General features: G+C 50.6%; 2 protein-coding genes across 3 annotated transcripts; one reads left to right on the top strand and one right to left on the bottom strand.

The window, feature by feature from the left end:
* Positions 1–8,275: 8,275 nt before the first annotated feature.
* Positions 8,276–29,717, bottom strand: SRD5A1 (steroid 5 alpha-reductase 1). Its single transcript, XM_045999293.1, has 5 exons — positions 29,437–29,717; positions 18,483–18,649; positions 17,420–17,521; positions 15,230–15,380; positions 8,276–10,058 (listed from the first exon to the last, which is right to left on the bottom strand). The coding sequence occupies exons 1-5, from the start codon at positions 29,715–29,717 to the stop codon at positions 9,992–9,994; spliced, it is 768 nt and encodes a 255-aa protein (XP_045855249.1). The 3' UTR covers positions 8,276–9,991.
* Positions 29,718–29,741: 24 nt separating this feature from the next.
* Positions 29,742–58,260, top strand: NSUN2 (NOP2/Sun RNA methyltransferase 2). 2 transcript variants are annotated; one of them, XM_045999290.1, is made up of 20 exons: positions 29,742–30,299; positions 30,330–30,404; positions 30,521–30,678; positions 31,314–31,418; positions 36,579–36,684; positions 38,791–38,862; positions 39,636–39,720; positions 41,082–41,274; positions 43,069–43,143; positions 44,399–44,529; positions 47,555–47,628; positions 48,254–48,384; positions 48,780–48,876; positions 51,448–51,617; positions 51,840–51,932; positions 52,631–52,766; positions 53,089–53,169; positions 53,348–53,486; positions 54,695–54,734; positions 57,388–58,260. In XM_045999290.1, the coding sequence occupies exons 1-20, from the start codon at positions 29,742–29,744 to the stop codon at positions 57,713–57,715; spliced, it is 2,847 nt and encodes a 948-aa protein (XP_045855246.1). In that variant the 3' UTR covers positions 57,716–58,260. The 2 variants fall into 2 exon arrangements, with proteins under 2 accessions (XP_045855246.1, XP_045855248.1); XM_045999292.1 differs by having other exon boundaries at positions 29,742–30,404.
* Positions 58,261–69,872: the final 11,612 nt, after the last annotated feature.

Consider the following 69,872-nt stretch of genomic DNA (forward strand, 5'->3'; position numbering starts at 1 on the left):
AAAAAACAGGCGGTGGGGCCTCCCCGGGAGCGCAGGAGGCCGGGGGGGGACCAGCAACCACAGACTGCCACTTACTGCAGGTTTTAAAGTCATGATTTGTTTGGCCATCTTGGACTTCACGATAGCCCAAGGACTCCCCACATCTCATCGTTGGTGAAGCTAGTCAGGGTTGAGCCAGTGCTTTGAGAATGTGGTCAAGTAACAGCCCAGAGGTAGATATAGGGGCTCACACTGGCCTAAGGAGGGCCTGTAGCTTCTAGAAGTTACTTCTGCCCTGCGACGGCCCTCCCTGTAGGTACCACTAACTTGCTTCCAAGGAGACAGGCTTGGAAGACGGAAAATACACTGGCCAGTGGTGTTTGGCAGAGACTTGAAGGCCTCTGGCCAGGGGCAGTGCCAGGCACGGTACTCCAGACCGTCCTCCTGAGAGCCGCCATCCCTCGGCACAACTCTTACTCAGGGATCCGGACCCCCGGGCTTCGGTGCCCTTCCCGGCTTCCACTGAAGCACGGGGTTCTCGTCCCGTGCCTTTCTGGCTCCAGTGAGAAGCAAAGTGAAAGTCGTTTTCTGTATTTAACAAGCGTTTTGAGCCCTATTATTCTGGGCTCCCTACTAGGTCTTCACGTTGGACTGCGGTGGACAGTGGGATGTAGTGTGAACCACGGAGATCATGTGGCGCTCACCGGGGATCCTGCTGACCAACCCTCGGGAATGGAACACTCGGGCGTGTCTACCGTTCAGGACGGCCGCTAGCGCTAGCTTGGGGAAGTGGCCATGTTTTAGGTAAATAACTAGCCTAGAACCAGTCAACATCGGAACAATCTAACTCGCTAACAACCAACCTGCTGCTTTTGTTGAATTTGTGTCTGATGGTCTCGCACCGTGTTGTCACTGCAGCACGTCCTTCAGACGTGGGGCTGGTGCATCACAGCGATGTTGCGAGGAACCCTAAGGCAGATAGTAGAAAAGAAATGAGGAATCACTCATGTCTCTTTCACTGTGATCGGGCAAAGGTGCATCTTTATAGGATGAGGCCACTTTTGGACTAGTTGTTTTGGTTTTTTTTTTAAGTGAAAAAATCAGGTTAAAATTTTGTGACTAAAAATGACATTTTTAGTTAATAATATTCACTTTTTTTTCTTTTTCTGGTCCAACCAGTTTGCACTGTACCTGGAGAAACTCCACTTTGAGCAAACCTGTAGTTTGTAAATATTTGATGTAAATGTTTGTAAATATTTGATGTAAATGAAAATATTTAACGAAGTATTGTAACTCAGCATCGTATATATAACTAGCTACAGTATATATATATATACACACACACACACGTATATATACATATACATACACAGTATAGTAGTATAACTATACGACTCTTGAGTGTTACTGGGAAAATGTTCCTATTTTGGTGACTACCATACTTAGAGTGCATTTTTATAGGCTTCAGCTTTTCACATCAAAGAGCTATGTGCAAAGCCGGCTGATGTAGGGGCCTGTGAACCCTTGGGTTATGAATCATCCAGTGTCTTCAGGGCTTGACATCTCCAGAAAGAGCCAAGTGGGGTAATAGTGTAGGAATGGCTCTCAGGTGTGCATTCCATTCTTTACAGGGCCAAACCTTTGAAAATGAAGTTATTATTATTATTATTATTTTTAAGATTTTTATTTATTTATTTGTCAGAGAGAGAGAGAGAGAGCAAGAGCGAGCACAGGCAGACAGAGAGGCAGGCAGAGACAGAGAGAGAAGCAGGCTCCCTGCGGAGCACGGAGCCTGATGTGGGACTCGATCCCAGGACGCTGGGATCATGACCTGAGCCGAAGGCAGCCGCTCAACCAACTGAGCCACGAATTGAATTATTATGTGTTCACAAATGAAATTCATAAGTGAAAATATTCATAGATATTTTCAAATGTATTTCAAATATGTTTCAAAAATATTTTCAAATGTATCTCAGAAATATTACTCATAAATATGATATTCATGAAATATATGATGAATGAAAATATTTATTCATAACTGAAATTATTATTTATTCAAATTGAAATCTTACTTGCTTTTTAAATACAGAACTCTTAAGCCTGAATTATATTTTGCCTGCCAGCTTGAACTGGAATTTCTTACGGTATTACAGTCTACACTTAGTGTGTGATAAAGTGTCTCCAGATCCCCCAATAACACACTTGTAATTCAGTCCATGGGGTAAATACTTCTGAGCTTTGACAATAAAGCAAAGCTTTCAGTAATTTCAGTCCAGGGATGATGAATATCAGAAATGTAATTACTAAAATTTGCAATGGTGCGCTGATTAAACTCACACTGAATGTTCAAGGAATATGTAAAAAAAATTTTTTAATTCAATGTTTATGGCTAAAACTTGCTAAGTTTCAAGAGAAACTCAGCTAAACTTTGACACTCACAGTTAAAAGACTAAGAAAATGGTGCGTTCTTGGGTGCAGGTAGATGACCCTTTGGAGACCAGCAGCGTTTGTGATTCGTGATTAAGTGGTGGTGAACTGTAAGACGGTGAGTTACTGGGGCTTTGGTCAGCATTAAATATCTGACAACCAAAAAAAAAAAAGGTGAGAGGGAGAGAGAATAAGAGAATGAAAGGAAGGGAAAGAGAAAAAGAGAAGAATAAAGAAGGAAGTTGGAATTTGGAGATTGCCCCAAGCAGCCTCACTGCTTCATCCCCAGCCCAGCCCCTCACTCCCCATCCTCCTCCCTACCCCCCCCCCACCTCACCCCTGCAATGCAGGGTGACAGTTCCCGGCCCTGGACAACCTCACCAGCACTTAGGTCGGGCCTTTTGATGCTGCCATTCAGTCTGTGGTGTATGTTACGGTTTTAATTTGCACCTCCCTGTGACTGACGAGGTTAAACACCTTCCCACGTGCTTCTCTGTCTCCCGCATAGCTTCTTTAGTCCGTGTCTCTTTGAATCTTACGCTCACTGGAAAGTCCAGCCTGGACTCCCGTTCCCAAATGCCGTTCCTACTTTCCCCTTCCCACACTACATCCCTTCTGATCCTCGTTTCCTCTTCTCCGAACTCCCTGCCTGCCCCGCAGCACCCCCCTGCGCCCATGCCGCTCTCCACACCGCTCTCCACGCTGCTTCCCCCGAGGGATGGGGTCCTCCTGTTGTCCTGCAGCGGCCACCTGGGCACCTTCTTGCTCTGCTCCTCCCCTGTCCGGCTCATCCCGCCCCGCCCCCTGACACCCCACTCCCTCTTCTCACTCTATTTCCACCCACACAGGCCCGACTGGTGAGCCTCCTTGCTCCTCCACACGTCTGGTCCTACAGGTTTGACTTGTGCCCAGGCTATTTCTCCCCGAATCATACAAATACTATCCTCCCTGAGCAGACTCGCAGGGCCCTCTGTCCTTTTAAGTTTCCATAATGCAAACATCAGGCTGTATTTTCGTGGTACATCGGTCTCCACACCGGCCCACGGATCTCCTGAGGATGAAACTGTATTTGCCTTTGATCCACCTTGTCTCATGCAGAGTCTGGCACGGTGGGCCACAGGTGGCTTCAGGGACCACAGACTGAGTGACCTGTCCCTGCCGTTCTCCCTTAGGCTCCAGGCCTCAGGGGATGTATATTTAACCTGTGAAACACTTCCCCGCCCCCCTGCCCCCGCCAGTCTGCAGAGGGGTTCAAGAACTCCTTGTGTGGCTTTGAACCCCGAATCCTAACAACTAAGACAACAAAGCCATGTTGAAGACTCTGTCCTAGGGAGACAGGGGCAGCTGCAGGCCTGGTGGGGCTCTCCAGGGTCCCGCCTGCCTTGTTGCCCCACATCTCCTTCCCAATTTACATACCCTGGCTTTGCTCTCCTCACAATCTGGGCTCCGTGGCCCTTCTCTATGTTCTCTCTTTTAAAATTAAGAAATAAACTCTTAATCTCACAAAACAAACTGGGGGTTGCTGGGGGGAGGTGGGATTGGGAGAGGGGGAGCGGGCTATGGACATTGGGGAGGGGAGGCGAACCATAAGAGACTATGGACTCTGAAAAACAACCTGAGGGTTTTGAAGGGTCAGGGGTGGGAGGTTGGGGGAACAGGTGGTGGGTGATGGGGAGGGCACGTTTTGCATGGAGCACTGGGTGTTGTGCAAAAAGAATGAATACTGTTACGCTGAAAAAATAAAAATAAAAATAAAATTAAGAAATAAACAATACATAAAGCTACAAAGTATAACATCACCCCCAGTATAACTAGTCCCGTCACATACCCCCAGTATAACTAGTCACATCCGCAAAAGTAGATTTGATGTATTTGCTTCGGATTTCTCAAACCAGCAGGAAGAATTGCCCATCGCACAGCACGGCCGTCACCTAGACTCCCGCCTCAGCCCCCTCGTCCTCGAGGATAATCACAGTCATGGGCTTAACGTGTGTCCAGTCCGCATTGTCATACTTCTGTTACACACGTGCTCCCCACAGGTAGTGTTGTTTCGTTTCCTCTCAAACTGCTAACACTGTACTATTCTCTAGCGAACCACTCTGCCTTGCTTCCTCCCTTCACCAGAAGGGTAACCAGGTCTGGCGGTTCTTTGTCTCATGGGTCACTGCGAAGCAAACCCCCGATCAGCTTTTGTGGAGAAAGTGTCCCAAATCATCCCCATCACAGAAGTATGGAGAGAGCTTTTCTGTAACACCCACCAGCCAAACGTTGGACCTCTTAAGTGATCTTGTGTTTTTTGGTTCTTGGCCTTCTGCTGTATTTTCTAGGACCGACTTGATTGTACCCTCTACCTCTTCTACCACGTTTTTGTTTTCTAATTTCCTAGATTCACCGTTCTCGGGTAATTTTGTTTTCACAGCATCCTATTGCTGTCCGGGCACGGTAAACTCAGGTCTTTAAAACATCGAGGTGTGACGGACATTCAATGAGCTGCATATATTTACGGTATAATTTGATGCAGACAGATGGGAAACCATCCCACTAGCAAGATAACAAGCACCAACCCCAAATGTTTCCTCTGGCCCTTCTGTAAACTGCCCCCTTGCCCCCGGCCGCAGGCAAACACTCACCTTACACAGTAGTCTGTCCTCCCTTCTGTCCCGCTTCTTTCGGCCGGCACGGCGCTCCGCGACGCTGTCACTTTGTTACTGCACGGGGTGTCCCTCTCACGGCGTGTCCCACTGTATGGACACAACCAGCAGACGGTTAGCCATTCACCTGCTGAAGGCCAGCTGCATTGTTTCCGGTTTGGGGCTGTTGCAAATAAAGCTGCTATCAACGTTCATGTACAAGTCTTTAATTAGACACATGCTTCCGCTTCTCCTGGGTAACTAATCACCTAGGAGTGACATACTTGCGTCCTATGGCAAGAGTGTGTTTCACTTTCCAAGAAACTGCCAAATGCTTTCACCGCGGCGCTTCCCACGGCAGTGTGCGTGTCTCAGAGCCTCTGCGTCCTCGCCAAGCCTCTGTTGGCCATTTTCTTCGATGGAAGTTATTCCGAGAGATAGACAGATAGTGGTGTCTCCCTGCCATTGGACTGGCGCTTCCCTCATGACCAAACATGGCAAGCCTCTGCCAAGTAAGCACTTGCCATGTGTGTGTATTCTGCGTGGAAGGATCTGTTCAAATCTTTTGTCTGTTAAAAAGATTGCTTTAAAATTTTTATTGTTGGAATTTGAGAGTTCCTTATGTATTTGGATGCAATTCGTCCCTCTTACGAGGGGTCTGTTCCTGCACATCGCGGAGTCCTGTTCTGGGGCACAGGACACTCTGTCCACACACCTACTGATGCCCAAGCTCCCCTATTTTTTTTCTAAAATATTTCCCTTTTGCTTGGGGAGTGGTGTTTCTCCAGAGGCCTATGCTTTCCTTTCATGACGTAGACTTCACTACCTGGTGGTCCTTGGCCGTCAGTCCCATATTTGAAAAGGCTCCAGGAAAGCTGGGTGGAAACCTGTACCTGAGGAGACCCTGCCTCCCCGGGCGCTGTGACATGAGGCAGAAGGGGACCAGCTCCTACACTGGTGGCTCCCTAGGAACCCAACATGGGGAATGTTTCTTTCTGGGATGCCAACTTTGGTTCTCCTCAAATAGCTCGTTTTTATTTATGAAAGGACCCGGCTCCCAGTGTGTGTTTCCCAGAAGTGGGTGTGGACATAACTTCTGGGTTTTCTGTGCTGTTTGTGGGGTGCTTGAATGGAGGGGCGCTGTTGTCTGCTCTGATGACAAAGTCCAGTTGGCTTTCATCTTGGTGTGCGCGGCACCTCCCTCTTCCGTCAGCCCTGGCATTAGGACCTGCCATTTCCCCAGGGCACACTGTGGGCCGCTGTCGCCACGGCCCCCTCCCCACCTGATCAGTGCCAGCCCCATGCCCTTCAGTTCCCTCACAGTGATTCCAGCCGGTCGGGGTCAGGACGGGGAGTTCACCATGATGAATTGGGGACTATGAAGTGTACTTCTAAAAAACATAAAAATCATTCCTAATGTGGCTTTTTTTTTTTTTAAAGGAAATACCTTTCTAAATCACTGTAGAAAATATAAAAAAAGGAAGTCGCAAACAAATAATAAAAACAGAAAATATGATAAAAGACATCTCCATATAGCAGTTAGTGGGAGAATTCGAGCCAACACATTCAATGGCAAAGTCTGCTAATCGTGTTGTTAAAGATAACCAAACAAATGACATCTGAAGGCTTGGAAGGGCCAGGAAATGCTGGATGGATTCGCCAATAAGAGCAGCAGAGTGGCAGTTCCCACATGAAAGCCGGGTCCCAGGCAAGCAGCATCCGGCAGGAAGATCACCTTATACTGTTAGCAGGGAGAGACAGAAAGTTTTGCAGAATGCCTGCACCAAAACACAAAGCACTGGGTGTCCACACAACTGAGGGATCACTGACACTACAGCTGAAACTAATGACGTACTCTATGTAGGCTAATTGGATTTAAATTAAAAAAAAAACAAAAACAAACCCACAAAGCAAAAACTCTTAGAAATACAAGGAAAATCTGCCACGGAAGAAAAATAGAGCTGCAGAGAATTTTAACAACATGATCGATATTCCTGAATGAACAAACGACAGAACAAGCAGCATCAACTACAGAGAACGGCCTTGTTCTTGTTATAAAAGGCTCGGGCTGCCAAAGGAAACCTTAGAATCTGCAAAGGACAGACTTCATAGCAAACAATCTCTACCACATCCACAAGTGTGAAAAAGAACAAAGCCTTTCAATGAAATCTCCCAAATGGCTGAAAAGAAAAAAAAAAGCACCATTTCCAATAAACATTTCTTAGAAATATTGAGATCCAAGTAAACCTAGGAAGTACAGCTGGAGACCATTTCGGATCCTAATTCTAGGAAAATGTGGTTGGTGTCACTTCGCAAACACACAGGCTTAAAGGCTGAAAACATAGCGCTAAACGAGGCACTCACCTAAGCAGTCATGAGCCCAAGGACAAGATCTCCCCCCAGAACAGTGAACACAAGAGAAAAGCAGATACGAAGTTAGGAGATACAGGGGAAATCACTATAACACAAATTAGTTTAGAGTAAAACAAGATAAACGGAGACTGACTCATGAAGAAAACCACCCACCAGATCAGTGTCCAAGTGGATGTGTTCCCAGTTCCTGCCCCCTCGCACCTGCTCGCAAGCCCTCCTCATTTCTGATCTACGGAGTACCTGTGAAAATCTCAAAAGAAAGACCATGGATTTTTTTTTTTCAAGCAAAGAAAGGATCCCATTGGTTAAAGTAGAAAACAGACCAATAAGTGTGCAAGAAAATAAAAATAGTAATCTCAAAGAAAAGCATTCCTGTTAAAAATCACACGTGACTCCTGATGATCTCTGCTTTTATTCAGTATTGTCTTCAAATGTCCTGCTACTGTAAGCAGCAGACAACAAAAGCAACAGCTTCAAATACTCCCAAACAAGAACATGGCATGTCTGCAAAGCGAGGGAACTGGGAGTAACCAAAGAAAGACGGCAGAACTCATAAAATACTTCCAGCGGCTCGATGGGCAAATATGCAACCGCTGATGGCTCCACCTTATCCTAGTTACAGAACGTATGTGGGGATGCTCACGATGAACAAATCATCCAACACCCAGGAACGACCTTCCCAGAAATGCACGGGATTCACACGGAAACTGTCCGTTGCACAGCTCTGCCAAGGCCTGGGAGGACAGGACACTGCGAAATTAACATTAGTGGAAAGCAGGTTTCGGGGCTCAAGATGCTGTTCCTGTCTGAACTTCTAGAGGGCAGCCCCATGGGCACACTGGAGTCATACTGAAGACAAAAAGACCGGACTTTAAATAATTTTATTAATATCCTTGTTGTAATTAACACAGTAATTGATGACAGTTTAGTCAGGTACAGTTTTTAGGAAATGGAGGGCAGGGAACCAGGATAGAGCAGGGAACCTTCCTATTAATCGTGGACCCAGCGCGGGATGGCGAAACCAGGAAGGGCGCATCAAATCCTGAGAGGACACAGAGGTCCAGTGCCCCGGGCTGCTCACCGGAAGAAGGAACACTCATGGAAGCTTCCCAGCTCTCAGACCAGCATCCCACTCCCCCCCGGGCACCTTCCGGAAACTGGAGGATCTGATCAATCCTGATGTGCTCAGCATTTTGTGTTCCTGAGGAGATCCAGAATACTTATTGCTTCATGTTTTCAAGTAACAAGAAAAAGGAATGGTGTTCTTTTAATAACAAAATTTCTCTTCAAAAATGTGCTCTTTCCAGTGAAAATGAAGCACGGTGGCATCGGGCAAGTTTTCTGTGAATTCTGAAGCCACAAGAGACTCTAAAAATCACGAACCCCAAGAACACGGCTTCTACGTAAAACCTCATGAGGACACCGACCCTGGGTGGGAAGGCCAGCCTGGAGAGGGTGCAGGGGGCCTAGCCTTCTGGGTGCTCGGGACACCCACTCCCGCAACCAGCGAACAGTGACAGCAGGCCAGAACGAACAGCCTGCTCCATTCCCTGCTCCCGTGGTTTCCTGCTCTGCAGACGGGGCCACCCCGGCACCGCGGTCCCAGGCCAGCAGGACACCGTGGGACCATCAGAGCTTCACAGTGTCTTCTCGGAGGTTTCTTTCCGGCAATGCGCAGTAAATATTATCACTGCCATTTATCTCCGTGGGCCTTTCAAGTACATCTAGATTAAGAAATTCTGTTTCAAGGTACCGTTTTGTAATACTGAGGGCACTTTAAAAAGAGTGCCTTAGAACATCCTCGTTCTACCCAGAAGGAAAAAAAATCATCTTAGACCACAGACTACTGATGCCCCTGGCAATCAGCGTAAGGAGGAACATAATCACGGGGCCTCTAAGAAGTCCTTTGAGTGGAGGACAGAGCGTCCTACCGCTTACGAGCCCATCTGGCACCATGTCCTGCACTGTGGTCCGCTGGGGTGCCAGGCTGTAGAAAGTGCCAAATGCCTTTTGTCCAGGCATCAGCCAGGTCTCCTGTGTCTCTTTCTCTGCCCTAAGTTCCCTGCCTGACAGCATGCACAGTGAGGGCCCAGGCATTTCCCTGGGTCTGTGACCCACCGTGGCTGCCCCAGCCTCTCTGACCCAGCAGGATGAGAGGAACCAGAGAGGCGGTCCTGCCTTTACCAGGGGAGGGAGCAACGTCGCCTTTGGCCTTGAACTGATGGCTGGAATGAGTTGTATGAGGGGCAGTGATGGGTTTCAGCCGACAGAGGCCACCAGATACGGCTTGTTACTCTGGTCTTGTGCACACTCAGCTGTACGTTGTCAACAGGAGGCTCCGGAAGCAGATAAATGGTCCGCTGGGATGACCCGGAATTCCGGATTCTCCACCCAGTATGCAGCCCAGGCTGTGAACCTGCGTTTCAGTCTGATTAGTCTGTTATTAGGCTTATAGACTCGTAGGGAAAAATTCCTACAGCAGATCTTGAAAAAGATCCAGTAGCAGGAGAACGACAGAGACATAATTCGTTTATATAATCATGAAATGCTTCAAGTCAAAGATCATTCCACGGACAATGGGCTTAAAACAAAAATGGGATTATAATTTTTCTGAACTTTGGATAATCTTCAAATTTCTCAAGATACCACCTAAAATAAGACAAAAAAGGAACAGTAAGAAAAAGAAATAATTTTGCTGCCTAAACATGTAATGGATGCTGACAAAATGGACAGCCCTTCATTATGCAGGAATAACGGAGTTTTCGGAGTAATACTAAAAACTGTGGCATTTCAGGTATGTAGTTTGATTTTGTCTCTATAATGAATAACTAAATACATTTTATTCTAAAGCATGATTCATAGGAAGTAACCCATTTAATTCACTCTGGAGGAGTGTCTCGAAGGTCTTCTTCTGGACGTTTTCTGGTTTTCCGCAGTCCCCAGGAGAGCTACGGCTCCAGCCCCCGATCTGTGGAAGAGTCACCTGGGTGCGTGCCGGGGGCTCTCAGACAAATCTGGGAAGATGCAGCAGGGCCCGGCATTCAGAACAAACACGCATTTTCCGCTTTGATATAAATGACAACTCCCCGCCATGCGTTTTGGGGTCGAGGCTAGCTGGGGAGGGAGGCAGCTACGTGGAGGGAGTGAGCACTTACAATGACCTGACAGGATCGAGAAATAGCCAGAAACAAGGAGTTTCCATCAGCACAAAAGATAAACAGACGAAACATCATGAAGGGAAGCGACTATGAGCTCATATGGCAGAAACACATCATGAAGGCAACCTGACAGGGAGTTGACAAAATTTGTTGGTTTCCGCCATGTTTCACCCTGCAGCAGGCGGACCCGACAGGGAACTGCAGCCCCTCAGACGGCCGCGGGTGCCTTCGTGCACTGCCCTGTCCTGCACCTCCAGAGAACCCACACGCTGTCCTGCGCCCCCGGGGAAGCCTCACGCTGCGCTGTGCCCCCCGAGGGGGAGGCACATGCTGTCTTGCGCCCCTGGGGAGGCTACGCGCTCTGAAGCTGGGCTGCGGGCCTCCGGAGCAAGCATCGCTTCCGACGCGAGGCTGTTCTCTTCCCGACTGTGAGGAGCCCAGACACGGGAGCGCCCCCCTCGAGGTGGCTGCTGCGCCAGGCCAGCAGCGCGGGCAGATTGGCAAGTGCCATACTCAGCTCCTCTCTGCTCACAGAAAGTTCTCCAAGGCTGGCCCTAGTGTTCCCCCCGCGTAACTGCCCCAGATTCCTAGGCTAAGACGCCCTCAGGAATGGGATCTGTGTCCCGTTGGCCCTTCATCGCTGAGAGCAGTGCGGGAGGGGACCGGACTGTACAGCCAGCGGGGGCCGTCACCGGAGTTCCACCACACTGGCCCCTGACCTCAGACCTCTGTCCGCCGCGCCCCATCTACAGTGTTTCTGTTACAGCCACTGGAAGGCACTCAGCCTGCTGGCACCAAGGACCTGGACCGCAAGCAGGTTTCTCGAAGGCCGAGCACCGGGCCGGAAGTCAGTGACACCTGCAGACCAGCAAGACCAGGCCGGTGATGCCCACACACGCCTCTGGGATGGTCAGAAGCAGCACGGGGCAGCACGGCTGGGCATCATGAAATCAGAGCGAGCCTGTACCAGATTGAAATGTTCTCACCCGATACAGAGGTTTGCCAAATACATTCGATTCATTTCACAGACATCATTCTATAGGAATAAAACTTATTTTGCTAAAATGATTAAACTTTTCTCATTCATGTACATCATATCTCAAAATTTATAAATATGTGTGTATATTATACACACGCACGCACGTACACACACGCACACATTTTTATAGGGCAGGCAGCATATTTTTCTCACGTGTGGTTCTGTCCCTAGAATCAAAGATGCCACTTATGTGACACTGAGCAGGGCTGGATACGGACTTTTTGGTCTTGATTTTAGCACTGTGGAGCCCGAACTGAGGTCGACACTACGGCGACCCGTCCCTGAAGGCTGCCCATGTCCTCACGTGCGCTTTAGGCTGAATCAGACAGAGTCCTTCGAATTCTTCTTCAAAGCACCAATGGTCTTTCTGGCCCACGAGCAGGTGTAGTGCCCCCATGCTCCTCTCCTGCAAGTCTTATTCCTTCCAAGTGCTCGCAGACCCCGCGCTCTGCTGTGAGAACAAGGACGTCCTTCACAGACTAGTTCTAGTGGGTCTTTATCTGTTTAGGTCACGATGCCATCTGTCATTGTGTCCCGAAGACATACGGACTTCAGTTTTCTAAGTGACAATACACACAATTTTTTATTTCAACAGAGCCCCTCCTCCAAGGCTGTCCCCGAAGGCTGGCCTCACCTGCGGGATCCTGGCGTGGACAAGCAGGCACCTGGGCTCAAACGACCCCTTGGCCAGGTGCCGCAGGAGTGCGTCCAAGCCAGGGCAGCTCCCTTATGTGAGCACGCGGCTCGAGACTGGCAGTGGAGAGAACAGTCCGAAAACATTCCTCTTTCCCATTCCTTGACATTTGGCCCTCAAACCACTATATCTGTTAGCAACTTGGCACAGCTGACCCAATGTTTCTGACCTAGAGCTTCATTGTTGGTATGATTCTCTACGAATTTAAACATTTCACATCCGATTATAGAAATAAACTCAGTGTAATAAAACATTGGTTTGAGAACATCATAATACACCAAACAAAGGGCTAGGCATAGCCCCATGGATTTTTTCTGTAATCAGCTGGGTTTGCGGGATTACTTAAAAGGAAAGACAGCTTTTCCTTTGTCCTCAGCTGGTAAATGCAACATTTCCGAACAAACTTCCACTAGGCTGAATTCATTAAATGTCCAGCAAGTAAAATTGGTCTTGCAGTGACATCAGCATAAATAGCAAATGAATGAAAGAGAATCCTTTCAACTCGTGAAGCTTTCTGCAAAGAATACCTCTGGGTTTTTATTAACAGAGACATTCATTCGGAAAATGAAATTATTTATTTCTATTTCCTGTTCAAATGATAGAATTTGAATATTTCCCATTAGAAATCTGAGTATCTCCTACTCAAATGTCAAGAGAGACTTTCCCAAGCTCATTTGAGGAAGCGTCTTTACCACCGACTCGGCTCTTGTTCAATCTTCCTGTGATCCCATTTCTTAGCTACCAGTACCGTCTCATTTCTCCATTATTAGAAACCTGCCAACATCCGCTTCCTACTCTCTCATGGAACTAACGCACAAGAGCAGCTTGTTTCTCAGAGGCGATGTGAGCGATGGGAAGGTGGTCTTGGGGGGGCTGCCTGGGGAGAGGGAGGGAAGAAAGGCTGGAAGGGAGGAACGGGGGCAGGAGGAGTCCCCAGGAACACAGCACGGCTGGGCTGGACCAAGATTCACTGGTATTGCTGTCCCTGTTATTTTTCTCCAAAAGGCTTGGTTCCCACCTGGGCAGACGCATCCTGCAGCAGAATGAGCTCTGGGGACAGGCCCGCGTAGCGTCATCTGGCAGGAGGAAACGGAAGGCTCCAGAACTCACACACATTGCTGTTATCTTTCCTTACGGCCCAGTGGATTCTGGGTGGCTCAAAGGTCGGTGTCTTGGCTTCCTGGGGTTTCTGCAACAAAGGCCCACACCCTAGGGTCCAAAGAGGCAGGGGTTTATTCTCTCCCAGTTCCGGAGGTCAGAGGCCTGACCGTGCTGCCTCCCAAGCTCTCGCGAGGCTCCTTCTCTGCTTCTCTCAGCTGCTGGCAGCCTCGGGGGTGTGTGGCAGCTTCACCACGCGGTCAGCCTCCACACTTAACACGGCCGTCTCTGTGCCTGTCTGCACGTGGTCTTCTCGTCCTTGTGCGCACGTGTGCAGTTCCCCTCCTGAGAAAGTCACCAGTCCTGCTGGGTCAGAGGCTTGCTTGCTCTAGTGTGACCTCCCTAACTCACTACGTCCGTGATGACCCCTATTGCCAAATAAGGTCACATTCGCAGGGTCAGGACTGCAACATCTTTTTGGGGGTGGGATGGGGGGAGAACGCAACTCAACCCACCATAGCAAATCATTCCGTTTCCTGTCACCTTTGACGCTGTAACCTGTTTCCTGAGCCTTTCTTGGTGTGAGCTTTCCTTACCTCTGTCCCCCTCCGCAGCTCCGGCACAGGGACAGGTCCCAGCTCTCAGATCCCCCACTGTCTGGAGCACAGTGGGGCACCTCAAAGCACGGAGCGCTGGAGGGTTCTTCTCCTGTGATCTCAGTAATCTCGGGCTTTTGGCATATGGTCTACAAAACCTAGCTAAGGAGACCCTCCAGCTCTGCCCGTTCTCCGCAGTGTCTCTGGTAATAATCTTTTGCATCTTTAAATACACGGGGAGCCTGGAAAGAAACCTAGGAATTCTGACTCTGAAAAGTCTGCGTGCGTCCCACGATGCCATGACATCAGTCTGTCCTTCTGGAGGCTTCTCTCTGCCCCAAGAGATGGCAGGCGCCCTGGAGTCGGATGATGCTCTGGGTCTGTGTATGCCTCCGAGAGTATGGGCGGCATGGGAGAGCTTCATGAAATGTGTTTGGGGCAATGAAGTCAGGGAAGGGGGGGCAGTGCCCTTTCTAGCTCAGGGGACACAAACGATCCCCATGGGCACCGGTGTGAGCCGCCTGTCCAGTTTCCATCATCGCTGTGGCCTCGGGGGATGGATCGAGACCTCTCCCATCTGAAAAGCTGGGACTTTGTTCCCTGAGCCTCACTCCCTTATGTGTCGGACTGGGAGGGCGCTACCCTAGGTTCGCTTCAGCTTTGACAGCCTTGGATTGGTTTTTATGAGTCTGTACTGGTCCCCGAGATCACAGGCTGTTTGGAGGATCTGACACAGGCTGGGGCCCCTCGCCTTGGGAAACAATGTGATTTCGACGGTGCGCACAGCCTGGGAGTCCAGACGGCGACCGCAGGTCTGCAGGGGTGCGGGCGCTCATGTGCAGGGGCTGCGTGAGGGTCCAGCCGGGCTTCTTCCACACATGATGTGTGCCTCCGGGCCCAGCTGTGGGCACTCGGCATTCTGCAGACGGCATGCTCCTGCCCAGACCACGAGTCCCCGGCCCGAAGCTTCACTGGACCATGGGCTCCAGCCACGAACGTCTGGCGGGGCTCAGACTCGGGCGCAGCCAATGACAACACGGACGTGCACCCGGCGATTCTCAGAGCGGGTTCTTCTCTGGACGGCTGCGTGCTTGGGGACTCGGTTAGCTAACGCCCGGGGCACCCTGCGATCTGGCAGTTCCAACCAGTGTGAACATTTCGAGAACGGAACCAGAGAATGGTTGTGATAAGGCCAGAGCACAGAGCCGACATGTGGAGAGTGTCTGCGAACTTACCGGTGATGCTGCTGGGCCCGCGTGAAGAGAATGCAGGCGGTGAAGAGCGCGAAGGCCCCGCCCTGGACGGACCAGCTGGCCAGGCCGTAGCCGCACCACTCCACCACCTCCCCGAAGTAGTTGGCTGCCGTCACGTGCTCAAACAAGCCTCCTGCAAGGAAACACAGGCACGGGGTGCATTTCCTACTGCCGACGCCCGGGAAAGCAGTGACCGACGAGACAGCCGTGGGCGCTTACTTGGAGAGCACCAGCTCAGCCCTGGGAAACACGACTGGTCCAGAATTGTAATCAATGAAACACACCCAACGGGACTAGTTCTACCAGCTCATCTGACGGTTTCTGGGAGTAACTACGGACCGTTCATCTGAATATAAAATGCTACAATTTCCGTGTACTTTGCTATCTCACTTGACTCATCAGTGAATCCCATAGATGGAACCTGAGTAGGGATAGAGACCACAGAATAACAATGAAGGAACTAGCTTAATCAGACGGACCTGCAGAGGCCTGGACCCAAACTGGAAGAAAGCAGTAATTTCCAAGGGCAGACTCATTCATTCAGTCATCCATTTTCACAGATCCTTCAAGTCCACACGACAGGTGAGGCCCAGCTCTAGGCACTGGGAGTGCACCGTGGACAACACCATGTCCCCTTCTGGAACACTAAACCCCGATGTAGCCCGCGAGGAAAGCATGGAGCCCAGCATGTGGTGGGGAGTGCTGTGGAGCAGAGCATGGGAGAGGGGCCCAGAAGTCGGGCTGTGGGCGGAGGCAGGGCTGGTCGTGGCCTGTGGCTGTCAGGGGCCTCGCCAGCAGGTGAGGTTTGGGGTTGGTGGTTGGGACTGGGGTTCTCCAGGCAAAAGGCTCCGAGGCTGGAGAGCAGAGGGGCACAATCCAAGGACCACCTTAGAGCCACAGTTTAAACAACCTGAGATTTGTAGGCCTTTTCCCATCCTTTGCTTGTCATGCTGTGTTGTCCCCTGTAGGGCACCCAGGAAGATAAGGATGCCAATCTAAGCCCGGCCACGTGATTTCCTGTTCCGCTGATGTTTTAGTTCTACCCACTGAGTCTTAATTTTTTTTTTTAGTTTGAGAATCTCCCTTGCTTTCTATCTTGTATCTATTTAGTTCTTTCTATAGTATGTTATTCTTTTCTTCATAATTTCATCCCTTTTAATTAATTAATTAATTAATTTTTAAAAATATTTTATTTTATTTGACAGAGAGAGAGGTCACAAGTAGGCAGAGAGGCAGGCAGAGAGAGAGGGAGAAACAGGCTCCCCACTGAGCAGAGAGCCCGATGCGGGGCTCGATCCCAGGACCCTGAGATCATGACCTGAGCCGAGGCAGAGGCTTAAACCACTGAGCCACCCAGGCGCCCTCATCCCTTTTAATTTAAACAATTAGATATTCACTTCATGATCTGTTTCTATTAACTCTAAGATCTAAAATTTCCCAAGTTTAATTAGCTCTCACTCAAGGCACCGTATGTCCTCGTGGGTTTTGTGGCTCTTATTTTGTGGTGTGTGGCCTGCCAGGCTCTCGGAGGCCAGAGTTGAAGACAGGTCTCTTTGGGGATCTGGGTTTATGCGGGCTGGATGCAGAAGGGCACCCCCTCCCTATGACCGCATGGATCCTAACTCATGACTTGAGGTTTTCGGACTGTCCACAGTTGGCAAACATTTGGGCTACAAAGCTGAGGGCATGAAGGCAGCTAGCGGTTACGGACTCTTACGAGTTGGGTCCTAGACTCAAGCATTCACCCAGCCTTTGCTCTCTGATGATTGACTTCATTTCTGGACATCACACAGATGCATTTTAAAAGACAAAAACAACAACAACATGTACCCAACATTTTTACTTGTTTTCAGATGAGGGCCAGTCGTCCATTCCTGCTACGGCCAGGAATGAGGTACTGGGCACCCCTGGTAAACCATAAGTTCTTCCTCAGACTCTCTTTCCAAACAGATACAACTAGTTTCCTTTCTGCTGAGCAGCCACTCGCTTGGCCAGAGTCGGCTCTTCTGCCGTTCTAAGAAAACAATAACCACAGCGATTGCTACCGTAATTGTGACTCAAGTCGGACATGTGTGGCTGTGACTAGATACTAGTTATCGGATCGGATAAAACTGAAAGAGCAAGGCGTCCCGCAGAGAGCCCGGCATCAGGTCTCCCGCTGTCAGTACATACCCCTCGGTATCTTATACCCCGTCTCCCCTGGTCTCCGGAGAGTCCTCAGGATGTGGTCTGAATGGATGTTTACCAGCATGCCTATTAGCCACAGGCAGAACCCTACAGAAAAGGTGATACAGAGCAGCATTAAGTCCATAAACCAGGAAAGCCCCACGCCAAATCCGGAATGAACGGGAGGACCCTAATCTGCCCTATCATCATTACTAACAAGCCAGGCAGCCACAACGGATAGGAAGGTCATGTGATAAATATAATGCTTCCCTTAGAAACGCGGGCTGCACGCAGGTCTGCGAAAGAGGGCTCTGTTTTTCTAACAATACCAGTAAATCATCTAGTCTGCTCCAAATGTTCTGAGGGGATGACTGGTGTGCTCGGAAGTAGGACTTAAGACTTGGCCCAGGCTCCTTTCCAGGAAGCACTAAACCAAGAGCCAAAGAGCCAGGGGACCCTCTGAAACTCAGAAGAAACTTCCTCATCACCAGGAGCCTCAAGGGGGTGTATTTTTTTTTTTTTTACACTCTTGCATATATTTTTGACTACTGATGTTTTATTTTCATTTTTCCTCAGAACTTATAAGGCTTTAGTTCGAACTCAAAAAAAATAAAGATTTTAAAAAATCAAAGACTTCACAAGACCTAATAGCTTCTGCAAGTTAGCATAATCAGGAAACTCTAACGGCCTTGTTGGAAGGTGACCCAGTCGGACTTTTCCTCATTTTCCATTAGGAACAGTGGGAGCTTAATGACGGTCTTAGATTACACGGTTAGTGACGGAGCTCTGCAGTCTCCCTGTGTCGTCTGCTCCGCCGGAACCTGTTGCTACTCTGAGGTCTGCTGTAGGAACAGGTATTCATGCTTTCTGGGCCACGTCGGGGGTGATGGCAGGCTAGGGCCACCTGTCTCCCTCCGGCGCTGGGCCTCCTGCCACGAGATCGTGGACCAGCACCGTCTCTTCTCTCTCTCAAGGAGCGTGGGCTTTCTAACTAGGAACTGCGGGCACAGGAAAACCCAGGTTCTGATGAGAACCGGACACCGGAGTGGGTCCTTAGGGGGACACTCACCTACTAGAAATCGGGGATCTGTGACCCAGTCGTCAGCATACACGGCGTACTGGCTCAGGTATCTGCTCTGCAAGTAGCCGTTGTAGACACAGAACAGGAAGGCCAATGCAAACGTGTACAAGGGCATGGGCTTTCCGCCTCGGATCAGGAACGGGAAAATCAAGGACCTGAGGAAACATGAAACGGAAACACATTTAAATAAAACATACATCAATGATAAGGAATCTCATTTCTGCCATTCTATTTTAAGTCTTGGGGTTTTAACCTTGTTTCCTTGTCCAGAAATCATTCTCAGTCATGCTTGTACTGATATACTCTGTTCAAAGCAGAATTTTTGGATAAAGAGTTAACCCTGTTTCAGTAATGTTCACCACAGTGCATAAACTCAGGATTCTAATTGTATCGAATGTGAGACACACATGGTGAGAAAACTAAAGGCTTCAAGAGGCTCTCAACATTATCCTCCCTTGCTCTCGCCTGAGCAACAGGACGTGGGGGACACCGCATGCCATCCATCAGCATGACAGTGTGCCGGCTGAGCACTCCACACCCCACTTGTGGTACCTGGAGACAGCCGCACAGGAAACCCCACGACACATGCAGGACAGAGCACGAGATGGACTCAGTGTGGGTAAGCCACCTGCTCACGGTCACAGAGCTAGTGCGTGGCTGAGCTTTGGTGTAAAGCCTGGGTATCTCAAGGCTCACATTCTTCTGTTCCACCACACAAGTGAAAGTTTAGGGAGAGAAAACAGAAGGACAAGAAAGTGGATCTTATGAAGAAAAGAGGACGTGCCGTCGTACTCTGAGTTTCCTCTGTAAAATCAGTACAGGATGCGCTGAGAGAGGGCTATCGCTACGTAGCCTATGGACCTTAAGGGGATAGTAAGGAATCACCATCTACAACTTCTTGCCAATAAATGTGACCCTCTGGACAACACGAACAAAAGCCTTAAGACATAGGTGACCAAAACTGACCCACAAGGAAATCGACAACTCGAACAGCCCTCTATGAATGAAAGCGACTGACGCGACTTTTGACGTTCTAGAGAAGCTGCAATTGGAGTTGGGGGAGGGGACTAGCTGCCCAGAGGCATAGGGACATTTTAGGGGACCAACCATTCTGTATCTTGATTGTGGTGACGATTACATGCTGTAGGCAATCATGAACACTGACCAAACCACATTCTTAACAATGAGTGCATTTCATCCTCTGGAAGTTCTATCTTAAAACAGGGAACATATATAAGCTTGTTATTTGTTTCCACTCTGGCCATCTACGCAGGGGCAAAAACAACTGATCTTAGCAGCAGCCGTAGTGAGAGCCTAACGCAGGCTACGTGTCCTCAAGGCATTCTCTTGCGACAGGCTCACTCAGGTCGCGGGAAGAACCTTCTTGCAATCAAGGCAGTTTTCAAGGTTCTCTCTTATCCAGGCCAGCTCCCCCGAAGCAGACTTCATGTGGGTTTAGGGCAAAGCACCAGCTGGATGTAAGCATGCGTCTGGCCGCAATGTGTGTCATCAGTGAGGTTAGTTGCTTGCCTGGAAACCAGTGTCGAGAAGCCCTTCAAAGAGAACAGGAAATCGCAGCCATTTCTGCTTTGCGGAAGCACGGCTCATGCCTGAGCAGAGCTGGGACAGCGAGCGGGCATCTGGGAGACAGGCCCACTGCGCATGTCTGTACCACAAGAGGCAGATCTGGGTCTGACTGGGTAACCGCGTCTTGGACCAGTGGGGGTGCCTTTAGAAACAAGCAGGGATTTTGACTCGCTGCGATCCAGCATCGTGGTGATGGTGTTCGTTCCCCACCCCTACCCTGTTCCTTGGCAGGAGAGCCAGAAGCAAACAATCAGCGCAGAAGACAACAGTTCTCACTCTCTCCCTGAGCGTCGAGGAAGCTGCCCCTTGTCTGCTGTTGGCTCAAGGGACAATTCTCTAGCCAGGGGAAAGCAGAAAAGGGCCAGAGGACGAGGAATTGAGAGAAAACCTCCCTGGGAGTTACGGTCTCAGGGAATTTTCCAGGGGGCAAACCACAGGACATAGCTGACAAAGTGTTAGAATTTTAAGTTTGAAGAACTAGGGAAAAAAGAGCAGAAAGAACCATGGGAGACGCCAAGGCTGGACTCGGTTAGAAAGAAGCCTGCAAAAGCGTGGAGTGCTCAGCTCCCCAGAGCCTGAAACCGGGGACCTGAACAAACCCACGTAAATTCAACGCAGGGTAATAGGGACCCAGGGTCAGGAAGGGGAAAGGACAAAGTGTGGAAGCTTGAAACACACAGAATCGTTACTGAAGGACAGTGGTGTGGGAACATGTCTGGGCGAGATGTCACTTATATCTACATCGTGGATGAACGAAGCCTTCTAGAAGCAACACTGCGCAAACCAGTCTGCGAACGTGGTAGACGTTTCCTTCCAGAATGTACAAAAAAAAAAAAGTTGTAGACTTTCCAAATGAGAATCATGCCCAGCAAACTTTTGATTCATTTCTTCCAATTCAGCTTCAAGTTCAGGGCTGCATTGTGAACGACTGGCAAATAGGGGCTGGCACCTTCTCGCGGTGAAACCCATACCTGTCCCATGTGGTATTCACGCCCCCCTCCTCATCTGTCACCGATGTTCCTTCCATGCCCGTGATGGCAAAGGTGTCTGGATCGGGTGTCAGCAAACACGGCCCCTGACCCAATTCCAGTTCACCTGTCTTCGTACAGCCTGAGAATTAAGAACATTTTTACCTTTTCAAACAGCAGGGGACACGATCAAAAGGATATGGCAGGACGCATGGGAATCACACGAAGTGCCAATGTCCACGTCCACAAACAGAGTAGCGCTGTGACGTGGCCCCGGTCACTCGTTTGGGTCTGTTCTGTGGCTGCTCAGGAGCTGGGGCTGAGTGCGCAGGAGTGACACGGTGCGTGGTGTGGCGGTCTCATCTGACCACGTCCCTGTGCGGCGTGCACACATCCGCGGCAAGCAGCGTTCTGAGTGCATGTCACTTTACTGCACACCTGTTGCACACCTTTGTTGCACACTTATTGCACACCTGTCCCGTGAAGACGGGGAAAGCAGGCTCCGTGTGCTCCGCACACCCAGTGGGGTATGGCTCACTCTGCCACCACGGCAGGTGGCCAGCACTCTGGGATGCAAGGACATCGTGGCTGTGTCCCAAGACTAGGCTAGAGGTCGGCGTCACCAGACAAGTGGTATTTTTGATGTCGTCCCCGACGTGCAGGAAAGCAACGGTCAGAGCAAGGCAAGAATTTAAACAGAACCCAGTTCTAGAATTTTATGAAAGAAAGGAAAAGAAGGCTACAAGCACCAGAAGTTCCTGGGGGCCGCCTCCTGTTACACCCGGCAAGGAGGGCCATCTGCCAACAGTGAGCTCACTCCCTGCGGCAAAGACACACGTCCAGAGGATAGGAGCTCGTGGAACACGATGAGGCCCTCAGGGAGGATGGCTGCTTGTAGAGTCAGGATGCCGAAAGCGAGGTCCGCGGACAGTTGAAAAGCAAGGCCAGCGTCTGAGTGAGCAGTCTTCTGGGCTCCTGGGGTGTCACCGAGGTCACGGACATGGAACTGAGCTGGGACCGAGTTTGAAGTGGCGGAGAAATCCGGCTCCAGCGGGTCCTCATGCAACAACCAGCGGTGACAGCGTGCGCACAGAAGCTGAGGAAACACTAATGCACAACCCGAGGGGAGACCCGCTAAGATAGTGTCAGTGCTGGTGGTAAACACACACACACGACCGATTTCCAGAGCCTGTGAAAAGAGAAGGTGTTTAAGCTGTTCTCCATACGGCAGGTACTTTGCCAAAAAACAAACTGAAACAAAACAAAACAAACCAAACCACAACACCCCCAAATTGATTATTGCCTGTGATTGAACCATGTCAACAGTGAACATGACCTTCTGTCCATGGACTTAACCACTGTTCTGAGTTCAAAGCCAAGACTGAAATTTTTCTTTATAAGAAAAAGAGCCTCAACCCCTATTACTGAGGTTTAAAGAGCTCTGGAAATTAGCTTTTGCTGCAGACTTGATAATGTTTCTCAGTGAATTCAACCTAAAATTATAAGGCAAAAATATCTCCTATGTGCAAAATGTACATGGCATTAGCCCCCTCAGCAACAAGTGACTAGTCTGAACCACAAGTCACATCGAACTCCTTCCCCGGCTTTCCGTGCCCTTAGAATCAAGAGCAGCGGCGAGAGCTGCCTTCTCACATAAACTTGCACTGTGCGATTTCTAAGCTCCAGACGGAGTTCCTCCACGGGTGTTTGAACTGTTCAAGACCGATTTAACTGTAACTGAGGAGCCGCCACCTGTCAACCGGAAGACACTCATCTACACTGCAGGAACATACTAAAGGACAAATACCAACAGAAGAACCCAACAGAATTCCATAAACGTCTTCCAAGCAATGAATGTGTTAAACTACAATCAGAAACTTGTGGACTGAAACCAAAATCTGGCAGTACCAATGCATATGAAAAGACACTTTCAAAGAGAAAATCTTGACGTGCCTTGGGGCTCAGTCAGTGAATGTCTGCCTTCAGCTGAGGTCATGATCCAAGAGTCCTGGGATCGAGTCCCATCTCGGGCTCCCTGCTCAGCCCGATTTGATTCTTTCCCCCCACTCTGTCCCTCTACCCCCTTGCTTATGCTCCCTCTCTCTCAAATAAATAAAATCTTGAAAATTAAAGGAAAAGAGAGAGAAAATCTCATTGTCCATCAATCAGCATCAAGGGGTGAGCACTTGCCATGGACATTGGTCACGGGGAATACTGACTGAAGCCCAATTAAGTGAACGCTACCCCCACCAAATAGAGAATTCTACTCTTCGTGTTACACCTGTTACAGAAATTAAGGTATTAGAATTTTCTCAATAGAAATCTTTGTGAAGCATCTTTCACTACAGCACTAATTTCGTCCCTTGGACCACAAAGCTTAAAAGAAGCACTATATGGCCCTTCCCAAAACGTTTTGACCCTTGACCTAGGTTAAAATAGGAGTCACGCTCTGGAAACCTCATTGTGACTTTCTTAGCAAATGCCCTCGCTCAAGGCCCCGTACTTAGGTTGCAGGCAGCCTCTTCGGACAGGGGTCCACCTGGTCTGCCCGATGGGGTCCGTGCATCTGGGTCCTCAGCTACCCAACGGAACAGAGAGTCACATTGATCTACTCCAGGGTATGCCCTGCGAGAACCTGGAAAAGACATGCCTAGAGGAGCCATGTGAGACCAGAGAGAAGATTCACTTCTCTCTGGTCTCACATGAATATCAGAAGTGAGGCAAGGACTGGACACAGGGCTTTAGAAAGGTTGCTGCAGATCTCTTCTGTTCCTTTCTTATCTCTCCCCCTGAAAGGACAGCAATGCCCCCTGACGTCCACAGGCCTAGCCATAAAGTCACTGAGGGCAGGAGGGGAACAAGCTGGCTCAGGCAATGTCACTTATGACTTTAGACCCTGAGGAGGGCTCCTGGGGGAGTCCTTATTCCCCAGCTTCTCCTTCCCCACAGGCTGAGGGCACCGATATGAACCAAGCCTTCCTGGCTCTGGGGTCTTCAGCAAGCCAGATGGACGGATGCAATGCACCTTCCAGACGGGAGCACTCTGCTCCCTCTTGCTATTTTGGGGATTGTCTTTTTCCTTTTAAGTTATTCCCTTCAGCTTTATTTCTTTTCTTTGGAAGTCCATGCAACAGTTGCTGGAAAGGGTTTCCTTTGAATTGGGCCAATTAGGAACCAAAATGGGGCAGACGGGGCTTCTGGCCATGACTTTCATCTGAGCCTTCATCTAGACACTAAAGGGACAAGGGAACCCAAGGGTGACAGTGGACCCCAGGCTGCTTATGGTGAAAGATCCACCTCAAGACATGAGGCGAGGCTCTGGGAGGAAGGTAGACTCAGCTGCTGGACCCACGCAGTGCTAGTCCCGACCTGGGGCACCCAGGCCATCTCAGTTCAAAAGCCTTTCTCACGTGGTGTCTCATCTGCACTGACGAACACCCTTCCGCATGGGAACTGTGGGAAATGGGTATTATCCCTCTTTGAGAAAATGTATGAAGCTGAAAGTTGAATATCCCTTAATGTGGAAATCATCTGTAAGGTAAACTGTGACCAGCTTGCATTTAAAAGTACCTCATTTAGGTAATGTGTTATAGAAATCTATGCTCGGTTCCGATAATGAGCTAAAGAACATCGACTTGTCAGGTCCCAGGCAGCTACAAAGGGATTCTATTTTCTACCTCCTCAGAGGGACTGTGGGACTGAATTTGACACTTTGTTTTCTACCATGTTACAATATCCCATTTCCCCCCCTTCTGTTCCACTTAAAGAAACAGAACTTACTCTTCATCAAGTTGTTTACTACCCGCGGAAACTTGCCCATCTCTGCGGCTGTGGGGCACCCAGGACTGTGGGACACACTGATGAGGGGCTGAACTGAGAGCTTTCAGAACCTGAATCTCTGGGAAATTCGATGGCCGGGCAGCCTGCTGTCTGCCTCTTGCATGCATCAGTATACAAGCTTGGGGACGGTGTGAGTGTTTCCTACAGTTCCTGATGCAATGTGTCCAGTAATTCCTAATCCTATATACCATGCTTTTTTTTTTTTTTTAAACATTTCACAACTGTTACTATTAATGTATGTAACAGATCAGGACCGGGGGCTCAGAGGAGCCCAGCGATAGAGGCTCAGAAGTGGCGGCTCCAGGGCCATGTCCTCGTCCCACAGGTTCTCCTAACGAACTGGAACAACATTCAGTTGTTTTGCAATGAGAATCTGCATATTCATTCAACAAATGATTTGGCACTCAAAATAAAACCAATTGGACATTGTGTCCCAGGTACAATGAAGCATCCAATTTGGTGATTTGGCAGCAAATCTAACAGTAGAGTTAATCATTTTTAAATGTTTAAAACTGAAAGTGGTTGTTATAATTTTAATAACTGACATCTTTGGAATCTACAGCACTTCCAAGATGTCGATCAGTGCCTGTTACTTTTTTTCCCTTCTGAAATGCTCTTTTGCAACAAAAGGCACCGATTATTATAAAGCCACACACTTACATAAGCTCTGTGCGCTTTTAAGGCAAGGTTACTGATGCAATGAATATTTCACTACCTGTCATTCTATACTTTTGAATAAAAGTTTTTTTTTTTTTCCACATTATTTGAATCCACAAGGCAAGGGCCAAGGGTTTAGTGTGGCCTTCACCTTCTCCAATTCCCTGATGTGTTTTAATATTACACGTACTCTATGGCACATTTAAGAGTGGGGCTAGGGCCAGGCTCTCCCCATGGGACCACCAGTGGAAGAGAGCCGGAGAAACGGTGAATCCGGGCAGGTTTGATTCTTTGAGGCTCACCAACAGGAGTAACAACAGAATCAAGGTCCTGAAAGCTCAGGGAGCTGGCTGAGCCCTGCCTGTGGGGAGGGTGTTAGGAAGAGGAGGCCCTGCCGGCATGTCAAAGTTTGCATTCAGCACTCTCCCTCTGCCTCACGGTAAAGGTGGTCCCTGGGGCCTCGGTGGTAATTAGGACCATGTGCTTAAGGGGGACTTCGTAACAACTGCTAAATGGACAAGCAAACTGAACAAGCCCAGTGACTCATTTGCTAACCCACTAAGTGGCAAGAGAAAATTCATGAGCAAAGGAAGCCTGAGCTCAGTGAATACTGAAAAAAAAAAATTGGTTGGCAGGAGAGAAAGCAGCAGAACAGGAGGTCCGACCAGAGTTTAGGGGCCCATTAGAAGGGCCTCTGACACATGCAGAATGGCTCTGCGCCGATGCTGGGGACCACAGGAACCCCCCCCCCCCCCCAGCTAACGTGCACTCACCCGAGGGAGGTCAGACGCTGCTCCACGCACAGCAAAACCAAAGGTGGCAAGACAAGACACCTGAGCTCTCCAGAACTCAGAAGCCCTGTGATCAGCATGAGGCCCTTCAGTGCAGACAGGATTCAGGCAAACGCTGTAACTGTCAAGGGCTGCAGAAGACTATGTTGTTTGTCGTGGATTACAAACGTTCCTACAAATGTCCTTCACTACCTAAGGGGGAGCCACCCGAGTCCTTGGGATGCTCTTTCCCTTCTTCCCTTCCACCGCAGCCTTCCCTTCTTTCTCCGACTCTTCTGCCAGAAAGATCCTGCACGTTTTTTGGTCTTGCACTCCTTACGGGAGTATCTTTTTTTATTTTTTAAAATATTTTCATTCATTTCAGAGAGAGAGAGAATATGCAGCGAGAAGAGCAGAGGGAGAGAGAGAAACTCAAGTAGACCGTTTGATAAAGAAGCTATTTGGGTAGAATGGAAAATGTTGATCTCTTCTATATGGAAAATGTTGAGTCCCAAAACCACATAGGCTATATGTGTGGTCACAAGTACAACCTGAAACAGAATAGCCCAGCAGGTTGAAAAGCTACACCTGACCTAGCAAATCCTCTGGAGTATGTTTCTAAAGCCTCTGCTCTTGGAATCAGGGGTTTAGTCCCAACCACCCCATCGAATAGCCTTGGGTAAAATGCCTGAATTCTGTGTCTGAGAGGCTTCCCCAACATGAAGGGTCAAATTCTGGCACTCTCCAGGGGACTCTGGCCCAGGGGGTGCTGTATTCACCCAGTCTCCCCCTACGGTGAGTGGAGACAATGAAAGAGAATGTTTTAAGTTAAAAGGCTAAACTCAGGCTTTCCAAGCTCAGCAGACTGTTCCCTTGACACATTTCCAATGCCACCAGTAAGCAGTTTCTTACTGGCACTTGAGACTGGCAGCAGTGTGTCCACTACCTTCGGGGCACATACGTGGCTGTGCCCACCTGCACAGTGACGTGGAATGGTCTTGGTCATCATCTACTGAACATTTGGATTTGCCAGCCCTGTGCAAGCCTTTTATGGAGTTATCTTTATTTTTTTTTCAAGATTTTATTTATTTGTCAGAGAAAGAGAGAGAAAGAGAGGCAGGCAGAGGAACAAGCAGACTCTCTGCTGAGCAAGGAGTCTGAGGCGGGACTCTATCCCCTGCGATCATAACCTGAGCCCAATGCCTCCCTGCAATTGTCTTTTTTCAAAAGCATGCTATCCTGTGGGCTGGCGCACCACCGTGCCCATCCCACTGCTGTGGAAACGTGTTGCAGAGCAGCTTAGTAACTGATCCCATGTCCTCAGTGACGTCGCTGGGATGACATCTAGCAGTCTGACCCCAGAGCTTGCTTTTGGCCATTAAAGAAACAGAGAGACACAGGTTCTAGCATATATATGAAGAAATGTACACAGACATGAAAATTCTACTGACATTCAAATTACATTAATGCTTGACCACATTACAAAATACAAAAACAAAAAACCAAAACCAGCAAAACGCTAGCAGCCTGACAACAATTTTGTTCACTGGAATAATCTTGAAGAGTCAGGAATACAGGATCTGGAAAACCTTTGTTGAGCATTTGACTGGGCCTGTTTAATGTGCCTGTATACTGCTCCAACTGATTCTGTATTTTCTTTTTTAAGATTTTATTTATTTTAGAAAGAAAGAGCACAAGAGCAGAAGGGGAAGATGAGGGAGGGGGAAAGAACCTCAAGCCGAGTCTGCACTGAGCCGGGAGCCCTACTCAAGCCTCAGTCTCACAACCCAAGATCATGACCTGAGCCAAATTAAGAGTCACACTTAACCCAGCCACCCACGTGTCCCGATTCTGTGTTCCCAGTGTCCCCCGTGCTGCTCGAGTAGACTCTTGGCCAACAGGCTAACTCTTTCACTGCTTGTCCTAGAGGCATCCTGTGGGTTATTTGCTTCTCAAGGGCCAGTTCAAGTTTCGTTCCAGTGAGGGCAGTCCCATGTGTCCTGTAAAACACCTGGAATACTCAGACAGGAACTATAGAGGCCTCAAGCCCTGGGTTAACTTATAAACTTAAAAATCATTAAAGTGAACTGTTACAGCTCCTCATTTCAGATGATCAACTCTGAGGCACTGAGAGTTCTCACAACACAAGGATTTTAAATGATTGCTATAAAAAGGTGAATTTAACCAGCACTTTCTGACAACTTTTGCGATTTTGGTCGTTCACCTGTGTGATGCTCTCTTTCATTTCTGGATGCCCTTCAGTGGTCACAAACCAAGATCAGGTTTTTCATTAATCATGGGTTATAGCTTTGCTTTCCTTTCTACCGTCAGTCATTTGGGTTTTCAGTGGCCCCCTCCCAGAGGTACACAACCTACCCATTCTGAGTAGAGGCTGAACGGCCAAATGCTAAAGTCAGTGTTCAGCTGAGCTCAAGAGCAGACGTCACCAGAGTAAAACCCATTTCTGGATTCCAAGAATAAATCCACAGTTTTCAGCCCCCAGTATTGCACAATGGTTTATCAGAATTTTAGTCAGGTTGTCAAAGCCTCACATTCTGATGTAGGGAAGACTCAGGGGGTCACTGGTCGCACGCCCACTGCAAGGGGGTCACTAAGAAAGGAAATGTTCTTCTCGCCGCTGTACCTGACAGCGCTGAGCGAGCCTTCGCTTCCTCAAGCTTCCTCTCCTCTACAGTTGCCAGGTCCCACACTGAGCCCCTCCACCGCTGCCTTTCCAGCCGGCTGTCACCTTCTCCCACCGCGCCCACGCCCCGCCCACTCTCCCAGACCGGGCGAAGCTAAACTCTCCTACTAGGGAAGAAAGGGCAGGGGCCAGGCACAGAGCGAGAACAGCGCGGGCGGACGGAGCCCGGCGCCGCGAGACACCAGGGAAGGGTCAGCAGGGACAGGGCGCGAGGGCAGGTGTGCAGAGTGGGGCGGCGGGGAAGGGGAGCGGGAAAGAGGCTGCCAGGAGTAGGCACGGGAGCGGGGAAGGAGGAAGGAGGAAGGCAGGCACGGGGGCCGGGGAGGAGGGCGGCGGAGAGGGAGGCAGAGGTGCGGGCGAGGGCGCGGCGGCGGGCGCAGGCGGGGCGCGGGGGCAGGCGCGCGCGGGGCCGTTACCGTTGCGCGTAGTGGACGAGGAACATGGCCAGGAGGATGCGGTTGGGGGCCCGGCGGAGGCGCTCGGCCGCCGTGACGGTGCACACCCACAGCGGCACGGCCAACGAGGGCAGCTCCTGCAGCGCCCAGGCGGCCCGCGCCGGCACCCGAAAGGCGGAGCCCCGCGACGCGTAGCGCCCGTAGGCCGAGCCCAGCAGCCGGAGCAGCAAGGAGCCCAGGACGCCCATGGCGCACTGCAGGTAGGCGAGCGCGTCCAGCAGCAACCTCTCGGCCGGCGCCATGGCGGGAGACTGCAGACGCGCCCCATGGTCTGGCGACCGCGGCGGCCCACTTATAGGGAGGTGGCGGCCCCGGTGTGGGGGCGGGGGGCGCGGCTACCGGAGGCGGATGCCCCCAGCCTACGCCCCCGCCCGAGCCGCACCCCTTCCCTCCTCCCCCGGCGCCTGAGACGCGAGCGCACCGGCCCAGCAGGTTGGATCGGAGGCGGTCCGGCGCGGCGGGAGGCGGTCCGGCCCCGCCCCCGAGGCTGGAGCCCCGCCCCCGCCGCTCTGCGCAGGCGCAACCGCGGGCTGTCCGCGGAGCTGCCGGAGCCCGCGCGGGCTATTTCGGGGCTGCTTCTCAGGGGCCCCCTCCCCGCCAGGGCTGTCGGCGTTGCCCTTCGCTCGCTGCTCTGCGAGAGCACGGGTCGCGGCGCTCTGGGCGTCTTCCACCCAGCGCGCCCGGGAACGGCGCAGGCGCGGAGCCCGTGGGGGCCTCGCGCGCCAGCCCGGAAGTCCGCGCGGCCGGCGGTGGCGGGGCGCGGTGTGCGGGCGGCGTGCGCGGCCGCGTGGGCCATGGGGCGGCGGGCGCGGGGCCGGCGGCTCCAGCAGCAGCAGCAGCAGCAGCAGCAGCAGCAGCAGCAGCAGCAGCAGCAGCGGCCGCCGCGCGCGGAGGATGGCGCCGAGGGTGGCGGCAAGCGTCAGGAGGCGGTAGGACCCGGGGCGCGGGCGGGCAGGGCCCCCGTCCGTCTCCGGGCCGCCGCGGCCTGCGGGACGGCGCGGAGCGGCTCCTCCGGCCCCGGGTGGACGCGTGTCTCGTTCCTCAGGGCTGGGAAGGCGGGTACCCGGAGATCGTCAAGGAGAACAAGCTCTTCGAGCACTACTACCAGGAGCTCAAGATCGTGCCCGAGGGCGAGTGGGACCAGTTCATGGAAGCGCTCCGGGAGCCCCTCCCGGCCACCTTGCGAATTACTGGCTACAAAAGGTAGGAGGCTTCGCGGAGCCTTGATTTGCTAGAGTTGGGGTTAGCTCAGGAGGAGGGTACCCCTTCGGCCGCGCCTGGTCTCTGAAGAGTGTTAGGGGGCTGGCGAGCGGCTGCTTACCGGCGCTGTGGCTTCCCGCGTATGCAAGCACGGAGGAGGGAGCGCACGTTCCGACGGGCAGGCTGGGGAGGTGGGGCAGGTCCGGAGGTCTGGAAGACGCAGAAATGACATCTGAGACAAACTGGGGACTTCTGGACATTCGGGAGCTGAGGATACCTACCCTTTGGAACACGGGAGAAGTTGTGATATTACAGAGTTTGTGCGAAACTCCGGTTCTCTTGTCTTTTTAAATCTTTGTGGTTCCATCTTTCCGAGATGAGTTGCAAGTAAACAGGAACCGTAGGAATATTTAGGGGCGAAGGAATGCAGGAGTAATCGCTTAGCTTCATCTTTTAGCGACGAAGCAAGGACAGTTGTTTAAACTTTGAAGGGATAGGGGAAAAGGACGTCGATGAAAGAGGTCTGCATTCAGTGCAAAGATGGTTTTAGTTTTAAAACACTTTCATCCTAAGTTCAAAAGAGATAAAGTGTATGTGAGTCTTTCAGACTGTATCAAAACTTACTTATTTTTTCATAGCCATGCAAAGGAGATTCTCCATTGCTTAAAGAACAAGTATTTCAAGGAATTGGAAGACTTGGAAGTGGACGGTCAGAAAGTTGAAGTTCCACAGCCCCTGAGTTGGTAGGTAAAGCAAGACTTCATCCTGTTGGAGGTTTTTTTGGGATTTTAATCTTTGTCATCTGACAGTGTGTTTGTTTGGCAAAGTTTTCTGCTAGCGGACGAGAATCTGAATGTACTTCACGGACATCCTTGTGTGTTCTTAGCCCAGTGCTTTTTACCCATATGACTTTATATCGGTGTGCAGTTTTTAATGCATGATTTGCAACTAAGAGTTATTGGTTCAGTTAATTTCAGCCTGTTTCCTCCCCATTTCCATTTAAACCACTTGTTTCCTTATGTCGAAGCTGATGCTGCATGGCTCTCCTACCTTTAGCAGGACAGACTCAGCCTGAGAAAGGTTGCCACAAACCATTCCAACTGATTCTGCATTTCTTCTTCTTTTTTTTTGATTAAGATTTTATTTATTTTAGAGAGAGCACACACAAGGATCAGAGAGGGAAGAAGAGGGGAAGGGAAAGAACCTCAAGCAGAGTCTGCACTGAGCCGGGAGCCCTACTCAAGCCTCAGTCTCACAACCCAAGATCATGACCTGAGCCAAATTAAGAGTCACACTTAACCCAGCCACCCATTCTGTGTTCCCAGTGTCCCCCGTGCTGCTCGAGTAGACTCTTGGCCAACAGGCTAACTCTTTCACTGCTTGTCCTAGAGGCATCCTGTGGGTTATTTGCTTCTCAAGGGCTAGTTCAAGTTTCGTTCCAGTGAGGGCAGTCCCATGTGTCCTGTAAAACACCTGGAATACTCAGACAGGAACTATAGAGGCCCCAAGCCCTGGGTTAACTTATAAACTTAAAAATCATTAAAGTGAACTGTTACAGCTCCGCATTTCAGATGATCAACTCTGAGGCACCGAGAGTTCTCACAACACAAGGATTTTAAATGATTGCTATAAAAAGGTGAATTTAACCAGCACATTCTGACAACTTTTGCGATTTTGGTCGTTCACCTGTGTGATGCTCTCTTTCATTTCTGGATGCCCTTCAGTGGTCACAAACCAAGATCAGGTTTTTCATTAATCATGGGTTATAGCTTTGCTTTCCTTTCTACCGTCAGTCATTTGGGTTTTCAGTGGCCCCCTCCCAGAGGTACACAGCCTACCCATTCTGAGTAGAGGCTGAACGGCCAAATGCTAAAGTCAGTGTTCAGCTGAGCTCAAGAGCAGACGTCACCAGAGTAAAACCCATTTCTGGATTCCAAGAATAAATCCACAGTTTTCAGCCCCCAGTATTGCACAATGGTTTATCAGAATTTTAGTCAGGTTGTCAAAGCCTCACATTCTGATGTAGGGAAGACTCAGGGGGTCACTGGTCGCACGCCCACTGCAAGGGGGTCACTAAGAAAGGAAATGTTCTTCTCGCCGCTGTACCTGACAGCGCTGAGCGAGCCTTCGCTTCCTCAAGCTTCCTCTCCTCTCGCAGTTGCCACTTACTCGGTGGTTTGGCGGTTTGACTGGTGGTACTGGTGTTTGAAGCAGGGGCCGTCTGATACTTTCCAAAGAAGTGGGCTTAAGGTCGCCTTTGTCAACATTTCAAATGGTCTTGCATGTTGGCTGCTTCATATAATCACCAGAAAACTTTGTTCCTTAAACCTTGTGTTTAGAAATGCAGCTGTTCAGGTGAGGAAGTCTGACGGGCCAGTAGAGAGTTGAAAAGCATGCATCCTGTAGGAAAAAGTGCCTCTGGGTGGGTCATTATGGGCATTTTTTTCTGCACATTCCAACAGATACATGAGAATTTCTTGTTCTTTGCAAACTGCACTTAAACTTCTGTTAGACCTTACAACATTTGACAGGTGCTTTTCCATCTTGATGGTTGAACAGCGGCAAGGGGTCCACGAATAGGCAATTCTCCAACATCTGAGAAAGGCCCTGCGGCTTGTCTGGTCGTAGAAGGAATAGGAGTCAGTCTCTGGTAACTACTGGTGATTCTCACATTGCTGTTTGCTGGAACCTTATGAGCGCAACTGAAGGGTGTGAACAACGTACTGTGTGATTTGGGTTCCTAATACTTGGTTTTTCCATTATCAGGGACAGTTGCCTAACGGATTTTATCGTACCAGCATTCAGTCCAATTTGCGGGTCAGGTGTGGGCTCCCCGTAAGTCTCTTCATAAGCTAGCAGAGCAGAAACTTCCCAAATCTTGGGGTGGTTTTCTGTATTGTTCAAAAAACAGAGATAAATTGTGTAATATTCTTAACCTTTTGGTACATAGTGGAATTAAGTTTAGGAAAGTGTTTTTGGGAACCATGTTTTATAGAAGGAATATTAAGTGTAGGACTCATAGCTTGGGCAGTTTTATTCTTTTTTTTGCCTTTTGGTAGGCTCAGAACTGTAAGGCGTTATCCCAAAGCATTCTTTTTTTTTTTTTTTTTATTGGAGAGAGAGAGACAGTGAGAGAGAGCATGAGCAAAGAGAAGGTCAGAGGGAGAAGCAGACTCCCCGTGGAGCTGGGAGCCCAATGTGGGACTCGATCCCGGGACTCCGGGATCATGACCTGAGCCGAAGGCAGTTGTCCAACCAACTGAGCCACCCAGGCGTCCCATCCCAAAGCATTCTTATAAAAGCCTCATTTTGACACTTGGTTGTAGAGAGTGTACTTTATTGTCATTCTGTTGATGTTCTTTTTAACACATGGATTGAAGACAACTTATCATAAATGAGTATTCATGTGTTTTTCTCCTGTAAGAATTTTTGAGGTGTAAAGATGACAGTGGTGCTTTTAATTCATCCTCAGAAAACGTGACAGGTTTCCAGGTAGGACTTTCACGACCCAGAAGCTACATTCAAATTACACAACTAAAGATTAAATTTAGTTCTTCAAGATAATCTTATTTGATGTTAAAAGCTACAAAGATTTTAATAAACGTTTGTTGCCCCCACCGAAAAAAATGGTTCCCAAGCTGTAGAAGACTCATAGTTTTTCATTTTATTTTATTTATTTGACAGACAGAGCTCACAAGTAGGCAGAGAGGCAGGTAGAGAGAGATGGGGGGAAGCAGGCTCCCTGCTGAGCAGAGAGCCCAAGCAGGGCTCGATCCCAGAACCCTGGGATCATGACCTGAGCCGAAGGCAGGGGCTTTAATCCACTGAGCCACCCAGGCACCCCTATTTTGTATTGTATTGTATTTTACTGTTTATCAGCGAGAGAGCGAATGAGCGAGAGTACAGCGGGGGGAGCAGCAGGGTGAGGAAGAAGCAGACACCCCGCTGAGCAGGGAGCCTGATGCTGGACTTGATCCCAAGATCCCAGAATCATGACCCAAGCTGAAGGCAGACGCCTAACCAACTGAGCCACCCAGGCGTCCCACTTTTTCATTTTAACTGTCAGTTTTTATATTTAATGATTTGAAAGTTAAGTATTTTTTTCAAAAGATTAATTGCTTTCACAATCTTAATTACTTGCCGTGGAATTTTCATCCTAGTAAATTTATATTTTTTAAATAGAAATTCAGTCTGAAAGGTACATAAGGAAGTATTTGCTCAGATTATATCTAGGCTGCTTATCTTTATTTGAAAATGAAAACTCAGCTATTAGTGGTTGAGAGCTCAGTTGAGCAGTTCATGGTTGATTGCATGCCAGAGGCATTCAGCTTCATGATGTTTTGGTGATTTGGCGAGCTGGTAACTTGGCATAATTCACTGTCATTGATCACATACCGTTCAGGGTTAGAAGAAGTTTTGTACAAGTCATTGATCACATACAGTTCAGGTTTGTAAGAAATTTCGAAAAGTAGGTGTTTGGCTCCCCAGTCTTGCAGGGCTCGCACTGAAAGAGCAGATTTTGCCAAATATTGCAGGTGAAGGCAAATACGAGTGTGTTCTGTTTTAGCTTTAAGAAGGCCAAAGGGGATATTTAAGACTAAACTCTTTTTTAGTGGCCTTGTAAGTATGGTTGTGTTTTGATTTAGATTTTTGAATCAGGTTAAATACTGAAGAAGGCACTGGGCATAGGAAGTAGAGACGGTGCGGGGACAGCCGGAGAGTGGCCGTGAACAGATTCAGCCAGCTTCATATTTTTGGTAGAAAGTGCGTCCCAGATATATCTCGTAACAGCATCATAGTAAAGTGCTCTCTTGAAATCTCAAGGCCTGAGTTTCAGCTAATCCCTCTTTGAAAGCAGTCATGTATATTCTGCAACAGTTCTGGTTTCATTTTCATGGCAGTCACCTTAGCTATAATCTGATGCTTGGAGATACTGAGGAACATGTCCTAAGTCTGCAGTGAGACTTACCACTGAGTACCAAGCAGAGCGTCACTTGTTGCTGGGCTGGATTTGAGTGTGGCTGTGCTTCGTAGCAGTGCTCCGACTCGAGCCTTTGGAGCTTAGGGATCCGTGTGAGCCACGTTTAAAGAGACCTGTTTTCCCATCAGTGATGTCATCGTTCTAGAAAGCTTAAATACAGAAATGGCAGGAGACGCTTCTTCATTCTTAGGTGTGTATAAGTAACAGCCGAGGCGTGCAGGCCAGTGCCGCTGTGATCCCAGGGGTTTTGCTGTGTGATGTATTTCAGTACATGATCGGGCTGTTTGTTTTAGACATAGTGAAAAATATCGTTAAGAAGATTGCAGTTAAATGTCAGACATTTTGATAGCTCTTCAGGGTGTGTTATTTTGATTGTGTGATGTACATTTCTTTAATTTGTTACGTCTTTTTCTCTCTCTCTCTCTTTTTTTAAAATTTATTTGAGAGAGAATGTGGGGAAGGGCGGAGGGAGAAGGAGAACCTCAAGCAGACTGCCCTCTGAGCGCAGAGCCCAGGTTGGGGCTTGATCCCGGGATCCTGACTGAGCCTGTGACCTGGGCCAAAATCAAGAGTCAGATGCTTAGGTGACTTTTTCTGATGGTCTCTGTCCCATCGTTAGCACACATGGGAAAGAGCAGCTGATTCCCCTTTTTCTCATCTGTTCTTCAGCGCTCGTCACTGCAGTTTCATGGTAGCATCAGTAAGTATATCTCTTCAAACCGCGCGGCTCTCCTGTTTCTGCCTGGGCTGTGATCCAGTTAGACATCCCGCAGTGTTGGCCGGGTGTGTGAAGAGGGTCGTGGATGTGAGCAAGTAGAGGAAAATTGGATGTCTCATTGGTGTATGGTCTGTAAAAAGGAAGTTGTTAAGAGGGCACTTTAATATATATAATCCATGGTTGCTTTATTTTCTTTTTGGTCAGGTATCCCGAAGAACTTGCCTGGCACACAAATTTAAGTCGAAAAATCTTGAGAAAGTCTCCACAGTTGGAAAAGTTTCACCAGTTTCTGGTTAGCGAAACCGAATCTGTAAGTAGATTTCTTTGGATTTGTTTCTTCCCTTGAAGATTGAAATGTGCATTAGTATCTTGGTTGTATTTTGTCCACACCCGTCAGCGACCGGGTAGAGATCACATACGGAGAAGTGTGTCTCTCCCTTTAATTTCTGAGGACTCCCACAGCTGCCCTCTTTTTTGGTCACGTCCCGTCCAGGTGTGGAATTCGGGGAGGATCTCAGCCACAGTTGTCCTCTGGATGTGTCATTTCCTTGCCCTTCCTGGGTCTGGCTGGCCAGGGCGTTGGGGAGAGCTGCGCACTGTGCAATGAGACATCACCCGGCGACTCCCGCCTTCTCGTGCTTCAGCCTGTTTTTTCTGGGCTTCTTCTAGTCCACCTTTGCCACACAAAAACAGCAAAACCTGAATCTGACAGCTTTGGTTCTGCACGACCCTGTGTCTTCACCCTGTCTCTTCGCCATCCTGAATTCCCCAGTTCGGCTCCATCCCTGAGCGGCTTAGCTTTCCCCTCGCCCCTCCTCTCAGCGCCATTCTCTCCTGCGTCACTCGGTGAAACCAGGTGCTCACGGATTTCGCTGGTGAACTTTTTGGTTTTTTTGGAATTGTCACTCGTATTCAAAATCTGAGTTCCCCTTTCCTGTTCTCTAGTCTCCTTTTCTAGCCGAGGAAACCTTTGGTCTGCCCAGATGGCCTTCGTGTCTTGCCATCCTGAGCTCCTGGGCGGGCCTACAGGATCCCTGCGGTTCCCTCAGCCCTGCCACCTCCTAAGGGAGACAGGGAGCCGGCTGCTGCCCCGCTCCTCATTCTCTCCGGGTGTCAGGACGCGAAGGGGCTTCGGTGCGCTGCTTTCGAGCCGGCCGGAGCTCGGTGAGGCTGGGCAGAGAGAGCCCTGGAGCTTTGACCTTCAGCAGAGCAGAGGGTCTGCGGGCAGCGAGTCCCGCGTTGCCGGGCGGACGGACTAGCTGGGTTGCGGTGGAGGAGCCGGCGGTGAGCGTCGGCAGCCTGTGCTGCGGGGACTCGTGCGGGTTCGCATGCCATCGGCAGGGGAGGTGCCCTGTGGGCTGCGGAAGCGACTGTGAAGCCCCTCCGGCTCCTGCGTGTGAAGGAAGCGACTGCCACCGGCTTGTAGGGCCAGGGACCTCCCGCCCCGAGCAGCTCGGAGGCTTTGATCAAAAACGGGTGATGGCTGGAGGTGGGCTTTTCTGGATGATTCCTGTGACCTGGAGCTTGGCGTCAGCGTGCCTGGGGAGTGGGTGCGGATTCAGCCGGTCTCCACAGACTCCTCTCCGGCCGGAGCCGCTGAGCTGTGCATGCGCCGGGTCGCCTGGGGCTCCGTCCGTTTCCCAGGGGCCCCGCAGCACGCGGAGCGGCGGCTTCAGACGAGCGGGCGGTCGCGCGCCTGACGGCCTCTACAGTGTTTCTCAGGCGCGGTCTTCCCGCTGTCAGACTGAGCCGTGCTGGGGCCCGCGCTGGACCCAGTCCGGCCACCGCATCTGCGCTGGCGCGCGCGTTACCACACCCTGAGCCGCTGCTGGCTGCGCGGGGCTGCGGACACATGGGGGCAGTGGACACACGGGGGCCGTGGCGGGGGTCTTCGTCTCTCGACGGGCAGTTCTCGGGAGGAGAAAGTAGGCCTGGGCTCTTCTACAGACAGACGAGGACTGAACTAGAAGTTACAGTTCGGCCGAGCGCGGAGGCCTTGCGGGCAGCGGCTTTCTGTGCTGTGCTGGTGGCCGTCGCTCCCTGCCGCCCAGGGTCCGGCAGTGGCCGTGTCGCCCCCAGAGCAGCCCCGCCAGCTTCTGTTCTGTCTCAGGGCGAGCTGGGCGGCGTGAGCTCACACCGCCCTTTCCTCTGTACCATCCAGGATTATGCCTGCGTTTCTCGTGTTGACAGTGAGTTTGCCGTGAATGGTCATTCTCCCTTAGCCTTTTAGGTGGCAACCATTTACCCGCTAGTATAAAACCTGTCGTATTTACGTATGTCTTGTGTGATAGTATTACCTGTTTTGTGTGAGGATTATATGGTCTTTCTCTGTTGCGTATGAAATAATGCCCAATGTTGAAAATTTCTGCCTTTTTAAATATTGTTCCTGATTTTTCTTTTAATTTTACTTTCTAAGGGAAATATCAGTCGTCAAGAAGCCGTTAGCATGATTCCGCCGCTGTTACTCAATGCTCACCCTCACCACAAGGTACTGTGTATTAAACTGGGAGTGGCTTTGTTTGTTGACACCTTTTTTCTTAATATAATTCTTAGGGTTTTGTGGTTTATTTTTTCATGCTTACTTTTGATAAAGAATGCTTTTTTTAAAAATATTTGTATATTTATTTATTTTTGAGAATGCTGTGTTTTATTTTAGGTTCTGTTTTTTGAATTTTTGTCTTATTTAAATTTTACAGCCTGTAACTGGTTTCTTCTCTTTTCAAGTTTGCTCACTAATGTGTTTACTGCACAGATTATCCTCAGTGGTCTTGCCTGACTCAGACAGTTTGAAAATCCCGAGAACTTGTTACACGCCAAGCATTGCTTTGTGCTCTTCTCGCACGTTAATGCATTTGGTTATCTACATAAGCCCGTGAGGGCAGATGCTGTCCCTGTCCCTGTTTTTCCAGATGAGGGAAAGGAGGCAAAGCAGACTAGAAGCAGCTAGCTCAGGGCTCGGGGCCAGCAAGTGGCTGTTCGAGGCCTGGGAGCAGGCTGCTTATGGTGCTGCTCGTTGGTAGTGTCCTTGCTCGTCCTCCCCTGAACTGAGGGCTTCCCCTGGCCTTTGGGTCATTCTGTTCTTGGGGAGAGTCTTTCTCCTGAGCTCCCAGAAGTTAAATCTATCACGTTGTAGGTTCCTTCTGTGAAGAAATATATTTAAGTGTGCAGAACAAAATACTAGAATGATTTATAAAACTGTTTTAAATTAAGTGTCAAATGTTCGATTTCTTAAAACATCAAACATTTCTTGCTTTTTAATAGATCTTAGATATGTGTGCAGCGCCTGGATCAAAGACCACACAATTAATTGAAATGTTACATGCCGACATGAATGTCCCTTTCCCAGGTATGCGTTGGACTGCTCTGTGGAAGGCCAGAATGCCCCTTGGCTGGCTGTAGATGACAAAGAGGTCGTGTAACACTGCCCGTGGGTTGGGTCTCGAAGCCTTCTGCGACAAGCACGTGGGTTTCTGTCCCTGAGGGTAGGACTGGGCATTTAGCACGCCACTGTGACTAGTTCCCAAACCAAACTGTGTACGTCGCAGCGGGAGGGTGGCTTCACTTTAGAATTACGTGTGTCTTCTGTGAAAGCAGGTGGTGTTTATTAAGCCAGAATAGGTAGATTTCAGTTTGAATCTTCAGTAGTATCACCGTCAGCTCTGGGTTTCTGTGTTGGTTGGTTCCGTGGTGACTCTCAGCCCACGCGAGAGGCAGTAGAGCGTCCTGAAGAGCTGCTGGCAGGCCCGCCGGCTTCACGCCCGCCGCGGTGGGCGGCCGTATTGGGCGTCACCTGTGACATGGGCACCGGCCCTGGACTTACGTTCTGAGCTTGCAGAGGGCTCAGACCATGGCAGCGATCCTAGTGTCGCTGGTGCTCCTTTCTGGGGTTCTCTGAAAATGCCTGTCTGTGGTGGTCTTACTCTTCAAATGTTTTACGTGAGTCTGTTCCCCCTTCCTTCGTTCAGGCCCCCTGCTCTCCTTCTGTTCTGATGGGCGTGCTAGTTTGGCTTAGTTCTAAGTTGGGTTTTTTGTTTTTTTTGTGACAACTTTGTTTAAAGCCTTCTTTATTTTTTTCTGTTTTTAATTATTTTTCCCAAATCGGTGGTAAAGAGCCTTTTTTTAATTTTCATTGTTTTGCATTTCATGTTTTTTTAAGAGCAGTCTTGACTGTAAAATGTTTTTAGGCCGTTATGTTCCTTTTTGCCGGTGCTAGAACCAGAAGTGAGAAGGGGCGGCACCCAGGTCTTAGCCAGGGGTGCAGACCAGAATCTTCCAGGCGGCCTTCAGAAGGAGCCTGGGCCCCACCCCAGAAACGTGACTCACAGAGTTGAGAATGGAGGCCCAGCCTACATGTGCTGTAGTTTAAAACTTGTCAGGGGATACTGTTGTCTTCTACCCCTTTCTTTTTCCACTCAGTCTCCGTTTTAATTGTCACTAATAGAAAAGATGTTTTGGCATAATAATTGTTACAAAGTGAATAATTCAGTTATTGAAAAAATAAGTCTTGCAGTTTTAGAATTTTACGTGATCATAAAAATCTGCTGAGCCATCTTTTTGGATGACTCAGCTTATTCTGGCAAATCTGATGCTTGGGTCTTAAGTTTGGTGGATTCCTGCTTCTCACCTGCCAACCAGGAGCTTACATGTTTCAGAAAATTATTCTACTTTTGCTGTGTTTCAGCTGACGCTATAATTTTACGTTCTCAGAGGGGTTCGTCATCGCGAACGACGTGGACAACAAGCGTTGCTATCTGCTCGTTCATCAGGCCAAAAGGCTGAGCAGCCCCTGCATCATGGTGGTCAACCACGACGCGTCCAGCATACCCAGACTCAAAATAGATGTGGACGGGAGGAAGGAGATTCTCTTCTACGATCGCATCTTATGTGATGTCCCCTGCAGGTATTTATGTCATTCGGAGACCAAAAAGCCTACCATCTGCTAAGGAAGTCAGATCAAATGCAGACTAATGTGATTTGGTACGCAAATACCCACGGAGCTGTATGCGTCGTTCTTGCGGCAGCTGGTGTCAATACAGAGACTCTGTGACCTTAAATTAGGAGACAGACGCTCAGAACTTTAATGCCACGGAGCACAGCAGACCGAGGGTACGGCACGAAGAGACACGAGGTGGGACGGTTCTGTAGTCTTCCCGAGGGTCAAGGGGATCCCCGAGAGGGTGGTACTGTCATAGGCTCTTGACTGTAGCATTCTAGGAGGAGTGATCGTTGGGAACCATGGTTCCTGCCAAGCGCCCGCATTCCTGATTCCGCCTCATTACGGAGTGGTGGAGAGGCACACTGGGTTTTCATGACAAGTCTCTGTTCCTCAGCACAGTGCAGCTCAGGAGTTCAGACCTTTGAGAGACTTACTGTGCCTGTATTTGTACACATAATATTTCTTCCAATTTTACGTGTCTTAGATTGTTAGCATTTACCTATAAGGGAATTTTAAAAAGGATTAACTGAGTAACTTGAGTTTTTTTAAAAAGAAAAGGAGAAAACTTAAGACCTCACTAAGTTCCCAGAGGCAGTGATGTAGGCCATGGTCATCTTGCGAGCACATGAATTTGTCGAGCTCGGAGTGTAGAAATCACCACAAAACTCAGCACAGAATTCAGTGCTTAAAGTGAGACGTCCAATACCACACTCTCTTGCGTTTAAACTCAGTGTGAGAGCTGTAAGTCGGTAGTATGAATGGGATGGCGCATTAAAATTCCTGCAGGAATGCCCTGTGAAATAAAACTTAAAATGGGTCGTGAGCCACCGTTGTCTGGTTCTCCTTTAGATCACATGTTCTCCCATTCCTGTGCTCCTTTGACCAGAAACCTCTAACTTCTCGTGTCACCTTGGAGAATGCAGGAAACTTCCGAGCACAGAGCTGTAAGCTGAGGACATGCTAACCATTATGGTGGAATTCTAAGCCACCACTGTACCAGCACGGGATGTCATTGAAAGCCGTTGTATCTCATGGCATTTTCCTCCTGCAGCCCCTTCCTCTCAAGACAGTTAACTGGACCACCCAGGGAGAGTAAATGCTACAGAAAGCCAGCAGATCCAGGAATTACCCCGGAAAAAAATGGGTAGTAAAAGTCAGACGTGGACAGAAAGATGAATCGGTCAAGTCCGTATTATAAAATTTACATGGAAATAATTTCCATTAAGTGAAAGTAAAAAAAATCAAGTGTTTAACTGATGCATAGGAAAATCTTGATAAAGAAGTTAAATTGGCCTAATTGAATTTGCTGTGGAAAATCCCTTATGAGTATAAGTTTGTCATTATTCACATAAATCTGTTTAAAATGCCACCGTTGATTAATCGAGTTGTTAAGTAACAGGATCCAAATGTCTTCACGTTTCTGTGTCCTAAGTCTGAAAGTTAGTTTTACTAGTATTTCTCTCAAATGGAAGCAAATTGATACCTCTGTAATTCTTAAATGAGATTATCTGTTGAGTTCTGTTATTTCCTTATCCAATTGAAAATTAAAGTATAATTTAAAAGTTTAATGTTATTAGTGTCCCCAGAGCAGAAATAGAAAGTTGATGGTAGTTTGTGAGAATTTAGATGGTGTCCTAATTAGCGTTTAGAATAATAAAAGTACCCATTTTGTAATTAGCTTGTATATGACATAATTGTTAACCTCTGATCGGTCTACTTGGACAGAGTTTTTAAGTTCTGAAATACCTTACCTTCTAGTGGAGACGGCACTATGAGAAAGAACATTGATGTCTGGAAGAAGTGGACAACCTTGAACAGCTTGCAGCTGCATGGGTGAGTCGGGCTGGGTCTGGCGGGCTGTCCCACATGTTGCTGCATCTGGGGACAGCAATGGAGCTGGGGTTGTTAACGGTCACCGTCAAGAGAGTTTGCGTATGGGGGTACCTGAGTGGCTCAGTGGGTTAAGCCTCTGCCTTCAGCTCAGGTCAATATCCCAGGATCCTGGGATCGAGCCCCACATCAGACTCTCTGCTTAGCAGGGAGTCTGCTTCCCCCTCTCTCTGCCTGCTTCTCTGCCTACTTGTTAACTCTCTCTCTCTGTCAAATAAATAAATAAAATATTCTTAAAAAGAGGAATTAAAAAAAAAAAAAGAGAGTTTGCGTATGTATCAGAAGGAGTTGTTTTTAGAACCTCTTCAGAGTGGTAAACTGAACACTGTATACATTTCAGGTACACGTTAATTAAAAATGTCTTTTTATGACAGTTTCCTGTAACATTTCAGGATGTCTTTCTCCATGAAATGACCACTTAACCTTTTCCCGTCTTACTCATTTTCTTTTTTTGTTTTCTGTTCTTTTGTGTTGACTTATTTTGCTTAACATTTTGATCTCAAATGCTGTGTTTAAAGACAATTTGGAAAATTCTTCAAAGGAAAAGATGATCTCGTGAATCAGATAACTTGTGTAATGTCTGGGGCGCTGTGGGTGCGTCTCTGCATCGGGACGGTAGCACCCCAGTCTCGAGTGTGTGGCCTGCAGAGCTGTGGATTTTTCATTTGACATCAGTGTTGCGCAGTCTTAATTACGGAATTGTGGGTGGTCTGTACCGTACTTGTGAATATTCACCGTGAACAACTGCAGCAGCAGATTTTGTTTTTCTGTTAAATGCTTTGTAACGGTTTACTTGTGAAATAGATACTAGGATTAGAATGTACGAAGGGACCTAAGTTGTTTCTAGAATGAAAAGCCAAATCTGTGTACAGGTGTGGGGCTTTTTCATGGTGAGACTCACATAATATGTTGACTTCGGTCACTAACCCGTTTCGTGCTTTGCTTGCCGGCCTGTTGGGAAGGACTGGTAGAACAGTAAATGTGTTGTTCACATCGACACTGTTTTGGTCGATATGAGACACCTCATGTGGCTTTATTGTAACATCATGAAGACCTTAAGGAGCTGTTTTTGTGGGAGTTGTTGATTTTGTATTTTATTGTAAGCTTGTCGTAAGAATTGCAGTAAGCGCGGCGGAACGGGTGCTGTGTACTGCATGGGTGTATTTGGTCTCGGGGTGACCGAGTGTCTGACCCTTAGCTTACAGCTGCGGATCGCGACGCGGGGTGCTGAGCAGCTGGTGGAAGGCGGTAGGATGGTGTATTCCACGTGCTCCCTCAACCCCATTGAGGACGAAGCTGTCATAGCCTCTTTGCTGGAAAAAAGTGAAGGTAAGCGTGTGGGACACATCGAGTATGAGATTCGTAAGCACGTCGTTTTCTGCTATAGTATATATGCACGCAGACCTTTTCTGGGCACTTGCTAGTGGGATTAGCCTGTAAACCCTGAAGTGAGCAGCCCTTGCTTACGGCTTGCTTATGCACTGGGTTGTCATAGTTAATGAATTACGAGAATTGCCTCCTTGGTATCTCTTACGTTTGAAAGAATAGGTCAGGGGGCACCTGGGTGGCTCAGTGGGTTAAAGCCTCTGCCTTCGGCCCAGGTCATGGTCCCAGGGTCGTGGGATCGAGCCCCATATCGGGCTCTCTGCTCAGCAGGGAGCCTGCTTCCCCTCCTCTTTCTCTGCCTGCCTGTTATCCCTGTCTGTCAAATAAATAAATAAAATCTAAAAAAAAAAAGAATAAGTCAGTCCTTATCACAGTGGTTTTTTGAAAAAAATCTTAGTTATACAACACTTGTAACTTGAAGTTTACCGTTTTAACTCTCCTCAAATGTGTGTTTTGGGAGTGTTGAGAACACTCACATTGTCATGTGGCCGATCTCTAGAGTGCTTTATCTTGCCAAACTGAAATTATGGACCCATCACACAGCTCCCCTTTTTCCCACCCCATTGTCCTCTTTTTTTTTTTTAAATTAATTTATTTTATTCTTTATTTATTTGTAAGATTTTGTTTATTTGACACAGAGAGACAGAGATCCCAAGTAGGCAGAGAGGCAGGCAGAGAGAGAGGGAAGCAGGCTCCCCGCTGAGCAGAGGGCCATTGTCCTCTTTGCTGTCTCTGGAGTTTGATCACTCTAGGGACCCCACAGATGGAATCAGAGCGTATGTGTTTTTGTTGACTGGCTTACTCCACCGAGCATCCTGTCCTGAAGGTTGCTCTGTGTTGTAGCCCGGGTCAGGATCTCCTTCCTCCAGCCCTAACGGCTGAAAACGCTGGCTGTGTGCATGCGCCACATTGGGTCTACCCACTCTTCTGTCCGTGGACACTTGAGGTGTTCCCTGTTGTAGTTCCTGTGACCATTGCTGCGATGACTGTGGCTGCACGGGTAGCTCTTCAGGACCCTGCTTTCAGGTTTTGGGGTGTATATTTTGTGGAATTGTCAGTGATACGATAATTCTGTTTCATATTTGAGGTTCCCTCATTTTACATTCCCAGAACCCAGAGGTTCCCACTTCTTCCCGTCCTTGCCGGTGGGGCCCTTGTTACCTTCTGCTTTCTTGAGAGTAGCCGTCCTAACGGGTGGGACGTCCTCGCGCACGGTTTCGTACGAGAAACTGGACAGATGGTATGAAATGTTTTTAAATGACAGTTTCCATAATGGTTTGATGTAAATTATTTCTTCTTACATAAATTTTCACTGACCTGTTAACTTTTCCCATCTTACTCTCCTTAAAGCCAATAATGAGGGATTTCAAAGTAGGATTCCAGAGTAGAATGTTTCCACATTCGCTACACACGTGTGTATGAAGGAAGCTGGAACATAAACACCGAGACAGGTGTCCCCAGCTGTCCCGGCTTCCAGTTACCTTGTTTGCAGTGCTACTGACCTGTGCTGTGTAGTGTGCTCTCTAGTTGTTCTCACTCTCGGAGTCCTTGAGATCGGAATTGAGTACGTTGTGTTTATTTTGTTTGGCTATGCTTAAGTTGGCCTGTGTAAAGGTGTGATTTCTAAATGGTGTTCTTTGCAGGGTCATAGTCTCTGTTTGTGGTGGGACTTCATTTCAGAGGCATGTGAAGAGAAGGTGGATGGCATTGAGTGGTGACTGAAACCGCAGGTGTGCTGTGCGGCATCATTTTCTTACTGGGCTGGTGGGGTTCCACTCTGGGTTTGCTGTGACAGGCATCAGGCCACGTGTGGTCTCCATCTCCATCGTCTCTCAGAGGCTTCACGTATCAGCAGGGCTTCATGGCAGAACCTTGCACTTGACGGTGACTGAGGATTTGGGAGCAGTGAGGTCCCTGCCTGAAGGAGCTCAGACCTGGCTGCAGGCGGGCGGCTGACGAGCATTCGGTCTGCACACGCTGGGCCCGTGTTGCATCTCCTGACCCCCACGCTGGCGGGAAGCCCGTCACTGCTGAGCCCTGCCTGGGCAGGGGGTGCGGGACAAAGTCAGCTCTTGCAAACCTGCGCTATTAGCGTTTGCTTTTAGAAGGAAGACAGTTCCGGTAGAATAGTGCAAGTCCGCACGATGCTTTTGTCAAAGATTTCTTAGGAGGACGCTTCTGCCTTGGGGGCTCTCTTGCGTTGTTTTCATCCTCGTCTGAGCGTCTGGTCGCTTCCGTGGGGCTTTGTTGGATTTTCCTCTTCCATGAGGCTGTCCAGTCTGTGATCCACGGCAGAAGGTGTGTGTGGAGGGTCCCTCTGCAACCCCATCTTGCAGCCTCTCCTGATGTTGTTACTGTGGACGCGTGTTTTTAAAGCTGGACTGTTGCCCTGCTGGACAAGTTTTGAAAACTTGAAGCTGGAACAGAAGGTTTACAAATTTTCACAGTTCATTATAAATGTTACTATTTGACTGTTTACTAGATGGGAGAGCATGAAGACCCACGTCCTCTAACTGCGTGTGTCTAGAAGCCAGGAGTGGGTGGAACACTCGGATCCTCCTGGCCTTGTGGTGTGTTCACGGTGGGAGGGGGGCGCGTGTGCCACTGCCCCGGGGCTCACGTTGGACATGCTGTGGGACTCCGCAGCTGCTACGTGGCTCTGTGGCTTCGCTGGCAGTAACTCACGTGCCACAGTGTCACTCGTTTTAAGGGTACGACTAGTGACCTTTATGGAGTGTCTGCACAGCCGTAACCCCCGGCCCAGGCGTAGACCATTTCTGACCCCCGACGAAACACCTGTGTGTGCCCCAGGCCTGTGCCGTCCCTGCCCTAGGAACCAGTGCCTGCTTTCCGTTGGTGTGGAATTGCTCTCCCTGGGCATTTTGTAGGAATCAAGCTACATGGTATGTGATCTTCTGCAGCTGGTATTTTGCATTGGGCAAAATGTGGACTTCTTTTTTGTCCATAGGTGCTTTGGAGCTTGCCGACGTGTCTTCTGAGTTGCCAGGACTGAAATGGATGCCTGGAATTACACACTGGAAGGTAATCTTTCTGGGAGGACTCTGACTCCTAAAAGCAGGTACAGCTGGCCAGGCTTGTCCGAGTCGTGAACGTTTTAAATCGCCCACTTTGGGGTGACATCAGTAAATACTACTGCTGGTTGTGCCGTCATTGTGGCTTAGAGTTAATGTCACAGTTCTGTTGAATGACAAATGTACGATTCCACAGATATTTTTCTCTGGGGAAAAATATCTGTGGATATTTTTATAGCCACAAAATATCCACAAAAATATCTGGGGAAAGGTTCCTTGCCTTTATTTTGCAATTAGAAATTAGCTTTGTGTATTTTCATCCTTATAAGTATAGCTGTGCTGTTTTTTTATTACTGGCTGGGATTCAAGCTTCATTTCCAATATGAAACAATTTACTTCTCAGTTTTAAACCAGAAACAACCTGAGACTTGTTTTTAAAAAAAATCCTACATGGAAAAATGCTCTTTTACAAAATGACTGTTCTGTTTGATAGAATACGGGATCGTCTCACTCCCCACATGGTCTCAGCTTTGGAGAGCAGTGAGAGTTGGCGTTTACCACGCCTGAGAGCCTTTACCTGTGATTTTCTTCTTCGAGGGTGTGGTGATGTGGAGTTCTGGCCTCTCCTCTCGCAGGTCATGACGAAAGACGGGCAGTGGTTTTCGGAGTGGGAAGATGTGCCTCACAGCAGACACACCCAAATCCGGCCCACCATGTTCCCACCAAAGGACTCGGAGAAGTTACAGGCGATGCACCTCGAGCGTTGGTGAGTCTGTGGGGCTGGCAGATGTTTGGGAAGGCGGGGGGAGCGGCCCTCCAGCATTCCTGCAAGGCCTGGGCCATGCGTGTGGCCGAGCTCAGGTGTGTGAACTTGCCAGAAAGAAGGAAGTTCATGTTTCCTGTTCGCTGCTGGCACTGAGCATTCATAAATACGGCAGGTGGGGAGGATCTAAAGGCTTGAACTTCGCGTGCTCCCTTAACTGTGTGCACAGCATGCGCCGGCCATCCCGTGAGGGCTCCCTGAGTACTGATCAGAAGACAGGATGTCTCTGTCATACGTCGTCTTGCCAGTTTTTGTCTTAATACTAAAAGGATGTGTTTTGAATCCGTTAAAAGGTGTGCATGTGGGGTTTTTTTTGTTTTTTGCTTTTTTTCCCTCAGTCTTAGGATACTACCACATCATCAGAACACCGGAGGGTTCTTTGTGGCGGTGTTAGTGAAGAAGTCTTCAATGCCATGGAATAAACGTCCTCCAAAGGTGAGCATCTTCTGAAATAACACGGCGCACCACGTAAGCTTTCTGTGCTTTCAAGGCAGACACTGGCAGAAGTTGGCGGAACTGATTTTGGGGGGCGGAGAGCAGCTGAGCATGAGCGTGCGTGGCGGACGCAGGGATTCATTTAAATTTTGAGGTTTCCAAAAAGCCGCAATGTCTTAAAGGGATAGATCCGTGAAAAAGGCAGACTTGGGGGATCATGTTCCTTCTGCATCTCAAGTCCAGTTCTTTAATAAAAATTGAGAATTAAGAAGACATAATGACGACTCTGGGGCCCAGAGTCAGAGCCCCCACTCTGGCTTCTGTGCTCTCTGCCCTGGGGCTCACTTGAGCCCATTGCAGATGGACAGAACTCCGCCAGCCTCAGGCCAGTCTGTCTTCCCCTTGGCCGTAAGGGACAGTGACAGGGTTTTTGTCCAGGCCTGGCCAAAAAGGAGATAGAGAAGGCCCGAACCGTCCTAATGGGTTGTTGTAGGAGGCCCTGGAGCAGGGAGAGTGGGTAGGAGGGCAGCCTGTGAGCCTTCCCATGTCACGTCTGCTGGCCTCCTAGTTATCAACGTGACATTTATTTCGCTAGTTCGTACCTCAGCCTTTCTGTAATGTCAGAACATGGCTGGGATCACAGTCTGAAGGTCAGTGTTTCTTTCAGATGAATGCTTACAAAGAAGCACAAAGAATGCTTAGACTTTGCAGAGGCAGAAAGGAAAGTGTTCCTGGGATCTGGCCAACCCACATGAACGTGTCCGTGTCCGGCCTCACAGCGGCCCAGGAGTGGACCCGGCACGTCCGCGCAGGCACCGTGCTGGTAGTGGGAGGCTGGAGAGGGTTTCGCTGTGCGTGGTGCTCTGGCTGCTCCTCAGCCCCAGACTCCTGGGTCGGGAGCTCCAAGCAACACTGTCGCTGACATGTGTCAGCTACATGTGTCACTTCCACGGGCTTGCAGTCACTTTTTAAAAGTGCACACAGGGGGCACCTGGGTGGCTCAGGTGGTTAAGCATCTGCCTTCGGCTCAGGTCATGATCCCAGGGTCCTGGGATTGAGCCCCACGTCGGGCTCCCTGCTCAGCGGGGATCTGCTTTTTCTGCCTCTCCCTACCGTAGGCTCCGTGCTCACGTGTACCTCTATCTTAGGTAAATAAATCTTTAAAAAGTAAAGATGAAAAAAAGCACAAGAAGCAAGCAAAATTAATTTCAATACCTGTTGTGTCCCAGTATACATGGAAGTTTACTCTGTGGTCGTCGTGCAAGTTGCTGGCGAGTCATCTTCTGATGATGAGTGTTGGAAGCTGCATGAGGGCACAGCCCAGATCACTCTTCCTTGTGCTGGTCCCATGGCAGCGGTGAAAAAGCTCGCCCTGGGTGTGGCTCCAGCACCACGCGGCACAGGGGTCGAGCCCATTGTGTGCGCGCACCATAGGCTGCGTGGACCTGTCTGTCGCGGGACTGCCCGCAAGTACGCGCGTCCAACTGTTCCCAGAGGCCGCCCGCTCCCTGCTCTGGTGTGCGTGTGGCTGCGGAGAAGGGCTTGCTGTCTTGTGCGCCTTCCTTGATGATCAGCCTCGCCTTTCCTGCTGCTGCTCCGGCTCCTCATTCCTCCCACCAAGGGAGTGGGTGTGAGTCGCCTGCCCTGCACGCGGGCACGGCTCCCCGCTCCTGGGCTGCACGGCTGGCTGAGGCGTGTGCCCCGGCGTAGAAGTGAGGGGACCTGCAGGCGCAGAGGTGGCCCAGAGGGCGCGGAGGGGGGGAGGTGGTTTGCTCTGGAGCTGCGCTGGGAGGGATCGGGAGTAGCATTTCTGGGAACTGAGGGGGCGTGCAGGGTGTTTGCGTGACTGTTTTGTATTTTCCCTTTAAATAAAAGGTATTTTTCTGGGAGGCAGTGTTGGATAGCGTGGGGTCCCAGCAGCTTGTCTGCCTTTGAGCTTTGTGACCTTGGGGAGCGTGTTTCACTGTTCTTGCCCACATGTCCTAATTGCACCAACCCTGTGACTTGTTAGGACATGTCGTTTTGCATAAGTTTTCGTGTGCTATTCTGTGTAAAGTGCGTCTGAAGCAGCTTCAGTACGGCAGCCGTTTCGCTGTCTGCCAGCCGGAGCGATCCTGTGGCCCCAGTTCCAAAGTTGGTTCCCTGTGTTCCCTGGGGCGCGCCGTGCCAGCTTCCCGTTCCTGGGGGCCTGTCCCCGGGCGGCGGCACGGGCCGTGGCAGGCTGCAGTTACTTAGGCGCGGGTGCCAGCCCCGCCTGCTGTTGCCGGGATCGTGCCCGACACAGGGCAGGTGCGCACTCACAGCTCTGAGTGGAGTGGAACCGGCTGTGTCCTTGGCCTGTACTGGGAAGTGGTCTCATGTGCTGTTTGCGGGAGGAAGGTAGAAACTGTGCCGACGACTTCCGCACGTAACAGCAAATGACTTAAGATACTTCCGGAACATTTCGTAGCCGTCTGTGTGCGAAATGCTACAGAGAAATAGGATGGGTTTTGTGTAGTGAGTGTTCATTTTTTTGCAGCAGTGTGAAGTGGGTTGTGCTTGGAGCGTAGACGCACTTGTCCCCTGTTGCAGATACAGGGTGAGCCGGTGGAGCCCAGAGAGCCCGTGCGGTCTGTGGAAGGAGCAGCTGCGGACCCCGCAGAGACGGAGAGTAAACCTGCCAGTGGGACGGATGACACAGACATCACAGAAAGATCTGAGAACGTAGAGAACAGCGGAAGTAAGAAGGACGGAGTGTGCGGGTAAGAGAAGGGGTTCTGTGCACCCTCGTGTCTGCCAGCCCCGCAGCTTGCAGGAACGTGGGGCCGTCCTGCAGCAGGTGGGTGCTGCTGCGTGCGGCGGGGTCGGATGCCTGTGGAGAGCCTGGGCTGAGCAGGAGGGCTGGCGGGCGGGGGAGGGTGCTGCTGGCCTGTTGCCGCAGGACTGATTACAGTGTGTATTTCTCGGCCTGATTCCCTCCTCAGTCCTCCTCCATCTAAGAAAATGAAGTTGTTTGGATTTAAAGAAGATCCGTTTGTATTTATTCCTGAAGATGATCCACTATTTCCACCTATCCAGTAAGGATTAATTCATCGTACTTAATTGTTCACATGTGTGTACCTGGTTCCATTTGGTCATATGTTTTTATTTCGTTGTGTATAGCATCTGTTTTCCATTCGTAGTAGCTTGGTAGAGCTGGGTGACACTTTGCAGTGTACGGTGCGCCGCCGGAGACTGTAAGGTGGCCAGGGTTGAGTCGGGGTGGTGGTGGGGGGGCTTGACAGTGGCCCCCGAATGTCAGTCCCCAGCGGAGCTTCTAGACCCATGGCCGCAGCCACCTGCCCAGGTCCTGTGTGGGACGTGGAGAGTAGGTCTTGGTGGGAGGTTGGGGACCCCAACTGGAAACTTGTAGGTGGAGCAGAGGGAAAGGTGCTCAGTCAGCAGGCTCCGACTCGTTCTCCTGCTAGTCACGCTTCAGCGCCAGTTACCACGGTGGCACGCGTGCTGCCCTGTGGCTCGCTACCTGGCTCGGTGGGGGGAGGGGTTGTCGGGTCACCGGAGTAACAAGTGAGAGAGCGGAGGCGTACTTGTCCGTGACGGTCCCTGCTCTAGTTGTTCCCGGGGAACCGATCAAGTGTGGACGGTGGTCGTGTGCGGCAGAGCGCGAGCCCCCTGAGCCACAGACGAGACACCGAGCTGTGTCCGCGGTAGTCCGTGCGGGGGGACGCCTGTCACGTTTGAACCAAACTCGTGAACAGCTCTGTTTCGTTCGTAGGAAGTTTTATGCGTTGGATCCTTCATTCCCAAAGATGAATTTGTTGACTAGGACTACGGAAGGGAAGAAGAGGCAGCTCTACATGGTCTCCAAGGAGCTAAGGAACGTGCTGGTGAACAACAGCGAGCGGATGAAGGTGTGCGCGGCGGGGCCGCGGGGGCGCAGGCAGGCCCGGGCGCCGGCTCTGTGTTCGGAGCCGGCATGGGACCCCGGCTCTCCTGGTCTGAGGCCTGCCGTGCGGATCAGTAGTCCTCTTCGGCTGCTCTTGGCCAGCCTCAGCGGAGAGCATCTGCGAGGCTGTGGGAACCCCTGCTTCGGTCAGACTTCTAAAGCTTTTCCTTTTTTTTTTCTTCCCTTCCCGGCTCACGGCTCTGCCTCCTTGGGGTAGAAGGGCTTATTTTAATTGATTATTCAGCTTTTATTTATACGTGTGTGCCCTCTTACTGTCTTACGTGCAGGTTATAAACACGGGAATAAAAGTGTGGTGTCGGAATAACAGCGGTGAAGAGTTTGATTGCGCTTTTCGGTTGGCACAGGAGGTAATTTGGGACGCGGACTTGGTAGCAGCAGCCGGTGGTGGATCCACGGGCGTGGGTGCCGTGCAGCTGGGCTGGTGCCCACGGGGAGGTGGGGGGCTGGACGAGGTGTGTGCCAAGGCCTCGGGGACAGTGGGTGATGGTTCTCCCTCATAATGGTAGCCTCTCTTTATTCACACAGGGAATATACACTCTGTATCCATTTATTAATTCAAGAATTATCACTGTATCCATAGAAGATGTCAAAATTCTATTAACCCAGGAAAATCCGTTTTTTAGAAAACTTAGCAGTGAGACCTACAGCCAAGCCAAGGACTTGGGTAAGCTGTTGGGCTTGCGTAGAGGCATGACTTGTCCTCGTAAAGACAACGAAGACGTGGGTGCGCAGGCTTCTTAGAGCCTCTCAGTCTTAGATTTTAATACATCGTGGCTTTCTTTCTGCTGAGCCTTGTCAGCTTTCAGAGGGCCTTGTGGAGAGAGAAGGCACGTGGGAGTGTACCCAGCCACAGAGGCACCCCACGGGTTGCCCTCCTTCCCTAGGCCACGGTGGAGGGTTGTGCCGCCCACCAGCCTATGGGCGTCTGCAAGTGTTGGGCCCTGGCCGTCCCATGAGCCAGAGCCCCAAGTGCCTGCGGCCAAGGGGACAGCCAGGGCAGGTCCCCGCAGGGATGCAGGGCACATCCTAGTGCTCGGGCTTATCTGCATCCCGTCACGAGGTGCAGGACGCTGACTGACGCAGGCGTGATCTTCATTTGGCGTCTCATCAGCTGGGTTGAAGGCGAATGCGGGTGTTGCCAGCTCCTGCTGCGGCTTGGCCAGCCCCCCGAAATAGATCCTTGTCACGTTGTTGACACGTTTTATAAACTTCCACTTCAACTTACTCTAGTGATATTTTCACCTAAGAACAAAAGTAATTCCACCAAGAATTCTAGTTTCGGTTTTTTTTTTCATTCTTGTTTATTTTTTATAACTTTATTCACTGTTTCTGACTCAGCTGGTCCAAAAACTGCAGAAATCAAGTTACGCAATTACGGGGTTGTACGTTTTATCCTGAAACCGAAGGATACAAAACCTGCTGGGTGGGATCTGGCTCCTGGTGGCTCAGGCAGGAGCTGCACTTAAAGTAGAGATTAGTTTGCACTTGTCTTCTTCTTTGTCTTAATCCCACATTGAGATGATGGTGGTATAATTTTTGTCAGTTTTTATATGTGTTTCATGCTGTTTCTGGAAGTCGGAACAGCTGTTGGTTTAGTCTTCAATTTTGCGAATTAACTAGTAGTTAATCCCCATCTCCCCACTCTGGGAGAGACTTTCTGAGCCGCTCCACCGACACCCCCGAGCGGTCTCACGCAGTCCCGCCATGTGGCTGCGACCACCCCGCTCGCTGGTGGTTCTGTGTTTTTAGAAAGCAGATCCTCTTCTCCATGGAGACTCTGCAGGCTGTTTGCTGCTCTCTCCACAGTGCTGGGCACGTGAGCAGCATCGATGACTGGCAGGCTTTGCCAACACGTGTCTGTTTCTCTTCCAGCCAAGGGGAGCATTGTCCTGAAGTACGAGCCAGACCCTACGTAAGTGTGGGCACCCCTGCCGGTGCGGGAACTGGGGTTGGTCACGGGAGCCTTTGACGAACGTTGTCTTAAACGTAGTGTTGTAGGAATTTGAGGATGAATATTACTATATGTCTTCACCAGAGTACTTTCTTCTAGGACATTCAGCTCAGACCAAACGAATTTTCACTGAGATAATAGAATGTGTAATACTTCCCGTGCCGGAGAAATCTGGTTCTGATTTCTGTCTTAAACAGAATGAACGGAAAAGTTGAACAGTTGAGAGAGGTCAAGGCTTTCTTTTTCTACCGTGGGTTCAGCCCCGGTCCGTGGGTTCCCGGTTAGGCACGCATCAGGCAGTGTTCCAGTGTGGGGTGTGGGGGTTCCCTCCTGCCTCACCGCCGTCCGTGGTGCCCACAAGTGCCCACGCGGCCCTCAGGGGTCTGCGGAGAGTAGGCGCTGAGAGTCAGCGCTGTCCAGAGCGGGGGGCGAAGAGCTCGGGCGGTGTGCCCAGCATGCCTCAGCTAGGGGGTGCCAGAGGCAGGATTTGCACCCAGGACATCTCCCTTGTCACAGCTACCTCTTTTTAAAGTAAAATACCACTTCCAAGGGGAGGAAGGAAAATGGGGCACAGGGCTGGAGAGGGATGTGGGGGAGAGTTTAGGTGGAGCTGTGGGCGGTTCTGTGGGAGGTGGTGTTTGGCCAGACTCTGAATGGCGAAAGGGAAGCAGAGAAGCACCAGCCCTGAGGAAGGAATGAGCTCGAAGGCAGCCTGGGTAGAGCTGGCAGAGGAGGGCAGGCCCAGTCCCCCTGCACGGCCGACACGGCCTCCAGCTGCAGTGAAGACAGGAGCCCGGGTGTGGCCCTGAGCGTGCACGTGGGAGGCAAGGTGCACAGCAAGAGAAGAGAGGGCAGCATGGGAGGTGGGAGGCCTGTGCCAGGGGCCAAGTGTTGGAGAGAGAGGGGCACGTGGGGTCCTGCGGGGCTGCGTTTGCAGGTCACGCAGACCAGGTGGGCTGTGAGTGCAAAGGTGCAGGAGAGCTCAGGGTCGGCTTCTGGCTTTGAGCTGCGCAGGTGTCCTGCAGTAAAGGGAAAGGTGGGGGAGAACGGACGTATGGATTTGAAAATGCCGGACTAGACCACAGGAGACGGGCAGGCCGCTCTAGGGAAGTGTTGGGAATTGAGGGGAGAGGTCATTCCAGGTGGGCATCTTCAGGGTTCATGAGCGCATCAGTGCCGCGTCGGCCACGGGCTTGATGCCGGAGCTCCTGAGGGTGGTGTGGCTGGGAACCCGCGTTTGTAGGCTCTCGTGCCAGTGTTGGGGTCCAGATCCGTGAGATGGGAGCAGCTAAGGAAGGGGGACGAGGCAGGAGAGAGAAGACGCAGAGAAGAGTCGGGGAGATGGGCCGGTCTCTGAGCTGGGGCAGCTGGTGTGGACCGTGCCTGCCCGGCATCTGTGCGGCGCAGGAGCAGGTGGGGCTTTCCTGGGCCGGTGGCTGGGTCAGAGGAGGTCTAAGTGGGGGAGGCTTCAGCCTGCTTCTGTACACATGGAAAACCCAAGAAAAGGAGAACGGGCTGTGGGTTGCCGGGAGTGAGGGGTGGTGTCGCAGAAGCATTTAGACCGGGACCCAGAAGTGGGTTTGGAAGGTCTGGACACCGTGTGCTCTTCCACTGTCCCCAGTTCTGTGAGCTCGCGCTCGCCGGCACACCCACGCGCCGGAGCCCTGAGATCGAGCCACAGCAAGGGTTGGGCGGGGGGGACTCTTGTCTTTTCCTGTCATCGTGTCTTCTCAGTGTTCCATCCAGGCTTTACCCAGGGAATATGGAAAGGTACTGAGGTGTTTCCCTCTGTGTCATGGTTTATTTCTCACATTGGTTCAGCCCCTTTTAGGCTGGGATATTTTTTTTAAATCTGATGGGTACCCTCCTCTGTTAGTTCCTTCCTCTGCCCGTGACCCTGATGCCTGGCATTGAGCGGTGCAGAGCAGCAGGTAGAGTTGATCGGATGGGGCTCCAGGGGCCACAGTGCTAGAGCGGAGTCACTCCTGAAGGGAAACGGTGATTTGCAGGGTCCTCGGGACGGGGCACGTGAGTTACACGGTCACTGGTGTCTCATCCGAGGAAAGGGGTCTTGAAGCCGCCTGGTGAGCCGGTGGGCATGTCTGTGTGGCAGGATTGAGCAGACTCAGGGAGGCAGGGTTGCTTTGGGCCCCAGTAACGCTTCATGCTGGAAACGGGCGAGCACGGTGTGCCAGGGCCTGTCTTGTCATGTGGGTGGGTAGCCGAGAGGAGTTGGAGTTGCCCCGTCGCAAGGCACGGAAGCACGGAGTGAGGACAGCGCGGGCGGTCTGGCTCCCAGACGGCCCTGCAGAGCTGCGGCCTCCCAGCCGGGTCGTCACCTTTGAGAAGACGGAAGTGTTGGGAAATTCTCACGCTGAAAGTGTGTGGGGGTTATTCCATCAGGAGCTTTTAGAAAGGAAACTGGCCACCGTGAGCATGTTGAGAATATTTAGGACTTGATGCAGGAGCCGATCTTCGTGTGAGGAAACTCCGTAGGATCACAGAGCGAGATGGCTCCCAGTGCTCTGGGCATACTGTTTTTGGAAAGGTCGCCTTTTTGTCCTTCAGTGTCTAGGAGGGCACTTGATACTCACACACAACCACTTTTTTGTAGGAAACCAGACACCCTTCAGTGTCCCATTGTGTTATGTGGATGGCGGGGAAAGGCCTCCATTCGGACTTTTGTGCCCAAGAACGAGCGGCTTCATTATCTCAGGATGATGGGGCTGGAGGGGTTGGCAGAAAAGAAGAAGGAAGGGACTGTCGTGGCTCAGGAGAGTGCCGACAGCTCTGGGCTGCCGGAGGACGAGGTGAGTGCTGAGCACGGAGCAGAGCAGGCCGCCAGCGAGGACGCCAGCGCGGACACCAGCGAGGACACCAGCGCGGACCCCGCCTCGGATCCCTCAGGCCCTGCCCCCGGGGAGGCCACCCTGCCCCGGTGAGGAGGTCCCTGCGAGGAGGCCCCAGGACTGTCTGTGTGGGCAGCCCAGGCGTCCTCCGCGGTGTCCCAGGCCAGACCCAGAACTTCTGACCTGTAAAGTACAGGATGTTGAAGACTGGAGACGGTTGGAATGGTGGAAGAGTCGCGAATGATCTCAGTACTGCTTTCATCTGTTTTTTTTAGCTTTGTTAGAAGTTGCTCATTTTACTGTTTCTTTTGCAAAACTGGGTCCGTTGTGTCTGTGGCCGGCAGTAGACTGTTGCCGTTAGTCTTACTCTTAAGAAACAGAGCTTCCCCTCCGGGAATGTTCAGGTTCCTTTTGTTATGCCTTTATTGGTCTGTGGTCTGGTGTTTCTTTTAATTATTATTGATAGAATGTGTAAGTCACTGTGGGCCGTTGGAAGACGTCCCGTAAGCGTTAACGGTTGTGTGCAGTTGCCCGTCAGTGGTGCGACATTAACGCGCGGTGGCTTAGCAGCTGAGGTCTCAGATGGCTTCTGTGCCTTCGTAACAAAAGGTAAAATAAACTCTTTTCTCAGAGTAAGAGCTGTCTTGTGGTACTGACTGTGAGTTTTTGTGTCCTTTTATTGAATGGAGTGCTTTGCGATTCTCGTTTTTAAATGGGGTTGGGACCTTTGGAACATTGAAATAAATTATTAATGATGACGTGTGTGTGTGTTTACTCTCTGAGGTGGAAAGAACAAACTTATTTTTGGAAAAATGGAAATGCTAGTTTCCCAGCATTCTCAGCTCCTAAGAGGAATATTAATGTAAAGGTCGCTCTCAAGGGAGTAGACCGGACGTGAAGCCCTTGTCCTGGGCTCCCCTGTTGTTTCGCAGATGGCGGCGCTCACGCCTCTGCTGCCGGGAGGGTCGGCGGATGCGGGCTCGATGGGCCGGGTGAGAAGCGTCCGCAGCCCTAGTGGGGCTCCCTCAGGCACCGTTGTTGGGGACCCGGAGGGGATGCTCGTCAGGCAGGGGCTGCAGGGCTGTGTCCCTTCATCACTTACAGAGTCCTCGCTGGGTGCCAGGCAGGGTCCCAGGGGCCAGTGACGTGGCTTATCGTCAGGAGAGAGAGAGAGAGGCGTGGTGACCCTGTGTGTCCCCGTCCCCCGCCCCGGCGCAGTTGCCGGCACTCGTGTTCTCTCAGTTCCCTAGCTCTCTGAAATACTTGCGAGTAAGCTGGGCCGCTGGAGCTCCAGCTCCCTTCCATGGAGCCTGGTGTTTAGAAACTCACGTCTGGAGTTCGGTGTGTTCATTGCCACGAGGTGTCATTTCTTACAGACCAGAGAGAACCGGGAATTAAGTGTCTCTGAGCACACACACAGTGAACATAGAAACACGTGCCTGTTAGTTTGTTGTCTAAACCCCGCCACAGCCAGACATCTGATTCCAGCCGGTGCCCTGGGCTCTGCTGTCCCTTCTCCATCTGTACAGGTCACTCCCTTCTGTAGCTGATGGCCCCGATTTTCCCCGCTGCATTGACGTGTCTGTTCGGCCTTTGCGTTTGTTCTGCCCTTTGGCTGGCTGTGGAACGCAGGTCCAGACCCTCCCGCGCCCCACGGCTCTGGCAAGGCCACACTTGACCATCCTTCATCCGCTTCCCGGGAGACCGTGACTGATCAGGGCCCGCGTGGCCTTCAGTCCCCAGCTAAAGGGATGGGCAGTGTCTGCGCTCTCCTGCAGTTTGCCTCCAGAGCTCCGGGGCGCTCTGGCCCTACTTCGTAGAGATTTTTTTGCGTGTGGCTGCGTGGAGTCGAGACCCCACATGATTGTGCTGTGGCCAGGTCCAGGGACCCTGGTTTGAGTAACTAGCTCATCTACCCACTGGTCCTCGAACGAAAGGTTAGAACCACTGGCGTTTTCTTTGCGGTAAAGGTGGCTAATGCTTGTCTGGTCGAGGTGCTTTACAGTCGTTCAGTGCCGTTCTGCTCCTCAGACGTGCTTGCGTTGTCGACCAGATGCTGCTGGACAGAGCCGAGGTGGGAGGCCAGCTGCGTCCGCACTGCCTCCTGGTGGCCATGGCCTGGTTGGGACAATAGACACGATCTCTTTCCACTTTGTCATCTACGCACACGGAGGCCTAGGTGGTGGCGCCACCTGACAGGACAGTGCCTGGCCGTCACAGATCCGGCCTAAGTGGTCTGCTTTCAGGACGAGCCACAGTGGTTCGCACCGGGAAGGTTCACTAGCGCTGCCAACGAACGGCTTGGAGTGTTGGGGGGTTGGCTGGTAGAAAGCGGGTGCTGAGCCGTAGAGGACCGACAGGCGGAGCAGCTGTTGCGCCAAGGGAGACTGCGCCTCTGGAGCCTGCCACCCTCCCGGGGCTTGTTGGGAGGGCTGGATAGTGGAGAAGTTGCTGCCGCTCCGTATCAGACGAATTTGCTAGAAATCTGCCGTCTAGGCTGCTAGGGAAATCCTTTTCGACGGAGGCGCCTTGCTAGAGAGCATGGTGGCTCTGGGGACAGCGGCTTGGTGCTGTGCAGCTACGGGCGTGAGCACCTCGGGGATCCAGGGCACCGTGGCCAAGCAGCAGGAGACCTGCTTCCTGGAGTGTCTCTCCGGGGCCCCTGCAGACAGCGGCACGTGGTGCCCGCTGGCCAAACACATTTTAAGGGCCCAGATCCGTTGAGATAGAGCGTGATGGCTGGTGACTGTGGAGGCCTGAGGCGGTAGGCGGATGACGCATGACTCATTTAGCCCAGCAACCTCAGAGGCGGAGGGAGAGGTGTTACCATCCTGTGCCGAAGGCAGAGGCTTTAAGCCACTGAGCCCCCCAGGCGTCCCTGATTGGAGTTTTTGTATGATTGTTGTTGGTGTCTGGAGAAAGTCTGCATTTTTTAAAATAAAAATAAATATCTGTGGTTTGTTTTTCCGGGTGGAGTTTGGTTGGAGCAAGTGGCATTTCCCAATAATAATTTCTAAATAGCGCCTAAAAACCAGTTTTAAACACGAGCAGTATAAAGCACCCAGAGCCCACACTCAAGGATGCCTGTCCAGTACAGGTGCACGGATAGGTTTTTCAATAACCGATCATCTCTTACTGACCGCATCGGACCCATTTACGTTTCCTCAGGGCTCTTCAAACGTGTTAGACAAACCCGTCCTTGCAGAAAAGAGACACATAGTAAATGTAAATGCATAACAGTGCAGGGCTCTGTTGGTGGTGAGTGTGGGAAGTCAGGTCCCGGTAGGGGAGAGAAGGCCAAGGTCTGCTGAGGGATGGGCCTGCGTGGCAGGGAGATCATCGTTCTCATGAGGCCGATGAAGCAATGTTTGTTTTCGTAGGTTCCCTGGGGACAGGCTCCGGGCTGGAGATTGGCACGTGGGGAGCTGGGACTGGTCCTTTGGGGTGGATCCGCATACACGCAGGCGAGCTCAGACATCTGCCCCCCGGTGAGACTTGCTTGTCAAGTCCAGAGACACTATGCCTTCTGAACCGCTGAAGGAAAAGTCTCCAGATCGTATCCATCCAACCAAGGGAAGCGGAGGAAGGGGAAGAAAATAGAAATGAAACATAATAAACCAAATAGCTCAAAAACATGGAAACTGACAGTGGTCATGGGAGATGCAGGTGGGTTTTTGTTCGTTTGTTTTTCATTGTGGTTTGAAGAGTTCAGCGTGCAGAGAGCTCAGTATTTGAGAGGGGAGCTGCCTCCAGGCCCCGTTCTCCTCCATGGGGCCGCCTGTGGGAGGTCTGTTCTCCCAGGTGTCGTTCTCCCCCCACCCCAACCCCACACAGATGCTGATGTCTATCCAGAATGTTCCACTTCCAGCAACAGTTTTCATTTGATAATATAGCGTGGAGGTCATTTCCCATAGGGAGCTCCATTCTTCCATAAGCTGCAGAGGAGCCCTGTATCCAGACCCCGTGGACGGATGCTGGGCTTGGTCCCAGTGTTTTGCTACTACCCAAAGCCTGTAGTGAATAAATTGTACCTTCCATTTCAAATGTCGCCCAGGCGCATGGATGAGAAGAAATCCCCTGGAAGTACTAACTTTCCTGTCAAGGCGTATGTGCATTTTAAATTATGATAGGTATTAGGTGTGTCAATTTTAATATAAAGTAAAATGGAATTCATAGCATTATAGGAAAAACAGATACTATATAGATTTTATAGTTATAAAATGTAGAACATATTTTGTAAGAATGTACAACAGCCTTTACAGCACCTTACAACAAAATATTGGAAGAGAAGAAAATATTGCCAGTAGAAGAAATTGACAAACCTACCATTATATTAAGAAATTTTAATAACAGAATTGATCAGAAAATTGACAAAGTAGGATAAAGTGGTCTGAGTTACCAATTAACAATTCCAAGTAAACACATAGTCATGAAATAGAGCCCATATTCAGGGTGATCAATAGTTTGAAAGCTTTTGGAAAGACCAATAAAATAAATCTTTCGTACCTACTCAGGAAGAAAAAAGAGAGCAAGCCGTTACACACTGAAGAAATTGCCGCTTGCAGGAACACGGCTTTGCCTTCCATGCCAACAATTTGAAAACAGAGCTGAAATGAAAATGCCCGGCGCAGCCTACATTACCAGCCTTCTTTGAAGGAGAGGAGAAAAACCAGGGTAGGAGGAAGAAACAGTCAGTTGCAGGGTCCCCACTTCCACGACACCCCCGCCTCCCAAAGCAGGCATGGAGCCCAGGGAAGTTTCCACACCAGCTTTGCTGCATTTTCAGGAGACATCTATTTCCTCTGTTAAATTCATTTTGTAGAAACAGAACATTTCCCCTCTTATTCCACACCAGCACACCCAGGGGGCCCTGCATGGACAGGGCTACCAAGCAGAGGAACCGCCATTCAGCCAGCAGTTGCTACCACTGGAGTAGTGAGAATACCTGAGTATTAGTGGAACAGAACGGACCGGTGGAACAGGTTCAGCAAGATCTCTTCGTGGAGTAAGAGCAGTTAGGCACTTTCTATGATACTTAATCACATTTAATTGCATAAATTATAATCATGTATTCCATGTATTACAGGTAGTATTCAGTACATACCCATGTTACAAAATACATTATATATGAATTTATATATTGTAACATAATGATAGAGGAATCATAAAGAATATTAAGAGGTCAAGGGAGACCAATATCTTGATTTGCTAAAATTCGAGACTCATTTTAAAAAAGAGCAATAAGCTGAGAATGAAAGGGAACTTATTTAACTTGATAAAGGATGTTTATCAGAAATCCTATGTCCAACAACCTGCTGAATGGTAAAAGAAACAGGAATCAGCTAGTCCACACTGAAAATCCTTGCCAGCGCAAGAAGACCAAGAGGTGAGATCAGGTGTAGTAGGAAGAAAGTGGAGAGTAACCCTGCAATTATTTGCAGATCAGATAATTATCCATGTATGAAAATCCAAGAGAAAAAACAGGAAAGGTATACAAACTCATAGTAGTTCAGTAGTTTGATAAAAATGAAAGATCATAAAGATTTAGACAAAGTGACACATTGGGAGAGAATATTCACCATGTGTAAATAGTACATAGCACATAATGTCTGTACCATATGTAAATAGTATCCACAAATCAATAAGAAAAAAAAGATGAGCAATTTACAAGTAGTCAAAGGATATAAATGGATAATTTCCAGAAGAAGACATACAATAGACAGCCCCATTCATGCTGAAAAATGAAAATTGACAGTATCAAAAACCATTTTTCTCTCATCAAAGTGACAAGAGTACTAATATCCAGTGATGATGATGGGGGAAATGGGCACTTTCTGTTGCGGGCCATCTTTTTGGCAGGTGGCTTTTCCCTGTGCTGCTGGTTTGATTCCAGGGGAGGCCGCGTTGCTGACACCCTCATCGTGCCCTCGGGTTAAGAGAAAGTCTGAGTACGTGGATCCCAGTTGCTCGGGGACTTGGGTCCCAGGAGCTACAAAGAGCTAGAGTCAGACAGGTGAGGACTTTCCTCTCAGCAGCCTCATCCTCCTGGGGTGTTTGTGCGGAGGATTTCGATCCTGTGACAGCTCTCGAGGTGACAGTCCCAGTGGAGCTCTTGGCCAGCGTGAAATCCACAGAGAAAACCATAATACTGTTCTTGGGTGTTACGCAAGTCTGAGAGCTGAGACGCTCCCCTTGCTCTTTCACCAGCTCAAGTTCAGAGTCGGGGCTCCTCCTGCTCAGGGCAGCTCGTGGTAAACCGTGAGAACAGCATTTGGACTGTCTCTTTGCCAGGCTCTGTATGGGCTGGCTTACTTTGCTTTCTGTCGGCCTTCTACCCTCTCGACAGCAAGCTCCAGGAAGACAGGCAAGTGGTCCATGCCCGGGGCCTGGGCCCCGCGGGTTCGCTGCAAGCATCTGTTGAGTGAATGCTGGTGAACGGATCCCCAGCAGCAGGTGTCCTGCATGACGGCGGCCTCTTGATGGGGACGCTGAAGTCTCTGTCTGGGCCTTGTGAGGTGTCTCTGCCTCGGGGTTACAGTTTGAAGGGAAGGAAGCGGGGGGAGTCACCGCTTTGCAGCCTATCACAGGACTCAGGGAGGGGCCTCAGACCAGCTCCTGCTCAGGTCGGGGAGCTGGCCCTTGTTGAGCGGTGCTTTGAGGCGCCTGCCTGGCCAGCAATCACTTGGGTCCCCCATTCATCTGCTTAGCCAGCAAGTACGGGGGCCGCTCATCTCCGAGGTGGGCCTCGAGACCTCACCTGGTTTAGGAGGAGGAAGCAGGAGGATGCTCTCAGGGGGCCTTGTCTCCTGCCCCACGAGGGCAGCGCTGGGAACGGACACTCCCTTCTGGAGCCTTGCGGGGGTGTAGTTTAAAACACGTATTCGGCTTATGAATATGGACTTCACATTTGCAAGATGACAAAGTGTTTTTTTTAAAAAATAGTAATTGCAGGAGATGAAACTCGTTAGAATCCTCTTGGCCAGTGGAGCTACGTAGAAGACTCCCCCTCCAACCGCCGGCCACACCCCACCTCTGCACAGTGGACCAAATCTCGGGGCTGGGGTGAGGGCCACACACGAGGCTTCATCGGAAAGGGAGCCAGCCAGGGCAGTGGACCTGGAAGGCAGGGCAAGGCTGGCGAGCACGTGGGCTGGCTGGGCTCAGGTGGCCCTCAGGTGGCTGGTGTCCACACCCTCCTCACACTTGGGCATCTGGAGGCGACGCCGCAAGCACGTGCGTCCGAGTCCCCGTGGAGCTGTCTTTGCACTGCCGGGGCTGCCCCCTGACTGGCCCGCGTTGGGTCAGGGCCCGTGTGCAGCTGCACTCGAGATCCCCCGTCTCGGGGGCAAATGCGCCAATGCCAGCAGCTGCGGAAGGAAGTGCAGCCACAGACCACGGTGACCCGCCAGTGGCCCCTTGCTCCGGGATCCTGTCCTGAGACCTTGAGCTGGCCCTGGTGGTGGGGTGGCCTCACCTGTCCCCAGGGGTGCAGCTCTCAGACTGTCAGCTGAGAGGGACAGCAGAGGTAGCCTGGAGCCACAGACAGGTGGGCTGCCCTTGGAAGGGGGACCTATGTGCCCAGCTGCCTCGGGATGGCCCATGGCGGGAGGGAGGGGGCAGGAGGGAGGGGGCAGGAGCTGGCTGGGTCCCCATACCGCATATTTGGGATGGTTTTGCCTTGCCTTAACCACAGTGGGGCTCTGGACACATCCTCTGAGTCCTGGACCCCAGTGAGTTATGGTGTAGAGCGGAAGGTCACATGGACCTCCTTGAGATCGTGTACCAGATGGTTAGACAGCATTGCTCTGATTTAGAGACGTTGGGAAGCTAATCGTCCCTGTGGGGTGGATAACGAATGACTTCATTTTATAGACAAGGAAAGAGAAGCATGCCAGCAAATCAGCCACCGGCCACCCTGGTCTGGGGCCTCTCTTAGACCAAAGTAGGTGGCTGGTGGTCTGGATTTCACCGAGCTGCAAGCCAGCAGTAATTAATAACTAATAATTAATCCTCAGGATGCGGAGAGAGCCATGCTGCCTCATTCTGCACCACTTCCCACCTGCCACCTCCCACAGGGGCTGGCCAGACCCCCAGGTGTCCTCCACTGGGTTCTCCCCCGAGGGCTGCGTGTGTGTGGGCGCAGCGCGATCCCCTCCGTCCAGAGCTCTTTATCCTGTGTTGTCGTGTGTGACATTCTTCTAGGGAGAGCACTTTTGACAACCACTGTCAGATGGAAAATGCCCGTGCCCTTTGACGTGGGATTTACACTTCCGGGCTCTTATCCAACAACTACCTTGGTCAGTGTAAGGGTGTTTATGCAGGGTTAACCCCCGGGGTTAGTAAGAGTCAAGGATTGCAAACCATCAGCCAGTAGGGAATTGATTAAGTAGATGGCCATGTGTCCACCGTTGAGTAATATGCCACAGGGACAAAAAGACTAAGATGGCTCTATATTACCAATATGTGTGTTTTTTTTTTTTAATTTTGGATTGTTTTCTTACACTTGGGTGTAGAAGGGATTTGGAGGGGGAGGGGAGAGTTACTTGCATAACCCCGTCTCTTCCACGTCATCCAGAATCAAGGGCAATGGGCAATGTGTTGCATACGAGGTCCTGTACCCATTGCTCATTCTGTAGGCTGATGTCCAGTCCTGCATCCACACCCCTCGGGCGGGCACAGGGGCTGCCTTCCAGCCTCAGTTTCTCCTCTGTAACAGCAGGAATGGCAAGGGGCTAGGGAGGGCCTGAGACCTGAGAGTTTCTCGTGAATCCCCGCCCAGTGCTTTCTGCCTTTGGGTGGGAGGCTGGTGGACAGGACTCATCCCCACGTGTTCAGAGGGTGGCTGAGGGCCCATGGTGTGTGTCGCGTGGTCTGGGGGCAGCTCGCGCAGCAGCACTCCTGATGTCAGGCAGCTCACAAAGGCGGGCGCAATGCCTGCTTGGCTGGGATGATTAATTGTACTGTGTGCTATGGTCCGTTTTGTGTCATGCCTAGCTAAGCTATCACCCCCAAATCTAGGTATTGCTGTGGAGCTGTACTGTCGTCAAGGAGATTACCCTTCCTGGTGTGGGTGGGTCTCATCTAATCAGTTGAAGCCCTTAAGAGCACAACTAAGGATTCCTTGAGAAAGATGAGATTCTGCCTCAAGACTGCAGCATCAGCCCCTGCCTGAGAGTCTCTAACTGGCCCTTCCTGCTGTCCTGCCCTGCGGGTTCCACACCTGTAAGCCCTGTGACCGTGGAAGCTACTCCTTAATCTTTCTCTCCTGCCCCCTCCCCTCCTGCTGCACCTTCTGGATGTATTCTGCTGGTTTTCTTCCTCTGTTTCTGTGCTGGGGCCCCGAGTGATAGCGTCCTCCCAGACTGTGAGCTTCCGAACGTCACCTATAACTCGGGGTTCAGCGTGTTCATTTCAGACACGCACTTCCCCTCTAGATTGCTTTGGAATCACTTAGGTAGGAGATGAGAAGTACCAGCAGGGGAATGTTTCTCCTTCTCACAGTTCTGTGAACCAGAAGCACAGCGGGGAGGGAGTGACGGGGGGAAAGAAATGGTACGAGAACCTTGAAGAAGGCCAGTGGGGTGAAAGAGATGAGTTTGAGAACTTTCTTTTCTAATGTCTGAAGGCTGACATCTCTGAACACCCAGTGCTTGTGAGAGTGCTGCTGGGCTCTTCATGTTGACTAATGCTTTTGAGGGACAGCACACCTTTGCTTCCAGGAGCTTTGAAATAGCCTCTCCCCACAGCAGGGGCTTAGGGCCCCCATCCACCTGCTTCGTTGTTCGGGGAGGGAGCCGGTACACGGGGTCCAGGGCCCCGAGCCATGAAGCCCCAGGGCTCACACTCGAGCTGGAAACCAAAGCTGGTGGACGAGCTTCCGCGTAGGGGCTGGCTCCAGGCTCCGTCTCCCGCCACTTGCCCCGTGGCCCAGCCTGCCTTTTCTGTTTTCAGAAAATAGTGGTGGCATTTGAGGACCAAATGAATACCAGCCTGTAGACCAATCGTGGTATCGGTGCTTTACCGGATGTGGGATTTTTTCCTAACATAGCTTGATTTGCGGCCTACATGATGCCTGGTAAACACAAGTGTGTCATCATGAGGTCCAAGTATAATTTCAAAAATTTCAGAACATGATTCAGAGACAAGTATACGGTGAGCACGGATCAACGACTCATGGACGACTGACTCGGGAGTGCGGGCAGCAGCACGGCCAAGACCTTCGAGGAGCAGAGACTGATGAGTCAACAGAAGCGGCTCTGGACCTGCGGCACTGGGGAGCGGCCACTGGGCGGTAACGGTGGGGCCTCTGAGGTCATCTTTTCTACCAGACAAATGTCATTTGCAGTTTAGTAAGCTAGTAGCCAGCATCTGGGAGTGTGGCTTGACTCATGGCCCAAGCAGGTGCATCTCGAGCGCAGAAGGCAGCCGTTGGCAGGTGAGTTAAGCTCTCCCGCACTCTGCGGGGTCTGCCTGCCGCTGTCTTCTCAGATCACAGCCTGGATGCATCAGGAGGCCGAAGGGAAGCTGTGTTCACTGTTAGCACTTGGTCTGTTGGGCAGGGTGAGCACCCAGTCTGATGACGTGGTCAGAGAGTGGGCCGAGCCCTGCTATGAGCTGTTTCCCCGTCTGAACCGTGGGAGACATGACCACATACTATTGTTTTGAGGATCAGATTCACGACACACATGTGACTGTGCGACTCTTGCGCAGTAGACAGGACCCCCTTCCCAGCTTTGGGGGGGTGCAGGCACGGTGGGGATCGTCTACGGCAGCTCTGAGTGCGTGTGCTCTGTGGGGCATTAGGCACTCTGCCTAGCCTTCTTCCTTGGAAGTCTTGGGGGTAGTGGCTCTGCAGCTAGAGGCTATCTTCTCTTGTCCCGAGTCCTCATGGGACTGGGGGTTACATACGTCCTTTTGGCCTGTTGGAGAAGAACATGGAGAAGCGTGGGGGGAGGGGCTGAGAGCGAGGCACAGCAGCAGAGAGGCTGGGCTGTCTGGAGGTCTAAGGTGTCCAGGTATGGCACCAGCAAACAGGCCAGCTGGGAAAGCCTCAGACAAGATCACCAGATTGAGCAAATAAAACCACAGGACACCCAGATGCATGTGACTACCAGATAAACCACATCTATCTATTTTTTAAGTATAAGTATGTCCCATGCAATATTTGGGATATACTTATACCAATAAATTATTTGTTATTTCTCTGCAAATCAGATTTAACTCCCATCCTGTATTTTATCTGGTAACTTTAGTCCTGAGACCAGCAAGGGCAGAAAGAGGAACAGGACCATGGAGGGAGGAGGTAGGTGCTTTGAGAGGACGTCCTGGGGGTAGTGGCAATGTGGGGCAAACCGTCCAAGAACAAGCGACCTGGAGACTTGCAACCAAGGAGAAGCAGAAGGGCGCTGAGCCAGCCAAGGACAGCCACATTCTGGGTGCCGAGGTGGGAGGAAACCGGCCTGGGTGAGGGCTGTAGAAATAAATGAAGACCAAATGAGAAAAGCACGGGCTATTGATTCAGAACGTGTTGTGGCCAGGAGTCGGCTACTGTCTCTTGTGCTCGGCAGGCCTCACAGTGGAAGAGGGACGGCTCGGGGAGGGACATATGAAAGCTGTCGGGTGGGGAGGTTTGGAGGCAGGAATTAGAAGCAGGGTGCCTAGGTGACGGGCGAGGGGAGCCTACTTGGCTTTCTCTGGATGGTCCTAAGTAGGAAACAGCATAAAACAACAAAACAGAAACCTGAGGAGGCTGTGAGTTACTCATCAAATGTGTCCACGAGCCTCCTGGACGGTCACTGGCCACCGCAGGCTGACTTCCCGCAGTTCTGACCTGGAGAGCTGTGTGGGGGCGGCGCTCTGAGCCGCACACGGGAGTTCAGCTTTGTGGCAAGTGGTGATGCTCAGGGATGAGAAGTTCAGTGTTGTCAACAGTGGTCCTCAGCCCCCTCTCAGCAGTGGTCCTCAGCCCCCCTCTGAGCTCCACGTTTGCTTTTTCACTTACCTTTTAAGTTTTAATTGTGATATTCTGCTTTCGTCTTTTGATTCAGCAATTGGATTGTGTTAGCTGTTTTATTATGGGGAATTTCAAATGCGCAGGTGTGGGGGGCAGGGTGCAGGGACCCTCCCCTCGGGCAAGCATCACGCAGCTCCAACAAGTGACGTTTGGGTTCGTCTTGTTATGTCTGTGCACAGACCCTCCTTCCTGACACAGACAGACGCAACGTACACACACGCCTGTCCCAGATGATTG

Source organism: Meles meles, chromosome 3 (genome assembly GCF_922984935.1).
Source record: "Meles meles chromosome 3, mMelMel3.1 paternal haplotype, whole genome shotgun sequence".
NCBI classification, from domain to species: domain Eukaryota; kingdom Metazoa; phylum Chordata; class Mammalia; order Carnivora; family Mustelidae; genus Meles; species Meles meles.

Bases quoted from the DNA above. Each gene is read 5' to 3' on its own strand.
- SRD5A1 (XM_045999293.1), bottom strand. From the start codon at position 29,717: ATGGCGCCGGCCGAGAGGTTGCTGCTGGACGCGCTCGCCTACCTGCAG. The intron at 17,522-18,482 runs GTGAGTGTCCCC...CCTTTTCTGTAG, and splicing joins AGATCCCCGATTTCTAGTAG to GGTTCTGCCTGTGGCTAATA. The intron at 10,059-15,229 runs GTAAGTTCGCAG...GTCTTATTTTAG, and splicing joins CGGGCCCAGCAGCATCACCG to GTGGTATCTTGAGAAATTTG.
- NSUN2 (XM_045999292.1), top strand. From the start codon at position 29,742: ATGGTCTGGCGACCGCGGCGGCCCACTTATAGGGAGGTGGCGGCCCCG. The intron at 38,863-39,635 runs GTACTGTGTATT...GCTTTTTAATAG, and splicing joins ATGCTCACCCTCACCACAAG to ATCTTAGATATGTGTGCAGC. The intron at 39,721-41,081 runs GTATGCGTTGGA...TTACGTTCTCAG, and splicing joins CATGAATGTCCCTTTCCCAG to AGGGGTTCGTCATCGCGAAC.